This window comes from Phragmites australis, chromosome 11, assembly GCF_958298935.1.
Source record: "Phragmites australis chromosome 11, lpPhrAust1.1, whole genome shotgun sequence".
Lineage (NCBI taxonomy): Eukaryota > Viridiplantae > Streptophyta > Magnoliopsida > Poales > Poaceae > Phragmites > Phragmites australis.
In genome coordinates this window covers 4,837,918-4,908,861 of record NC_084931.1, presented here as the reverse complement: position 1 = coordinate 4,908,861, position 70,944 = coordinate 4,837,918, and the positions used below count along the sequence as shown (strand labels likewise).

The 70,944-nt window shown below is 45.3% G+C and overlaps 5 protein-coding genes, 1 long non-coding RNA gene and 1 pseudogene across 9 annotated transcripts; 4 read left to right on the top strand and 3 right to left on the bottom strand.

The window, feature by feature from the left end:
• Positions 1-12,395: 12,395 nt before the first annotated feature.
• LOC133884396 (glutamine--tRNA ligase) lies at positions 12,396-14,670 on the top strand. Its single transcript, XM_062323792.1, is given in 8 exon segments — positions 12,396-12,419; positions 12,519-12,614; positions 12,728-12,828; positions 12,910-13,010; positions 13,120-13,226; positions 13,313-13,387; positions 14,287-14,344; positions 14,573-14,670. Coding segments are annotated over 8 exon segments (660 nt in total).
• A 511-nt stretch (positions 14,671-15,181) lies between these two features.
• Positions 15,182-17,331, top strand: LOC133885100 (acyl transferase 15-like; annotated as a pseudogene).
• Positions 17,332-23,240: 5,909 nt separating this feature from the next.
• LOC133885575 (uncharacterized) lies at positions 23,241-28,256 on the bottom strand. Its single transcript, XM_062325302.1, has 12 exons — positions 27,984-28,256; positions 27,775-27,849; positions 26,054-26,135; positions 25,845-25,912; positions 25,427-25,528; positions 24,774-24,863; positions 24,439-24,513; positions 24,313-24,345; positions 23,944-24,018; positions 23,743-23,793; positions 23,561-23,652; positions 23,241-23,458 (listed from the first exon to the last, which is right to left on the bottom strand). The coding sequence occupies exons 1-12, from the start codon at positions 28,101-28,103 to the stop codon at positions 23,431-23,433; spliced, it is 891 nt and encodes a 296-aa protein (XP_062181286.1). The 5' UTR covers positions 28,104-28,256; the 3' UTR covers positions 23,241-23,430.
• Positions 28,257-29,667: 1,411 nt separating this feature from the next.
• LOC133885723 (protein SLOW GREEN 1, chloroplastic-like) lies at positions 29,668-32,356 on the bottom strand. Of its 3 annotated transcripts, none has more exons than XM_062325459.1 (4): positions 31,539-32,356; positions 30,540-30,686; positions 30,378-30,458; positions 29,668-30,285 (listed from the first exon to the last, which is right to left on the bottom strand). In XM_062325459.1, exons 1-4 carry the CDS (start codon positions 32,247-32,249, stop codon positions 30,100-30,102), a joined length of 1,125 nt encoding a protein of 374 aa, XP_062181443.1. In that variant the 5' UTR covers positions 32,250-32,356; the 3' UTR covers positions 29,668-30,099. The 3 variants fall into 3 exon arrangements, with proteins under 3 accessions (XP_062181443.1, XP_062181444.1, XP_062181445.1); XM_062325461.1 differs by having other exon boundaries at positions 30,078-30,288; positions 30,404-30,458; XM_062325460.1 differs by lacking the exon at positions 30,540-30,686.
• A 22,155-nt stretch (positions 32,357-54,511) lies between these two features.
• On the top strand, positions 54,512-56,915 carry LOC133884776 (uncharacterized). Of its 2 annotated transcripts, XR_009903166.1 has the most exons (5): positions 54,514-54,739; positions 55,576-55,634; positions 55,711-55,783; positions 55,863-55,928; positions 56,629-56,915. It is a non-coding gene; the product is annotated as an uncharacterized LOC133884776 (long non-coding RNA). The 2 variants fall into 2 exon arrangements; XR_009903165.1 differs by having other exon boundaries at positions 54,512-54,739; positions 55,711-55,928.
• Positions 56,916-58,002: 1,087 nt separating this feature from the next.
• Positions 58,003-58,854, top strand: LOC133884775 (embryogenesis-like protein). Its single transcript, XM_062324325.1, has one exon. It carries the CDS (start codon positions 58,093-58,095, stop codon positions 58,543-58,545), a length of 453 nt encoding a protein of 150 aa, XP_062180309.1. The 5' UTR covers positions 58,003-58,092; the 3' UTR covers positions 58,546-58,854.
• A 5,893-nt stretch (positions 58,855-64,747) lies between these two features.
• Positions 64,748-66,034, bottom strand: LOC133885387 (uncharacterized). Its single transcript, XM_062325100.1, has one exon. It carries the CDS (start codon positions 65,917-65,919, stop codon positions 65,359-65,361), a length of 561 nt encoding a protein of 186 aa, XP_062181084.1. The 5' UTR covers positions 65,920-66,034; the 3' UTR covers positions 64,748-65,358.
• Positions 66,035-70,944: the final 4,910 nt, after the last annotated feature.

Genomic DNA, 70,944 nt, shown 5'->3' with positions numbered 1-70,944 from the left:
GAGGGACGTGGCTTGGCGCATGCAGTGGCCGAGCACGTCCTGGCCTGCTACCGAAGCAGGGACCCTAACTTCCCGCTGGAGCCGGCGCGGGAGGGAGTGGTCGAGGCTGAGGGAGAGGCCGCCCGGGCAGCGGTCCGGAGTACCGCCGCTGAGGTGGCGGCCGGCTTCAGGCGAGAGGTGCCGCCGCCGCCAGCGCCCGGGGACGACTCGGAGGATTCAGCCGACGCCTCTGCCGCCGACTAGGCCTTTTGTGCCCTCTTTTCTTTTGTTGTAGATGTAGGAGTGAACCCTTAGAAAATGCCTTGTAAATATCCTGTGAATATTAAATGGCAGTTTTTCCTTGGGCTCGCAACTCCAGTTTCTCTAAGTGTTTGATGCTTCTTCTGATGTTTTACTTTGAAGTCCCGGGGAGTACTCAGTCGGGCCGTTCCCGACCTTCCCGTCCCTGAGGATGAAGTTGTCCTGATCGCTGTTGCTGGCGTAATCGGCCTTCAAGCTCTTGCGAGTCCGCACTGCCTAAGTTAAGAAACAAAGACACAGACTTCCCTGCCCGGGAGATAGATCGATCCTGCTCGGAACACGCCGTGCCTAGTGAACACTTTTTCACCTTGCGACCACTCAGTTAGTAGAAGGGAGACACGCGCGGGTGAGAATGTGACCAAGAGTCCTCGTGGTCCAGTGGTGCCCGGGCTTAAAACGGGCCGGACCGAGCACTGACAGCCCGCCCCCGAGGCCTGAGCTCCGGACTACTCGAGAAGCTCGAGCGATAGGATTACCCAGGGCACCCGAGGACTCGGTAGTGCTCGGGGTCCTTAAAAGCGGACCGAACACCACGACCACCACGAAGGGCTTCGATCAGATATTACCGCACGCGCGGTACTCCCTTCCACAAACTGCTCTGTCGATCTGGGAAAGAGTAGACACGCGGCAGGGTTTTGCGTGCGAGGAGACCACCTCGCCGAACAGATTAACGCGCGAGAGCCCCCGAGAATGACTCGGGAACATAAATTTACTGAAAGCAGATTTGCCCGAATGTAACCACTCACCAGACAGCTGTCGGCCTTCCGGCCCACCGATCCAGGAGGGATGTGCTTCCGAGCTCGGGTGCCCGGGGACTTGATTCTTTCAATGGAGCGCCCGAGCGCCCAGAGGCGTACGAGGCTCCTGGGGTCGGGTGATCTCGACCACCCTGCCTAAGTGGTAGGATCACCCGAGGACCCTTGGGGCCGACCAGAGACCAGGGCAATGAAGCCCTCGCGGTCGAACTGCTCGTGATCGCCAGCCTGTGACTTAAGAGAAAAAAATAGGATTTCTTTGTCTGGTGCGCTCTGTCAGTGCGGTACTTGCTATAGACTGCTCTCGTTTTCGACCCGAGACCTCTCGAATACCCGAACCGGCGGACAAGAGCGGGCAAAGGCGTAACCCAGAGGTCCTACGGTTCGGTGGCGCCCGGGTATGACAGACCAGACCGAGCACCGACAGCCCGCTCCGAGGGCCTGAGCTCCGGCCTGCTCGAGCAGCTCGAGTGATGGGATTACCCAGAGCACCCCGAAACTCGGTTAGTGCCCGGGAGCCTGCCACGACACCGAATACCACAGCCTACCATGTCGGACGTAAGTCAGCGGCGACTGCTCGCGTGTATACCGATTGTGATTCTTTTATCAACGGGGAAAAATGAGAGAGCGAACTTTTTCTCGCACAACCGAGCACCTCACCAGACAGATTAAACATAGGGAATCCAGAAAAATAATTTTGACATAGCGATTGCTTATTGAAATACTGAATGTGCAATATTTACAAGGTTGGGCGACAGCGACTTACCCCACGGGGCGAAGCCTTCAGATTGCTCGGGCGGGGAGAAGCCCCCGGCCTTGCTGACCTGAGCCGCGAGCACGACCATCTACGGGTAGAAGCGTCGGAGATGCTCGATGTTCTACGGATTCGGGAGTGGCTGTCCTTCCTCCGTCGCCAACCTGAAAGAACCTGCCCGGGGGACCGCGATCACGGTGAAGGGACCTTCCCACACAGGGGACAGCTTATTCATTCCTTCGCGCGACTGGACGCGTCGGAGAACTAGGTCCCCCACCTCGAGAGACCGGGCCCGGACATGGCGCAGATGATAACGCCGCAGACTCTGCTGGTACCGAGCCGCCCGGACAGCGGCACGCCGCCGGCGCTCTTCCAGGTAATCCACGTCGTCGCGTCTTTGCCGCTCCTGCTCACCCTCAGAGTATGCATGTACTCGAGGGGAGCCCAGAGTGAGCTCGGAGGGGAGGACTGCTTCGGCGCCATAGACGAGGAAGAAAGGAGTCTCCCCGGTGGCGCGGCTTGGCGTAGTCCGATTGGCCCACAGCACGGCTGGTAGCTCGTCTACCCATCCCTTCCCGTGCTTAGCGAGCACGTTATAGGTCCGGGTTTTGAGGCCCTTCAGTATCTCCGCGTTGGCGCGCTCGACCTGCCCGTTACTCCGAGGATGAGCGACGGAGGCGAAGCAGAGCTTGATGCCAAGATCTTCGCAATAGTCCCCGAACAAGGCACTAGTGAACTGGGTGCCGTTGTCGGTGATGATCCGGTTCGGGACGCCGAAGCGGCTGGTGATGCCGCGGATAAACTGGAGCGCCGTGTTTTTGGTCACCTTGATGACTGGGACCGCCTCCGGCCACTTGGTGAATTTGTCGATAGTGACATATAGGTATGCATAGCCCCCGACTGCTCGGGGGAATGGACCCAGAATGTCCAAACCCCAGACCGCGAAAGGCCATGACAGGGGAATGGTATGGAGAGCCTGAGCTGGCTGGTGAATCTGCTTTGCATGGAACTGGCATGCCCTGCAGCGCCGAACCAGCTCGAAAGCGTCCTGGAGAGCTGTAGGCCAGTAGAAACCTTGCCGGAAGGCCTTCCCGACCAGCGTGCGGAACGATGAATGGCCACCGCACTCGCCCTCGTGGACCTCAGCAAGAAGATCGCTGCCTTCTGCCCGAGAGATGCATTTCAGGAGGACACCTCCTGCGCTACGCCGGTAGAGATCCCCATCTACTATGGCATAGCGTTTGGACTGCCGAGCAACCCTTTCGGCAGACGCCTCATCCCCGGGTAGGAACTTTTCTTTCAAGTACCCTCGGATGTCAGACATCCACGAGGCATCTTGAGAACATTTGGCGAGCACAGCGCACTCGCCGGACGGCGGCGCCCTGACGGGGCTTCCCACTGAGGGCACCGCCGGGGTCCCCTGAATTGAGTTCGAGGTTTCCCCTTCATCCTGTTCGGCAGGCAGGACGGAAGGCCGTGCGAGTCTTTCTTCAAAGACTCCGGCAGGGACGCGCGCACGTGAGGAGGCCAGGCGAGAGAGCTCGTCGGCCCGAGCGTTGTCGCGGCGAGGGATGTACCGCAACTCGAGGCCATCGAAGCGTCTTTCGAGCTTCCTGGCCGCAGCCACGTACGCCGCCATTTGAGGTTCCGTGCACTGGTACTCCTTGGATACCTGGTTGACGACCAGTTGGGAGTCCCCCTTGACCAGGAGGCGACGAATTCCGAGCCCCACCGCAGCCCGGAGGCCGGCGATGAGACCTTCATACTCCGCCATGTTGTTGGATGCGCGGAACTGCAACTGTACGACGTACCGGAGCTCTTCACCTGTTGGGGAGGTGAGAACCACTCCGGCCCCTGCGCCTTTAAGCGAGAGGGAACCGTCGAAGTGCATGACCCAGTACCCGGGCGCGTCGCGCCCGGGATAGGCAGAGATCTCTTCTGGGACGACGCAGGGGACGGGCATCCATTCTGCCAAGAAGTCGGAGAGTGCCTGGCTTTTGATTGCCTGGCGACAGACGAAGTGTAGGTCGAACTCCGCCAGCTCGACCGCCCATTTGACAACGCGCCCCGGTGCCCTCCCGGTTCCGGAGAATGGGTCCCAGTGGATAAGTGGTAACCACCGAAACCTTGTGCGCCTGGAAGTAGTGGCGCAGCTTCCGGGAAGCGACGAGCACGGCATAGAGCAGCTTCTGCGCCTGGGGATATCTTGTCTTGCCTTCCCGGAGGACTTCACTGACGAAGTACACCGGTCGCTGCACCCGGCGAGCCCGGACGGTGGCTCCACCCGGGGGCCTGCCGCAGCCCCCAGGCTTGGCAGCACGGTCGGGGCTGGCCGGGCACTCGGGCTCGACTCCCTGACTGGGAGGAGCAGTGTGCTCGGGCTCGACCCCTTGCCCAGGGGGAGCCGCGAGGACAGGTGAGTGGTCAGGGACCTCTGGGAACTGGGACCCAGCGCCTGGTCCTGAACACTCGTCGCGCTCCACCACCAGCACTATGCTCACGACCTGAGGTGTGGCCGAAACGTAGAGCAGTAGGGGCTCACCTTGAGAGGGAGCCACTAGCACGGGTGGCGAAGTGAGGTACTTCTTTAGGTTGCGGAAGGCCTGCTCGGCCTCCGGAGTCCAGTCGAAACGACCGGTTTTCTTCAGAAGCTTGAAGAGGGGGAGCCCCCGCTCCCCGAGCTTGGAGATGAAGCACCCGAGGGCTGCCATGCAGCCAGCGAGACGCTGGACCTCCTTGAGTCGAGCCGGGGGTCGCATCTGCTCGATGGCCCGGATCTTCTCTGGATTGACCTCGATTCCTCGGCCAGAAACCAAGAAACCAAGGAGCTTGCCTGCCGACACCCCGAAGACACACTTCTCCGGGTTGAGCTTGAGGCGGGTAGTGCGGAGACTGTTGAAAGTCTCGGCAAGGTCCTCGAGCAAGGTGGCGCGGTCTCGGGTTTTGACCACGAGATCGTCGATGTAAGCTTCGACGTTGCGACCAACCTGCGAGTCAAGGGTAATGCGAATAGCACGCTGGAAAGAGGATCCAGTGTTGCGCAGGCCGAAAGGCATTGACATGTAGCAATAAGTCCCCACCGGGGTGGTAAAAGCAGTTTTTTCCTCGTCCCCTATGGCCATGCGAATCTGGTGATACCCAGAGTTTGCATCTAGGAAGCATAAAAGATCACATCCCGCAGTTGAATCTATAATTTGATCAATGCGAGGTAAGGGGAAAGGATCTTTAGGGCAAGCCTTGTTAAGGTCGGTGTAGTCCACGCACATGCGAAGCTTGCCGTTGGCCTTCGGAACGATGACTGGGTTTGCTAGCCAGTCGGGGTGGAGGACTTCTCGGATGAATCCGGCGTCGAGGAGCCTGCTGACCTGCTCGCGGATAAACTCCTGGCGCTCTGGCGCCTGCCGCCGGACCTTCTGCTTCACCGGGCGGGCGTCCGGACGCACGGCCAAGTGATGCTCGATCACCTCCCTAGGGATCCCGGGCATGTCGGACGGTTGCCAGGCAAACACGTCTATGCTGGCCCGGAGGAAGGCGACGAGCGCGCTTTCCTATTTGCTGCCCAGGTCGCTGCCGATACGGACAACCTGGGTAGCGTCTTCGCCCACCACGACCTCCTTCGTTGGAACAGAGGTGTCGGCGGCGAGTCGGGGTTTGGATGAAGAGGGTCCCGGGCCCCCTGTAGAGCCATCGACCTCGGCCTGTGCTGAGACCAGAGCCATGTATGATTGTTCAGCGCAGGAGACAGCGCCGCCGGAGTCAGCGATCACAGAGATAGAGCCTGCGGGGCCGGGCATCTTAACCGTAAGGTATGCATAATGCACGGCCATCATAAACTTGGCGAGCGCCGGACGCCCGAGGATGGCGTTGTAAGGGAGAGGGAGCTCCGCGACGTCGAAGAGGACGCACTCCGTGCGGAAGTTGTCCCGGCTCCCGAACGTTACAGGCAACTCGACTTGCCCGAGGGGGAGGGAGTGCCCGGGGGTCACTCCACAGAAGGGGAGCGACGGCTTTAGGCGCCTGGAGGACACCTGCAGCTTCTCAAAAGCCTCCTGGGAAAGGAGGTTGAGGCCGGCACCACCGTCGATCAGCACCCTGCCGACCTTGACATTGCAGATAGTGGAAGACACTACCAGAGGTAGTCGCCCCACGGCTGCAGTACTGGCGGGGTGATCAGCCATGCTGAACGTGATCAAAGCATCCGACCACCTTAGGGGCCTTGCGGCCTCCTCGCTCGGGGTTGCCGAGCACACCTCGCGTCGCATGACCTTGATGCCACGGCGCGAGGAAGGCGTGTACGCGCCCCCGTTGATGAAGGCGATGGTGTGCTCGGGCTCCTGGAAGCCGAGCTCGGCGTTGTCGGGGGCGACTTCAGTATCGCCTCCTCCACGGGACTCATCGCGCTCCCTCTGGCGCTGCTCCACGAGTCCCTTGACCGTACGACACTCCGTGAGGTCGTGCCATCTGGTCTGGTGTATGGGACACCATTTACCTGGCTCGGGCCCCGCGGGAGCGGGGGCCCTCGCTGGAGCAGGAGCTCGGCCGGGGGCCGGGGCTCTTGCTGGAGCCGGTGCCCTAGCTGGTGCCGGGGCCCTCGTGGGCACGGAGGCCCGAGGAGGAGCCCTAGCAGGGGCCCTGGAGGGACGTCGGTCGACACCCGGCCGGTGCTCTTGCCGGCAGTCGGGTTCTTGCGGCACCTTATGAGCAGGGACCTGGGCTGGCTCAATGGGAGCGGCCTCACGCTTCCTCCTCTTCTTCTTTTCCCGCTTGTCGGAGCGGGAAGAACTTGGCTGGTCGGAGGTGGGGCGAGGAGCATGCCACGCCCTGGCCTCCGCAGCCTTAGCGCACTTATCGGCCAGTGCGAAGAGTTCCGCAGGGGTCTCGATCTCGTGCGTACCTAGCTTTTCGAGCATCCGCTCATCGCGGACGCCCTGCCGGAAAGCAACAATAACAGCATGGGGGGCCACTCGAGGAATGGTGTTGCGAACCTGGCTGAAGCGCTGTATAAAGCGCCGTAGCGTTTCCCCCTCCTGCTGTTGGACGGCATGAAGGTCGCACTCCAAACCGGGGCGCGTAAACGTGCCCTGAAAGTTGGCCACGAACTGGTGGCACAGGTCATCCCAGGAGCTGATAGACCCTGGGGGTAAGTTCATAAGCCAAGAGCGGGCGGAGCCCCTCAGGGCAACATGAAAGTAGTTTACCATCACCTTTTCGCTGCCTCCGGCCGCTTGGACGGCCGTTGTGTAGATCTGGAGGAACTCGATGGGGTCGATGGACCCGTCGTACTTCTCCGGCAGCTCGGGGCAGAACTTGGAAGGCCACCTGACCCGACGGAGCTCGGCGGTGAAGGCACGGCAGCCGGTGCCGTACCCCGCAGCGCGAGCGGGGGTCCTCGGTGGCGAATGGCGGTGAGCCGGGGATTCCCGGTGGCCTTGGGCCGGGAGAGAGGAAGCCTGGTCCTCTGCCCCGACCCCCTGCCGGGCCTCCCGCTGGCGCTCGAGAGTAACTCGGGCATCCTCGTGGCCCCTCCGCTCGTCAAGGCGTAAGCGGAGGTCCCGGGCTTCGGACACGGCCAGGGGGGCGGCACTCCGCCTGGAGGCCCCTCGGCCCGTGCGGGGGTTGCCCGTTGAGGAACCGGCTCTGGCGGCACCACGCTGGGAAAGGGTGCGAGGACTCCCGGCCTGCACCTGGCGGCGAGCAGTGTCAACCAAAGCGACGACATCTTGTATCCACCGGCCTTCCGGAGTATTCGGCGTGGCTTGAACGGGCGGGTGCCTGAGGAGAGCATGCGCTGCCAGCAGCGTGCTCCCCGGGCCGGCCTCGCTGAAAGCGAGCCTGCGCCGGGATGGCACCCGACGTGGTCCAGAGGCGGACCTGGCGGCCGGGGTCCCGACCTGTTGCTGGGGGTCGGAAAGTGCATCAGCAGCGGCGGCGGCGGCCCTGCTGGGCCCAACGCCTTGATTCCCTGAAGCGGAAAAAACCGCGCACGTGGATAGCGGCTGCTGATGGAATGCAGCAGCGACTGGGCTCTCCCGAGCGTCGGGCAGCACTTCGTCACTGGAAGTGGAGCCGGAACGTTGGAGACGGTGCCCACCAGTCATCTTTTCCTGTGAAAAAAAAGCAAACGAACAAATCCAGGGATATTCCCCCCTACCTGGCGCGCCAGCTGTCGGAGGATGAACTCCTGTCGCAGGGATCCCGAGAGACCCCTTTTTAGAGATTCGACCGGGGGGATGATCCTGGATAAGCTTGTTGGGAAATAAGCGGGAACGGAAACAAATGCAATGGCTGGTGGGAGATGATCGCCCTGATGGGAGAAAAATGGGTGCACTGGGGTTTAGACAGGTTCGGGCCGCACGGAGGCGTAACACCCTACTCTTGTGTGAGTGTTATATCTGCCTTTCAAGGGAATTCTTCAAGGATGTATCTGATTACAAGAGAGAGAGACCTACTGAGAGCTTGAGGCTCTCGTGTTCTAGCTTGGCTTGAGCGGGTTTGAGCGTCTGCGTCCTCTTCTTCACCCACCGCCGTCGAAGCCCTCCTTTACGTGTTCTTCATTCTTTTCTTTTATAGGCGCGCCGACCTCGACATATCCTGAATGGGAAAGAGGGGATGCGAATGCCAAGGTGCCACGGAGAAAGGCGTCATCATTTCGTCTTGGCGAAGTGACAGGGGCGGTGGAGAAATGCGGCGCGCATCCGACCACCCGCCACTGTGGAAGCCTCCGGGCGCCATAAAGGGGGCCCACCGGGCAGCCTCAGAGGTGCCCGGTGCGCCCACCCTGTCTTGTCTTTCTACTAGGGCAGGGTGGCTGGCGGAGCGCGTCGATTCTGGCAACGTTATCCCGAGGCACCCGGGTGAAACGGGACGGGACCCGTGCATTTAATGGACCCACGCCCCCCTGCCAGTGCATGGCAGGGTCTGACACTGGGGCGTGGGCAGCTGAGAATGTCAGGATGTTAGGATGTCAGGCCGCGCGTGCCTATTAAATGCGGCATTGGGCCTTTGACCGGATGACACCCTGACGACGGGACCCTTCGGGTCGTCGAATGATCTTGCGCGAACCTTCGGGGAACCGAGTCCTCGGGGGCTGCCACGTGCAGCCCCGAGCACTCTCTCCCGAGTACTTTGGGAGGATCTTCGGGGAACCGAGTCCTCGGGGGCTGCCACGTGCAGCCCCGAGCACTCTCTCCCGAGTACTTCGGTGGGACCTTCGGGGCACCGAGTCCTCGGGGGCCGCCACGTGCAGCCCCGAGCACTCTCTCCCGAGCATTTGGTGGGACCTTCGGGGAACCGAGTCCTCGGGGGCTGCCACGTGCAGCCCCGAGCACTCTCTCCCGAGTACTTCGGTGGGACCTTCGGGGCACCGAGTCCTCGGGGGCTGCCACGTGCAGCCCCGAGCACTCTCTCCCGAGCATTTGGTGGGACCTTCGGGGAACCGAGTCCTCGGGGGCTGCCACGTGCAGCCCCGAGCACTCTCTCCCGAGTACTTCGGTGGGACCTTCGGGGCACCGAGTCCTCGGGGGCTGCCACGTGCAGCCCCGAGCACTCTCTCCCGAGCACTTCGGTGGGACCTTCGGGGCACCGAGTCCTCGGGGGCTGCCACGTGCAGCCCCGAGCACTCTCTCCCGAGCACTTCCTTCCCGGTATTTGGGCTCTGCGGATCATCGGGGAACTAGGGTGCTCGGGAACCAGAGGCGGCGGCCCCGAGCACCTTCTCCCGGTACTTAGCTTCTTCTTACCTTGCAGGGTGGTGACATGTGGCGGATGGCCGGCCTGGTCTCGGGACTTAGGGACCCCTGGTTCTGAATACACCGACAAGTGTCATCCTTCTTCTTCACAAAGAGTGCCGAGCATCCCCAAGGTGAGGAGCTCGGATGAATGAACCCCTTGGATAGCAATTCCTGAAGCTGCTTCTTCAGCTCAACTAGCTCAACTGACGATATCTTGTAAGATTTCTTGGAAATTGGAGCCGCTCTGGGTATGAGATTAATAGAGAACTCAACTGCGCTGTCGGGCGGCATTCCTGGCAATTCATTCGAAAAGACATCCGGGAATTCCCACACCACAGGAATACTCAACAGTTCTATGGTGGGGACAGCCTTCAAAGCAAAAGGACAAGGATCGACGCCCTCAAGCTTCAATTGAATTCGGGTGCCGGACAGACCATTTAGAGCAACTGTCCGCTGAGCACAATCCATCACTGCCTTGTTCTTAGAGAGCTAGTTCATCCCCAAGATAACATCTATCCCCTTCGAGTCCATCACTAACAAATTCACACCAAAAGGCATCTCATTGATCATTACCAAGGCGTTGGACACGCATTGCTTAATAAGGACCTTGGCTCCAGGTGCATCTATAAAATTGGGCGTAGGGGCGGTGCTAACTGTCAACCCATGACGCCGAGTATAACTTGCCTCTATGAAGCAGTGAGAAGCTCCAGAATCGAAAAAAACAACTGCTGGAGCTATGACAGAATGTGAATGCACAATCAACGTACCCATCAGGACGGTGTCACTCTCGTGAGCGTCCTCAGTGGTGGTGTGGCATGCTCTGCCACGCTTGGGGACGTGGGTCACCTGAGAGGACTGCGGTGCAGATTGAGCCGGTGGTGACCACTCCCGACCTCGGGTAGGGGCAATCCCGCGCGTAGTGGCCGACACGACCGCAGTTGTAGCACGGGCCGCCGGGGCCACTAGTCACGCTCACTTGCGAACTGATCGGTCGTGGAGGCTGTCCCTGTGGAGCGGAGAACGACGGGCGCTGCACGAGCCACATCGGACGACGAGCGCTTGATGCCGACACGCGAGATGGTGGAGGTAGACTCTCCGTGCGGGCGCGCTGCGAGCTCCCGCTCACAGAAGGCGAGGGACCCCTCTTGCGTTTCTTCTCCTCCTGGTGGTTCTTGAGCTTGAACTCCACCGTGAGGGATGTGCTCACCAACTTGTTGAAGTCGGTGAACTCATGTGCGGATAGCCGGTCCTGCATCTTCGAGTTGAGGCCATTGACAAAGCGGTATTGCTTCCGCTCGTCAGTGTTGACCTCATCAGGAGCGTACTGTGCAAGGTGATTGAACACCTGCACGTACTCCATCACCGCTCGACCTCCTTGCTTGAGGTCCATGAACTCTCGCCTCTTGATCTCCATGAGGCCCTTAGGAATATGGAAATCCCAGAATGCCTGGCGGAACTCAGCCCAAGACACCCGGTGGTTGGCGGGGTGCATGGCCAAGTAGTTGGATCACCACACGCCCGCCGGACCTTGAAGCTGATGAGCGGCGAAGAGCACCCTCTCGTGGTCCTCGCATCGAAGGAGAGCGAGCTTCTGTTCGATCGCCCGGAGCCAGTGGTCGGCGTCCAGAGGATCCTTAGCATCTTGAAGTCTTGGTGACTCGTCGGCATCTTGGGCTTTAGTGGCTCAAGCTTGTTGACCCTCTGACTTGGTGTGGAGCGACGACAAGAAGCTTGTACGGGGACACGAAGACCCTTGCCTTGTGGCTCAAGCTTCGAAATGATTACGACAGTAAGCGACCGGAAGAGAGGCTAGTGGTGAGGCATTTCCTTGATGGCTTGGCGGCTCATCCAGCTTGAGGCCTTGCCTTGGTGGCTCAAGAGCTGTGACCGGGTGCCGACTGGGAGCACATCCTTGGTGGAGCTCCAACGTGGGTTAGGGGTGGCATTCATATCATCGATATCACGGGATAAAAATCTCTTGTGCCGAGTTTGCTTTCTCTACCGTCTTTACGCTTCCGTATTTACATTCTTACAATTTACCTTGCTAGAATAAATTACAATCTTTTTGAGCCGTAGAAGAGACTCACTAGATAAACCTAGAGCATATTTAGATAAAAAAAATAATGTATGATTATCTTGTGAAATTTTTAGAGTCAATTATATTAGTTTTTAAGTGTCCTAATTCACTCCCCTTATGATGTCACCGTTCCTCACAAGCTCTACATCCTGTATGTTTCCTTGAGCCTTGTATTAACTCAAATAGAGGATTACAATGTGGGGTGTCTAAATCTAAACCTTAAGTTAACCGACGAGTCTTTCGAACTTGTCGAAGGGTTATCCGAAGCTTGAAGGCTAGATCTCACATAGTCGAGCTAACTTGAGTTATGCTCTCTTGATCGTACCCCTGCCTTAGTTATATAGTCGGGTGGAGAATGGTCGTGTCCTACTCAGTATCCCAAACATAGTCAACTTGATATGTACCTCCCAGGGTATATGGGGGCACCTACTCCCTTATCAAGAGATTCTTTCCAATTACAGGTAGAACTTGCTCTTGGAGAACGAGTTTGTGTCGTAATTACAAGGGTGGCTTTTAGAACCCTATCTCACGGAAGTTAGACACGTGTACGATAGAGATTCCATCCTTAGATAATACTGCATTTCTAGTATTATCCAAATTATTAATTATATATTCCTCGTCAGGTCCTTTTCTCTATTCATATCAGCAAAATCTATTCGAGTTATTGTATTACTGACACCGCTAAATTAACTTTTTATTGCTGTGACAATAGCTTGATACGCACCGAACGCCTTGAATACCATATTAGAGAAGAGCTGAACAAAGTAGCCCCTCGAGCTATGGTTGTTTTGCATCCTCTAAAGGTTTGGCATTATTACTTTTTTCCTAAATCCTTACTTTCTTTGCTTTGTTAATCACTTAACTGATGCACTAATGATATTTTATTACTGTGGTAAATTTAGGTTGTTATAACTAATTTAGATTATGGAACAATAATAAACCTTGATGCCAAAATGTGACCTGATGCTCCTGACGATGATACTTCAGCCCACTATAAGGTGCTTCTTGATGACATCTTTCATAGAAAAAAGAGGACGTTTTTGTGGTCATGGAATCTCATTATTCTGCTGAACATTTTTTTGGTCCGTGGTGTCTATCCCTACTTTCCTAGGTCCCATTCTCAAGAACTGTCTACATCGAGCAATCTGATTTTCGCCTAAAGGATTCAAAAGATTACTATGGGCTTGCTCCTGGTAAATCAGTACTACTAAGGTAATACGTTTGCAAGCATCTAAATCGTTCACCTACTTCATGCCTAGTCTTACCTGATGTATGTTGTCATTCAATGGATAGATATGCATTCCCAATAAAATGTACGGAGGTTATCTGTGGTGATAATTCGGACAATATTGTTGAAATTCGAGTCGAGTATGACCCTTCTAAGGCTACAAGATCCTTTTATACCCTTTTATATCCGAGGTAAATAGGCCATTGAAATCCTTTTATATCCGAGGAGAGTATTTTGCTCTGCAGCTTCTGCTTTATGATATTGCGTACAATTTGTGTAGGGTGTGTTGCACTGGGTTGCCGAGCCTTCTCCCGGGGTTGAGCGACTCAAAGTTGAAGTCAGATTGTTTGACAAATTGTTTCTCTCAGAGATATAGTATTTGGTCTGATTCCTTCCTGTTGCAAGTACTTGCTGTAATGGAAATTCTCCTTGCTGACTTCTCTGGGTGTCTTTCCTGTTCTCCATTAGAATCCTGCGGAGCTCGAGGATTGGATGGGTGATCTCAACCCACAGTCGAAGGAGGTGATAAAGGGTGCATATGGTGTAGGTTTATACGTCGGTATATTACTATCAGTTTCTTACAAACGAACAGCGATAGATTATCATTATCGATTCGTATCATAGACTGTTACTAAAAAGCTATTTAACAAGCATCACTGCTGGTCGGTGGCCAGAGCCGATAGTGATAACTAAGTTTCACTGTTGACTCATAACACGAACCGACAGTGATACTGGATAACAGTTTATTTTAAAAAATTCATAATTATTTCATACGAAGTTGGATGGGGACAAACTTTATATCAAAACTGTAACCCTCGACAAGATCTAAAACTTTATAGTTGAAAACTTTTTCATTTGATATCATTTAGATATCTAAATAATCATTTGAAGTTTCAGACAGAAGATGTCAAAAAGATTGTATATGCTAATGGTATCACTAGTACTTCTATGGTGGGATGGTAAGTATGTATCACGCGAGTTGAGAGGTTTCGAGTTTGAGTGCTACGAACCGCACGCGTGCGTATTTCGTGTGAAAAATCGCGCGACACAAAAAATATTTTTTAAAATCTTCCAGCTTCAAAAAAATCGATTCGGCGCTCGACTATCACTGCCGGCTGAAGTCTTCAGCCGCCAGTGATAGTCGTGCGTATTTCGCGTGACTTGGAATAATCGCATGAGGGTTCCTCGGGTGCAAAATTTTTTTAAATTTTTCTTCCAGTCCCAAAAAGATCGATTCGGCGTCCGACTATCACTGCCGGCTGAAGACTTCAACCAACTATCACTACCGGCTAAAACCTCAGCCGCCAGTGATAATCCCTTCACTACCGGTCCTCGGACCGACAGTGATAGTCTCCGACTATCACTGTATATTATCCACTGCCAGCTCTAAAACTGACAGTAAAACTCCTTTATAGATCAGCAGTGAAGAGTTTTTTTTATAGTGTGTACCTTCACTTGCAAGTGCAGTTCTTGGGGACAAATTCCAATTTGAACGCCTTGGTAACATTATTGATTTTTTTTTTTTTTTTTGCAATTTAACTCATTGGATAAAGAAGATAAAGTGTTTTTTGTCTTAGACTCTTAGGCCCCGTTTGGAATGCAGGATTTCCTCCCCATTTCTGCAGGAATTAAACAGATTCCTATGAATTTTTTGTAAAATTTCTATAAAATTCCTACGTTCTAAATAGGACCTTAGTTGCTCACCATCCTATTGTCACGTGGTTACAGGTTACTTCGCTGTGGATTCAGACTCGACGCCCGGGGAATTGGTGTTCAACAGAACGGTTACCCTGCGGGATTCCTATGGAAAAACTGGACCCAAGTGATCTTCTCACTTTGTTTTGAGGAACAGATTTGCTTGGCGAGACTTTTTTTTTTTTTGTTCCATCAAATTTTGTTGGGTACCCAATTTTGTTTCGATGACCCTAACACTGAACTGTACTCTCTTACTAGTGGTAGCTGGTAAGACAAATTCTGTTTACTTGACAGTGTGGCCTTTTCTTTTTGAACGGAAAATAGCGAGGGAAGCCCCCACTGTAAGATTTTATTAACCGAAAGGAGCCCAAAAAAGCGCACAAACAAGAGCATGTGCAAGGGAAGAAGAAAGAAAGATGAAAAAGGAAGAGAACTATACAAAGCTATGAAGCCAAGCTAAAAACAAAGGACTAAGAGCAGTGTTCATTCTATGGGACTGGACCAAAGCTGTCTCAAGGAAACAATTCTTCTATCTGCTGAAGTGAGCATCTGATCTCTCAAAGATCTTAGCATTACGCTGCTTCTAGATTTTCCATGCAACAATAGAGAAAACCTCCAAGAAAAAACGATGTTGAAAGGCTGTTCCGGCACTCTGTATCATCTCAAAGATCTTGTGGCCTCGATGGAGATACCATTATGCTCGACTAAAGTTTACTCAGCGCTCAGAAGAATTATTATCTAGCGGTGGCGTCTTCAGGCACCTGCCCCCTATAATAAGGCACTGCAGTGTATTCACGAAGTGAGAGTTGACACGTAACAGCTTGCCATACCAGTGAGACTCACATGCCAATGAGCATCGTCGTCACCAAGTCCTCGCCGGTGCTCGTCGGCCCGTCGACCGCGCCGGCGGCACCGACGACAGGGCACATCGACCTCTCGTCGTTGGACAAGACTCGCGTTCTTCCCCGTCACGTCGTTCCACATCTTCGACCACGAGATTCACGAGCCCGCCGAGACCGTGAGGACGGCTCTGTCCCATGCTCTGGTCCACTACTTCCCAGTGGCCGGCCGCGTTGTCGTCCGCGACGGCGGCAAGCTCCGTATCGCTTGCACCGGCGAGGGCGTGGCGTTCGTGGCCGCGTCGGCCAACTGCTCCCTGGAGGACGTCAAGCTCTTCGACCCGCCTTTCGGTGGTACGCTACTGAAGGAGTTCGCCGTCAACCTTGGTCCCGAGGGCTTCCGCCAGTCGGACCCTTTGCTTGCTCATCCAGGTGACGGAGTTCTCCTGCGGCGGGTTCGTCGTAGGGGTGACGCGGAACCACGTCATTGCCGACGGCACGGGGTTCGCGCAGTTCCTGCAGGCCGTCGGCGAGCTCGCGCGGGGCCTACCTCAGCTGTCCGTCTTTCCGGTCAGCTGCGGCGACGACTCCCTCCCTGAGCTGCCGCCATTTGTCGTCGCCATGGAGAAGAAGCTGGTTACACTTGAGCCACAGGATTTCGCCTACCTTGACATCACCATCCCCTCCAGGAGCATCAACCGTATCAAAGCCGGATTTGTCGGCCACGCCGCCGCCGACGACCCGTGCACCGTCCTCGAGGCGGTCATGGCCGTTCTCTGGCAGTGCCGCACGCGCGCGGTCATGTCTGACCCCGAGACCCCCGCCCCTCTCATCTTTGCTACCAACGTGCGCAAGCACGTCGGCGCCAGGTACGGCTACTACGGCAACTGCATCACGTCGGCGATGGTCGTCCCGCCCAGCGGATCGAGAAGTTACAAACGGCGACATCAACGACGTGGTGAAGCTGATCAAGCGCGCTAAGCAGCCGATACCATACCAGTTCAAGAAGAAGGAGAACGTCGTCGCCGGTGAAGAAGGCCACGGTCTGCAGGAAGGTGTATGCATGGAGCAGCACCTCGACGTGATGTTCGGGTACAACGCTTTCGTGGTGACGAGCTGGCGGAACCTCGGCTCGGACGCGGTGGACTTCGGCGGCGGGAGACCGGCGAGGGTGATGTGCCGCATGGAGCGGATGGCGTTGCCACACTTTGTCGCGTGCCTGCCGTGCAGGGAGAAGGACGGGGCCAACGTGTTGGCGCGCTGTGGTACGGAGGAGCACGTGGACGCCTTCCTTGGGGAGCTGAGGTGGCAAAGTTCATGTGATGGCATCTCTCGAGATTCGTGCAAAATAAGTTATTGGCTCGTTGCCAGCTTGTCGACGTGTTGTGTGGCATGCATGGTGAACGTGTGTGGCACGACAGAATGTTGGGATCTTATCTCGTTCACTGATTGTTGCTTTACGTTGTTTCTCAGTAGTCGGCAATTTTTCTAACGTAATGGTCACGGCTTTCACTCGTTGTCGGCCGCCTTCGAGGTTAGGGTTACCAGGTTAGTTTGGGGGGTTTTCTCATGCTCTGGACTTAGAGGGAGGCGGAGGACCGACGGTGGGTGATGGCATGGCGATGCAATGAGGCAGCGGCAGCAGTAGAAAGGCGGTGTGCGGGTTGGCGGCGAGGGAGACAAGGGCGAGAGGTTAGGAAGCGACAGTGGATTCGATAGCACGAGATGCTAGAGACGAGGGCGGTGCGGGAGGCAATCCGATGAGTTCTGTCAAGAAGAGAGAGAAAGAGAGAAACTGAAAGCTTGAGATGGAAAACGATGCGCTCATCATTGATTGCTGATCTGATTGCTAAAAGTGATTGACTGAGATTCCTTTTAATTTTAGTCGAGCCATCGGAGACGAGAGTGGTGCCGGGGAGGCAATCCGACGTGTCAAGAAGAGAGAGAAAGTGAGAAACTGAGAATTTGAGATGGAAGACGATGTGCTGGCGGTTGATTGTTGATGATGGCTAAAAGTGATCGACTGATATTCCTTTTAATTTCAGTCACCTGATGTCCAATCATTCTCTTTTTCTAATGTTCCATGAGAATCCTTTTTAACATGGTGTTCCACGAGAATCGGTTGAACAGAGGTTATGGACAGTAAGAAATAGCTGGATCTTCAAGCAAACAAAGGCAACAGTGGCATGGCAGCTGTCTGCATGCAGCATGAACTTGCAATGGTTATCCATTGGCAAAATCTAGAAATTTTCCTTCAATTAATGATGGACCAGAGTCTATCTTGATCTTGATATCTTAAGTTTCTTCTTTTGTTGTACACAACTTTTTGCCTATGTAATATATGCTAAATAGTAGTGATGAGCCCATCCTGTTTAAAAAAACGTGTCTAACTAAAAAATAAGCTTGCACTAATAAAAAAGAAACGGAAAAGCTAGCTTCCACTAAAAAAAACTCAAAGGCAAGCTTGGTTGCTGAATGGCAGATGCTCTCTCGTTTAGACGGAAAACAAAACAAAACAAAAACGGATTTGCTAGATTTCAATAAGTCAAATTCAACCGTACCACTACTCTTCATTTTTCCCTCTCCCTCAGGCTGCCGCTACAACAGTCGTGTTAGGATTTAAGTTCAAAATAAGGTTTGCTCAAGCCATCCTCAGAGAGAGAGAGAGTTTGGGAAAGACGATGATCCGGCTAGACCAGGGATCAGAGAAGGATACAATGGCAACGGGTAATCCGTAGGAATGAGCATGAAGCGATCCATGATGGCTATTTTGGGATTTTAGACAACAGACACCGTCGTATTTGAGAAAATAGATAATATGTTGGCGTATTTACAAATTTAGCATCCGTATTCGGAACCTCAAACGTCGAAAACTGACTTTCGGTAACTCAGAATCCGAAAACAGTCTGGTCCCACAATTTTCGGCAACTCAGTTGCCGAATACGGCCTCTGCATGCGGCGCCCGGAAGCTACAGGAAAGAAGCTAGCAAGCAAAAGTGTATAAAAGTGCATGTTTTTTATTTAATTCATGATTTTTTTTAAAAATACAAAATTAGTTCAAAAATTCTAAATGTTTTCACGATCAAACTAGAGATTACCAGCAACCCATTTTAATTAGTTTGGTCCAAAAAGTCTGAGCCAATATTTAATTAGAATTCTCCAAATAAATCAACTTTTATAAATTCTAGAAATATTTAATGCCTCAAATAATTTCTAAAAAAATCTAGAAAAATTCACTAATATTGTTATAATGTGATATACTAATTTATAAAAATATTTCCATCTCTATGTTATTTGGTGTAAAAGTGGGTTCTAGATATTTTTATAAATTAGTATATCACATTATAACAATATTAGTGAATTTTTCTAGATTTTTTTAGAAATTATTTGAGGCATTAAATATTGCTAGAATTTATAAAAGTTGATTTATTTGGAGAATTCTAATTAAATATTGGCTCAGATTTTTTGGACCAAACTAATTAAAATGGGTTGCTGGTGATCTCTAGTTTGATCGTGAAAACATTTAGAATATTTGGACTATTTTTGTATTTTCAAAAAAAATCATGAATTAAATAAAAAACATGCACTTTTATACACTTTTGCTTGCTAGCTTCTTTCCTGTAGCTTCCGGGCGCCGGCGCATGCAGAGACCGTATTCGCCAACTGAGTCGCCGAATACGGCACTGTTTATAGTGTTTTCGGCAACTGAGTTGCCGAATACGGTGAACAGTGCAGTATTCGGTAACTGAGTTGCCGAAAATTGTAGGGCCGGGCTGTTTTCGGATTCTGAGTTACCGAAAGTCAGTTTTCGGCGTTTGAGGTTCCGAATACGGATGCTAAATTTGTAAATACGCCAACATATTATCTATTTTCTCAAATACGGTGGTGTCTGTTGTCTAAAATCCCAAATTTGCCATCCATGATCCACTTTAGTTTAATTTAGCTAATTAATTTTATAATATAAGATAAAAAAATCTAATTAATTAATTAAGTTGAATTAGAGTGGAATTATGGTAGTCCATCCTCATCCCTAGAAATCCGATAGCGCCCCCCTGCTGGAGATGTGGGGAGAGACGGGGAAAATCATCGGTGAGGGTGAGGATGGAGTGCGTGAGAGAGTGATATATATATATATATATATATATATATATATATATATATATATATATATATATGTATGTATATACACATACATATGTATATATGTATACATATATATATGTACATATACATATATATGTATACATATACATATACATATATACATATATATACATGTACATATACATATATATATATGTATAGGCTCGGTGGCAACACTATTACTGACACATAAAACGGGAAAACAAATGTTAGGGCATCTACAGTGTGCTAAAAAATCAAGTAGTAAGGGCTTACTATCCGGTAATAGTCATTGTGGAAGTCGGTAGCAGTAAATTAAAAAGATTCTTTGTGTCAGCAATAGTGTTTCCACCGAGCCACAATCACTTAAAAAAGATTTATATCTCCTATTTCCTCTCTCTTCCCTCTATCTCTCTCCATGGCACATCCGGTCATTGTCGTGTGCCTGTTTTTTATTGAATGATGGGCCCAACTTACTACATCCTCTAATCTATAAGTATTATAGAAATTGCAACAACTAAAATTCCCTTTATGTAAGGTCCACCTTATTACCTACTTAGGTAATATAGATTGTCTTTGCTCTTACGAAACAGAAAAACTTGTGTCGGAATGGGAAAAATATAATTTTCACTTTGTAACCGAAAAATCTTTATTATAAAACAAGAAAACAAACATTATAAAACAGCAAAGTCTGAAAACACATGTTATAAAATAGAAAAATGCCTTTCAATAAATCGAAAAGCACATATTCTAAAACCGAAAAATAAATTAATTTGTTTGACAACAGCGTCATATATGAAATACATAGGAATAAAAGTCGGCGAGATCTCCTCCCTAAACAAGGAAACTAATCATGTAACTAGAAAATAATATTCAACTAATCAAGAAAAGAGATAACAACAAGCGAGATTCTCTCTTTAAACAAGAAAACTAATCATATAATCGAGGAAACAATCTCTGGTGATCAAGAAAAAATAGGCAAAATGATTAAGTAACCATATATGTCATGCTTTCACGAGGATGTCCTTTATTTTATTGCTGTGGTCATATATGTGATGCGTAAAATCAATTATTTTATTTTTTTAATATCATAAAATCACTTATTTTATTGCTATTTACATCGTTTTCCGGTTCTAATGAATATCTTTTCCGGTTAAGTAAAACACGACTTCCGTGTTCAACAAAAATATTTTACTGTTTCTTTGGTACTTTTCCATTCTAACTATTATCGTTTCTGATTGAGTAAAGAACATGAAGATAAAAAAAATATGAGGAGAAATGATATGTTCACTTGAAATTAAACCAAACAAAGGTAAAATAATTGTCATAATATATGATTCAACATATTTCTTTATGTACTAGAGAAAATTTCAGACAAATCGCTTACCAAATCACACTAACTCAAGATCAAAACTTTACACACAAAAAAATATAATGCCTAGACTAAAACTCACGCCGACGCCGACTACGTCGATTGAGTCGACGATGGAGATGCATGAACAATGGACAGAGTTACCGATGGAGATTCCACGTGTACAACTGCACTTGCATCGATGGTTGGCGTCTCGCTCGTCAGTGAACATCGGAGAGCGAGCACAATGAGACATAAGGATTCACATCCCTCTCAAATCGCCTTACCGACATTGGGTACAAATCCAGATCTAGAGATCTTCGACGGTTTATAAGGGATTAGAGAGGAGAGAAGCAAATAATCTCTATTTAAAGGCTAGCAGGATGACTTTTTGGTCGCATGAGAAAATCTCTGAGTTTTTCCTAATGCGGAGTGGATAGTGCGTTGATTTTCTAGTTGCAAGAGTAAACTTTTGGTTTTTCCTAATTACGGGGAGGATGCCGCATTGAATACTTATTTTTCTTGATTCCGATTTTTCCTGATTGAGAGGAGGCTGAGGGGCTCCAACCCTCTCCTACTGCTTTGCAGTCAATGGAAGCCCCCAAAGCCCTCTCCAACAATTTTTTCGCTATAGATGAGGGAGATAAAAGAAGAAAAGAGATGGAGAAGAAGATGAATAGGGAGAGAGATGAGGATGAGCCCTGTCTAACAACTTCTCTGCATCCGCCACTATATATATTGGTTGAGTTGTAAATTTTAGTTGAAGATCTAATGGCTCCCACTAGTGACGAAAGAATAGCTAGGTTTTATCAACTGAAAACTAGAAAAACCCTAAAGAATAAGATGCTAGGGTACCTGGCATTTTGCCCACAACGAAGTCTCCATCGCCAAACAATAGCACCTGGCATTTTGCCCATGTGGTACCGATGATAAGTTCGCACGACGAGCACATGAACAAAACTGATTTTGCGGCACACCGTACTCGACTCCTTACGGTCACAGCTACAAACGATCATGCAGGTGGCAGTAAAGAGACGCATAAACAGCATGAATTGAAACCACGTGTTGGGGGGGGCGAATTACATGATACATCAAAAATTGCCAGTCCACATTTGTCAAAAGCCAACCAGAGTGTTCTCCGTTTATTTACGGCGAAGTGTTGCCTCAAATTTTCATGTCACAAGCGAAGCCAGAAATGCATGGCCTAGGTTCCCTAAGTAGCAATTACTATTGAGAAATGCTAAATATCTGATGACAGATTTTAAGGGATAATCTGTCAAATTTCTAACATTTCAATCAGATTTCTAACATTTCAATCAGTGTTAAGATTCTTGTTGGACTCCTCTTTCATCTCTAACGACGGTGAGCTCCATAAACTCCAACGAAGTTAGGGTTTTAGGTTTTTAAGGGATTTGTGAGCCTCCGACTCTAGAAGATGGCCGAAGAGCTTGCCAGCCCGACGATGATGGCGGACGACAGGCGGGACGGCAAAGAGGCAAGGGCGCCACCCGCCACGATGGTGGTGGATGGTGGCAAGGGTGTAGAGATTGAAATGGTTAGCGTCAATAGTAGTGACAGGCGTGGCTCCGATGTCGATGGAAGCGAGGAAGCTCAAGAAAAAGAGCTCAGATCCAACAAAGGAGCAGTGGAAGGCGCCGAAAGAGGGACATCGAAGGTGGAGGGAGGGAAGACGTAGGCAGGCAAGCCACGTCGACACCAGGAACGACGCCAACGTGGCAACACAAGGCTGAGTCAGAAGTGGGGGTGGAAATCAAGCTGGAGAGATGGGGTGGGAAGGGATTAGTATGTGTGTATATACATATATAGACGAGATTATTCTACGCCTATACGCAGTTACTATTCGCACTGCGCACATCCCCAGTTACAACTCGAAACTCACAGCTTCACGTCCAGAAATACATAATTGTAACACGAGAAACTGTACATCCACAGTTACAACTCGCAACTCACAGCTTCACGTCCAGAAATGCATAATTGTAACACGAGAAACTAACACTGTAAGTTACAATTTGTTATTCGCACTACACACATCCCCAATTACAACTCGAAATACTGTGAATTACAACATGTTAAATAGACCAGTTACAACTTCACGTCCAAAAATGCATAAACGCAACACAAGAAACTACCACTGTGAGTTACAATTTATTATTCGCACTACGCATATCCTCCAGTTACAACTCGAAATACTGTAAGTTACAACATGAAATACTATAAATTACAACTTATAGGGTATGCACAGATATAAACTACAGTGAACATACCTGCAGAATATATATATATATATATATATATATATATATATATATATATATATATATATATATATATATATATATATATATATATATATATATACACACACACACTAAATTTGTCATCAAATAACTAGACACTCCCATAACTATTAGTATTTGCACGAGCTTACAAATTTAACAAACAGCACTTCCTGCAAGCAAAGAACTTTAGAAAAGGCTGCAGCTCTTTACATGTTGTGAAGAAAATAATTTACATCCCGGTGGGGCATGGATAGTGCTTCGCACTCAACCAGAGAATAATTAGCTGACAGATTTTAATGAGGTGGACCTGCAAATGAGCACGCAAGAATAATTAATTTGATCTATCTACAAGATCTAGGTGTAAAACGGAATTTGTATGCACAGCACAGAGAGGCTTAGATCGTCAAACCTGCTTATCTTATCAGAGGAATCAGCATTGTTCAATAGTGAATCAATGGTTTCCTTGCCATAATTCCCTGATTCTATCGCAAGTTGCAACCCCTGAAATGTAATTTGGTATCCATTATAACAGCTTGCAGGCTAGTTCGATTGCAGCACAGCAACTGCCTCGTAAAAAATGTTGTAACTAACCTGTATGAATTTTTGACCTGCGAAAGGCTTCCGAATTACTTTTGGGCCTTCCTGTAGCAATTCAATAAAGAATGTTAAGTGAAATGAACAAACAGCCTAGGAGCCTGCAGTGCCATAAATATCTTTGAATATTGACTCGAGTCCAGGAGTGAAGTAGAGGAACTACAATTAGTCCCAAGTCATAAGTGGCAATGCTCATACCAGGCGCTCTGGCAGCTTTCCACCATTTTGCTCTATGAATTGGCAGAGGTACATCACACCGGCGCATGAAAAATCCTGTAGATAAGAGTACTTTAGTCAACATAAGAAAAAACCGGTACAAGGAGCTTACCATATTAACCGAATGGCACCACACCCATTGTTATGAAAAGCATGCATGATGCACATTTTTAATAATTCCCAATGAAAAAAAAAAGGATACAGCACATGTAATATATTCACACATGCTAAATCAGAAGACCAATCGTCCTACCCTCAAACACATTATTTTATACTTTGATTCGTGTTAAAAAAAAAAAAGGCAAACTGAAGGACAGAAATAACAATAAACTTTTCAAAGTGAAGACCCACCTGTTTAGCTTCCATTGAATCAATTTTCCCATCCTGCAGAAGTGCAAAGGGATCAAGGGATTAGTGTAAACAACTCGGAAACAACAATTTATAGGTAGTGACTTGTAAATCAGGTATACACTTTACCAGACCCCAGACCAATTCTTTGATGTTCTTAATTTCTGAACCAATATTCTCAAGCTTCAGTCGTGCATCAGTAACCTGAATAGCAAAGTAGATATTTCAAAACCATCTGAACAGAGCACTTTCCATGCACCTTTTAATGGATACCGATTTCAGTATAACGAAATTAAGGGTAAACAAAACTGCAGCAAATAGACTGTATTGATATCCAATTATTGCACTTAGGTAATAAGCTACTTCGGATTTTGAACAACTAAACTAATGAACTTTCAAGAAATGAAAGCATGCTGATGCTAGATGCAGATCCATATGAAGGTGTCATATGAAAGGAAAAGTACATCATCTCTTATTTGTCCGGATAGAGCCTTTTGTTGATCCAATTTATCATCCAACTTTTCAATGCGCTGTGTCAAATGCCTTTTAGCGGCCTGCATAAACAAGAACAAAGTTTAAGTATTTGAGAACACATAGGTTGTATAACAAACTACCAAAAGTTCTCAACAATGACATTCAAACCATGTGGCAGAAATACACAGCCAATAACTTGCAAGAAAAATTTGGCACATAGATTTAATCCAATATCAGTTCAACATCGAGCAACATATTGCCGTAATGATGGAACACTTCAGGAAAATCTTACTCTGGTATCCAAAAACCTGTCTCTAAGAAAATTAGTCAAGTAAAGCAATATTGTTTGTCACCTTCAACAGCTTACTTTTTGAACGCAACAAAACAATTTTAATCAACAATGACCTAGTTAGATAGTTAACCAAGTACAAGCATAGGAATATTTTTATGCCTAAAAAATGAGTATTAGGTTTATTTGTTATTTGAAAACAATAAGAGTATCGAATTCAACAACATAGCATAGTAGTATCATAATGGAAAAGGACACACTAGCACTCATAGCAAACTCAAAACTTAGTTAACTCCATAATCTCGAAAAGAAGGAAAAGGCACTTTTCTGTGATAAAGAACTATTTGCACTTACAGCAAGAGAGCTTTGCACTTGCTCCAAATGTTTGGTCATACTTGAAACAGCATTTGCCATGTTGCGCTTGGTGACATACATTAGGTCGGAGAACGAGATGCCCTGGACAAGAACAATCAAAAATGTACTTGTGAATATCGGATGATAGAAGAGCAATTCAAGAAGAACAGGTACAAGTTAATGCTTTAAAAGAAAGATAAATATTAAAAAAATCAGCAAAACAGATGCGCCTTTTCAGAATAAAAGAAACCTGAACCGCACCTAAATTAGATTAAGTTTATGAGTTATGAGAACAAAGTGATGATAGTAGAAATGACAGAGAAAGCAGACAGATCCTACAATTTTGGCAGTTAAACTGTCAATATATTGCTAGTATCAAAGAAAACATAAAAGCTATGATAGAAGGGGAGAAACATACTTTCCACCACATATAACCATAACCCAGTGCCCCCACAGTTGCTGCAGGTACTATCAGGCCTGATATTCCTGTAAATGATTAAGAACAATATTATCATGTACATGCTACATCACCAAGCATATAGGATAATATGTTGAAAACTTAAAAACTGACAACTTTGTCAGTTTGATCCCTTTTATAGGTTCAAATTCAAAGCTAGCTAGACAAACCTGTTTGTCCAGAACCTCCAGTAAGAATAGTTATTGGACGCGAAGAAGTAAGTTGTCGGACCTCCATGGTCAGGCGACGCACCTATCAGAATTCAAATTTAGGTTTGACATGAGAAAATTAAATGAACATGCCCATTAAAGATAAACAAAATCTGTATAATGACAAACTATTGTGTAGATATTCAAGGAGTACATTACTGGAACAACATGCAGAATACTGAAATTGCATGCAATACTAAAGAGCCATGCGGCTTCATTGATCACACACTTGTGTTTTTATGGATTATAACTGCATCATGACAGGGCTTGTCATGCACTGGTTAAGACATGTGAACAAGATCCACATTTCTGTAGCGGTGGGCGCACGCCAAGGATTGAGAATGCTTCATCTTACAAACCAAGTTATTTATTCCCTAAATAGTTTATTAGTTCCCCAGCGCATTGATTAGATATTTGATTAGATAGTTTATTACCAACCAAGTTATTTATTCCCAAGTGAATATTTAGGCTGATTTTATCTACAATTGTTACAAGACCCCTCCAAATAAGGAGGCCTACTACACTCGTTGACTACTTGTTGACATCAATCAAGAATTTTTCAACCCAGTTTACAGTCTAATCCCTCTCCTAAACTCCTTCACTCTTCTGTGGTCTCCGTGTGCATTGTATACCCTGCTTCATAATGATCTAATAATCAATGCAAAGCTAATACACACTTCCAGAAGTGCTAAGAGTTCTTAATTCCATGTGCACAAATGTCAACCCATCGCATTGCATGACAACATGAAGCATAAACAACAATAGTAATAGCAGAATCATTATCATAACTAAGTTCCTGCTATAAGAAAACAGGTCAAAATATTAACCTTCCAAATGTTACTTTGAATTGAACTTGCTTTAGGATATATCTTCAGGGAAATCCAAATAAAAAATTCAAATGCACCTCAAAGTCTGAACACAACAAGGGGGTACAATTAGTCCCTCCTTTTAGAGAAAAATAAAAAATGCACAAGAACGAATTCATTGAACGAACAAAATGTGGGAGGCAACGATACAAAGTTCATTGCAGTATTGTGCACTATAGTGAGCCATTGACGATAAAAGGATTTTTTTCTCATGGTAACGGTAATTGTTGGAGACAAGCATGTGCTTGAAAAAGAACAATATTACAAGAGAAGTACACAGGTGCAGTGGTGGACCTGACACGGAGAACTGCGGGGTCTATTTTGATATTAGTTACGAAATTAATGAGTGTAAGGAACTTAGGAAACATTACAAGATCGAAATCCTCAATTCACCACTTTGCAATGGGCACTACTTTACCAAAATAGGAACTCGCACCAGAATGACGCAAAGTAATCTCAGCAAAGCAATGTGTAGTCAGCTTTAGGATCTAGCATCTGTGTTCTCCCCTGATATTTCTAGTATAAAAAATAGAAGACGCTGCTAAGGATATTATTACCACTGGACCATTGGAACTATGGTATCAATAGCACGACGCGTACCATAAACTTACACACCAATTGCATTCAATGCATACCGTGTTCTCTACTTTCGAAATTGGGCATTCACAGAGATAATGTATTAAACTAATTGCAAAATTACATAATGTTCGTGATGAATCAGAATTATTCGAGAACGAGATGCCAGTTAGATGGCACACCTCAGCCGCACTTAACATAGCAAACAAGTCATACAAAGGGCAGGGAGATCATACGCACCTGCGAGGTGAGCGCTTCGTTGAGGTCGGCTTCCGCTTCTCCGCCCTTCCCCTTGCTCCCCTTGTCCAGTATCTCCTGCAAACCCACGCATCACGGATCATCAGAACCAGACCATCCGGACAGTCCCCCTCCCTCCCTGGATCAGGACCCGGGATCACAGGCCACCATAGAGGGGGGAGAGAGGCCCGTGGCCACGAGACGCGACGCACCTGGAGCTCGCCGAGGATCTCGGCGAGGCGGCCGTTGCGGAGGACGACGGAGCCGGCCACACCGGCGCCGACGAGGATGACGACGCGGGTGAGGCCCATGCCCGCCTGCACCAGCGCCATGGCTGCGCGCTGCCGCTCGGCCGCGTACGACGAGGTGGAGACGGAGGAAACCCTAGCTCAGGGCCGAGGCGCCGAGGTGCGACCGTGCGAGGCGTTGAGCTGGTTTGGTGGACGGAGACGCGAGCTGCGGGGGTGAAACGAACACGACACCGCGGGTATTTGAGACGATGTTCGTCTCAAATAGAGTTAAAACAAGAATATCATATGAAATTATAAAAAAATATATATATAAAGTATTATAAAGGAATTTATTTTTTTACTATATAATCTAGGACTAAAAATAATTTTAGAAACTAGTCCATCGTATAAGAAGAATATTAGTGAAATTTTCAAGATTTTTGAGAATTTATTTGATGCCCCTAACAATTCCTACAAGTTATAAAGTACTTTTTTTTAGAGAATTTTAGTTAAAATTATACATATGATTTTTAAGTGAATCTAATTAAAATGGGTTGCACATAAATTATGAAACACGTAAAAAAATTTTAAGATTTTTGAAGCAATAGAAGACCACTATTTTGAACAGAGGAGATGAGATGGGAAGAGAAAATTGAGCAATGAGTACTGTTCACCACGGGAACAGTAGCTAACCGCTCTGTGTTTGCCACATGGTATCGAACAGTACCTAACCGCTCCGTGTTTACCACCGTGATATCTTATTACTTTCTGAAAGGGCTGCAGTTCTCTGAAAGGACAATAGACGTATATTCTTGTAAATTTTTTATCCGGAGCTATTTATTTAATTTTTTAGTTAAAAAATGTAAAAAAAAAAACTCTACAACCGTGTGCTGCTTCTGCCCATGTGGGCCCCAGCCTGTGAGACGAACTATCATTGCATCCTCACACGCCGGCCTTCGATCCACAACCACAACTCCTAATCGAGTACCACCGGAACCAAATTGCCGCCACCAAACTCCGTGTCCAACTACGCTACCCAGAAGCCAAGCCGCTCCTGATGGTACACCCGACAAGCCACAGTATCGTCTGCAGAGTGACCCCACCGATGAGATAGCAGGCGACGCTCAGGCGCGCATGTGCGGGTTTAGGTGGCGACAAGATGGTGAGGGGCAGCGGCAAGCCGCGTCGAAAGATGGTTGAGGGGGCAGGCTAGCAGGGCTGGGATCGGTTGTTTCCAATCGGGAAATATAGGAGGGGTGGGACGGACTACTGCTAAGAGGCGGTGAGAGCATCTCCAATAGTCCTTCTATTCCATACTTCATCCCCTCCTTCATCCATTTTCTTAAAAAATAGTCTCTAAATTTGAGTATTTTTTACTTTCCTTGAATTTGTAGGCATAAATTTAATTCCCAAAAATCACAAAAAATTATAAATATTCATATAAACTAATGTACTAATTTCTAAAATTATTGTCAGTTATAGAATAACTATTAAACAATAGAAGAGAGAATATAGAAGATAAAATATGGATATGCTTTTGGAGTGATGAAGTAATATAGATGAAGAATCTTTATAGATGACAATCTATATGGGGATATAGATGATGTATTATAGATGATCTGTTGAAGTTGCTCTGAGCTCTTAGATTAGATGAGTTGGACCGTGAAACCAATAAGAGCCGTTGGATTGTTTGTTTGATGGGATATAACACCAGACGCATCCACTCATTTATAGTTTAGATTATGTCTCAATCAGTGACAGATTCAAAGCAAAAAAAGCTAAGAGCTCTGAAGAATCCTCCCTTCACCGGATTATTAGCGATCAACTATTCAAATGTTCATTTTTATAGTTATGCCTCCGCGGCGCTCCGGGACCTAAAGAACACTCAGAAGCCTCCTCTTATTCTTCCTCCTCTCTTCATTTTCTCTTCTTCCTCCTCCATACCTAAAAATTGAAGGGGTATTGAGGGGCTCCCCGGGTAGGGCCTTGAGCCCCCGCTGATCTCGATTGTAACATTGGTGCACTTGTGTAAAATATCAATATACAACTCTCTACTCTACCAGGAGTATTGAGCCGTTCAGCTGGAAATCCTGATGTATCATTTCTTCGATAGGAACTCTGATACAAAATCCCTTTGTATCCGATCATTTGACTCCGTTTTAGCTGCCAGTATGACATCATTGATAAAACTCTTATCTGGGAATTCATCCGGCACAAGGCTTCTATATGTATCAAATTGCTCATCTGCTGCGTCTTTTTTGTCCAGAAGTGCATAAACAATGCCCTGCAAAACAAACACCGGACAGACAAAGTCCACAGCCAGAACCAAAATAAAAAGGAACTTCAGGAATTGAATCACAAACGGTCAAAGAGTACCTGGCAAAGATGAGGCCGAAAATCTCGAGGATCCTCGTTTATGAGATTTTGTAGTTTCTCAGATGCAACATCCAACTGACCCTGTGTGTCATCAAAGCTGTCATTTAGACACCACAAAACAGCAATGGATTCAGAATTGCATGCTATTTGAATATTTGGTACCATGACAACATGCATTTGTGCAATCAAAAGCTTTATGTTGCGCTCTTCTGGGACCCTTTTGTCAGAAATTGCAAGTTGCAAAGCATTTTCAAGCATTTCAAAAACAGTAGGGCCCTCGAGTCTCTTATGCATACACAGTGTAAGTCCCTGCAACAGTGTGAGGCGTCACCAGAGAGGCAGAGAATGAGGAAATATTGACTGTTTAGAGAATGTCACATAAAAAGGGCTATAATAAATATAAAGTTTTAAGAAAGTCTGAAGGCTAGATTGGGTTGGGAATCTGCTGCATAAGCCTGAACACAAAATGTTGAGCAGACAGTTTAAGAAAGAGAGTACTTGCACTGCTGCATTTCTCACAAAGTCACAAAGATTCTACTGGAGCTGCATTTTGCCGAGTGAAATTTGCAATGCTCGATTTAACCAGTTATATAACACCACAATATAATGTTGGCAAGAGCCTCCTTATATATTCAATACTTCCCACAATCTTAAAATGAAAATTACAGCAAGTGACTTATCAATGCAAACCTACACAATGCCACCACAAACCACCTTGTGGGAAGGGCTACTGGGCTGTGGCAAAAGACGGTTACTCCTCTTGCATTTGAAATTGTTACCATGTGAGCCAGGTACCTAATGTATCGAGAAATGCACTTCTTTTCCCTTTTGAGAATTTCGAGCATTAAGACAACATTTTTTGGACTTATGGGGCAACTCCAGCATGGATTAGAAACAATTGCAGCAAACTGCTACAATGTTCATAGAATCATGGCACGACTTTTCATCCCCTCACCAATAATGCCGTATTGCAGTTGCTACAACTACCAGTTTTAATTCTCAATGTCATAAACATGTATGATCATTGATCACCATCAAGGCAGGCAGAAACCAATAATCCTAGCCTAATCAGATACTGTGATGTGAACAATTTAACCATATCAACAAGAACAATTGCAGTTGCTGCACGAATCAGAAGGATAGCATGTATACTGTACCCACATGGAGAGCCCGGATGTGGAGGGGCTCCTCTGCCAGGACCTCCCTGAACCCCCGCTCGGCCGCGGCGAGGTCGCCCCTCAGCTCGTGCAGCTGCGCCTCCATCAGCCGCCACTCCACCTCGCCGGGCTCGGCGTCACGCAGCCGCCGAGCGTACCGCAGCGCGCCGCCCCAGTCCGCGCGCCTCATCTTGGCGTACAGCGCGCACTTCAGAGCGTCCACGTCGCCCGGGTTGCGGCTCAGAATCGCCGAATACATCCGCACCTCATCGTCCTCTTGCTGCAGCATGTCCTCTTTCTCCTCATCTTCCTCTTCTTGCTTGCCTTCAACCTCTTCTTGCTGCTTCCTTTCTTTGGATTCTTGCTGCTCGTCTTGCCCTTCGATTTCTTGCGGTTGTTGGGTTAGCGGTGGAGCAGACGCGAGGGCGGGGAGCGGGCGGACGCCGGAGAGTGAGAGGGAGAGAAGGCCGGCGGCGAGCAGGAAGAGGAGGGTCCTCGAGGCGGAGGCGACGGACGAGAGGACGTTCGTTGTGGGGGCCTTGCACGAGGAGGAGGGGATTCTGGAGAAGCGCAGAGGTCTGAGAGGGAACCGGTAGCGGGGAGAAAAGCGGCGGGGCTTGAGGGGGAAGGAGAGGAAGGGAGATGCGGCGGGCTCGCGGCGGATGGGGAGGAGGATGGAAGTGGAGCCGGTGGACAAGAAGAAGCTCATCGCCATGGCCGAGGTTTTGTCGGAGGAAGAAGAGTGGTTTGCTGAAGCTAAAAAACCTCTGGTTGACGCATGACTGCATGAGCTTCTCTCTGATTCTGGAATATGCACTTGGAGATGCTGCACTGTTTGAGGGCCTATTTGAAATGCAGTAATTTAAAAGAAAAATTCATTGAAAACAGTTTTTTTTGCAGATTTTTATAAAAGAATTTAATTTTTGCAGAAACTAAAAATGATCTCCATTTCCAAACAGGAAAGTTTGGCGAAATAACTCGAAAAGAAACTCCAGAGGGATTCCAGGAAATATTCCTTTGTCCAGGAAAGTTCCCTTTGGATTCTGAATATGCTCAAACATTATATTCTTACTATGTTAATGTGGAGAGAGGTAGAAATCGGTCAAATCTAACATAATGAGTCTGTAAAGAGAAATTTAAATGAATAAAATATCCTAAAAAACTATATATAAATAGAAGCGTATTAAAATTAGCAATTCACGTGTTAGAACCATAACTTATACATCAATCTCATAATATTATTATTACTTTTACTTTTTTATTATTACTAGTATATTTATTTATTATTATTATTATTATTATTTTATCGTCTAACAAGTTGAAACGGGTTGTGCCGCTATTGGCCCTAGTCCGTGCTGTGTCGGGCTACTCATATGACCAACACTAGGTAGGTTGTTAGATGGTCTAGAACTATAAATGGGGTGTAAAAATCGCTATGTAGGAAAAATCTTTTTTAGAAATATTAGTACAACTCGTAGACGGATGTACACACGCATACCACCACATACTCACACAATATCTATCTGTAATCCAAAGATGCGGAGCTTGAAAATTAACAAAGTCACTATAAATGTCTTGCTGTTATCTACCATGAAAGAAAATTTTGTCTTTATAAGACACATAAGAGCAAACCTAGGGTTTGATCATAATAGATAGGAGATAAAACCATCTCCATTAATTATCCAAATCAAGACTTGGTTCTCTATGTAGTAGGAATCGAGATGAATGGTCTGTTCAAACTTCAAATATAGTGCAAAAATAGGTTTTGAAGTAATTACACTTGCCTTGTCTCAAAAACAAAAGGTAATTTCACTATTAAGGTGGCGTCCCATGTTTCTCGTGCACTGTGGTTCACATATGTTATCGATATGTTGTTATGGTACCACTGAAAGCGTCTTTATGTTTTTATGTACTACTAGTTAATTGTCCGTGCACTGCAACGGGAGCCAAAAATTTTCATGAGATATTATAATTGATTGTTAAGTAGTAGTAGAAGTAGAAGTAGATGATGGTTGTTGCATGCATGGCTCCCTCGTGTGATGATGCAGCACAGGAGCACGGTGGGCTACAGCAGCACGTTCGCATGGGCTTGGGAGCAGCCTGGCGCACAACAAGTGGATCGGCCTGGCAGGTTTGTTGCGCAGGTGGCCCAGAGGGAAGACCAAACAGGCCGTGCGTGAAGCCAAGCGCAAGCGTGGGCTGGCTGGAAGCCAAGGTCCAGGTATGGTGGCAGCATGAAGGTGGAGGCAGTTGGGCCGAGCGGCTCAAGATTCGTGGCCCATGTGGATGCAGATTAGTGGGTGAGGGAGGCAGAACATGGATTGGTTGAGGAACAATCATTACGTATTTTTTAAGTAGTAGAGATAACACGACATTCTATCTGCTACATATCGGCATCATATCTTACTAATCTAAATGTCGTCGCATTTCAGCCCAACCAAGGCATCCACGTTGGCAAAAACTCTACGCACTGTTGGTGTCAAGTTCCCCGCTTGATCAGCAACCAAATCAACACAGAACACCCCCAACTCAGTTATATGAATAGCCCAACCCAATCCGAATACACAATACGGGATACAAGTTTGGGGAGAATAAGAACACAGAGGGGAAGTAGCAATCTAGAGAGGGTAGGAAGAGGGAGACTGAGAATGGGGAAGCTGAGCAGCAGTAGGGGGAAGAGTTGTAGCTTGCGGAGGAAGAAGACCTAAGGAGGAAGAAGAAGGCTATCTGATATCTATTCTTTGTTGTCTTTTGGTTTTGCTTGAGGAAGCCTCTTATGCACTCACAGCTCCCAGCCGAGTGGACCTCTGCAGTCTAGCCCATGTCCATGACATTCTCCCATCCTTAAGTTTTAGCTTGTCCCCAAGTTGATGCTAAGACGCCTCCAGGATCCCATAGCACCTGAAGCTTCTTGATGGTGGCAGTTAATTCATCATCAACACCATGTACATACAGAAACCTTGCCAATGAAGCATTGCTCTTAAGCACTTGGACACTCCTATCACAAATGCCAGCTTCTTCTCTGTCACCATTACCACCTCAAACAGATGGCTGGTAGCATCTCTTTCACCATCACCACCAAACAACTGGACATACCCACCACCATTGCCAAAAGCACAAGGATCCTGCCTTGAAGGAATCAGGCTATTACTTGTCTCTTCCATGGAAACCATCTGAGCAATAGTCATAATGTAGGTGATATGCCCTAGAGGTGATCATATATGCGGATTGGATCTGCGAGTGGGATTTAATATGATTAAAGATCCATTAGGGTTTAGAGTCATAATATGCTTTAATGTGATTAAAGGTCCATTAGTATACTCTATATAAGAGGAGGAGGAGCCGTGGGAGAAAAGGCCGGATCCCACCACAAAACCCTGGCCGCCACCTCTTCCTGAACTCCCTGCGAATCCCTAGCCGAGCGTGCTGTGCTAGGACACCGATGTACGGTGTTCCATCCATGTACGTGTGGATATCGTAGAGACGATGTTGCTATTGCGATGTTAATCTTCTCAGTGTGAAGATCGCAGCACTGTACATGCTTTGTGGTCGATAAGGTGATCGACTACTTCCTCTTCGTGATCAGGGACGTGATCGAGGCCTACCCGTCGTGGTCGCTGCTTCCTCTACGTGGTCGAGGATCACACAGTGACCACTTGGAGCTGGTCGCAAGCTGCTCGGAGTTGGTCGAGGAGCACGACCACCTGCTCGGAGTTGGTCAAGGAGCATGACCACCTGCTCGGAGTTGGTCGAGGAGCATGACTACCTGCGTGGGGCTGGTCGCGGATCTGATCGAGAAGTTGCTCGAGAAGTTTGACTCGCACGGCGTTGGATTGATATACTCCAACTCTTCTTCCACTGCACTGCGCGTCGAGCAGTAACGATCTATGATCTCCTACTAGCATGATTTCCTCGGTGAATACGGTAGAAATTTTTTATTTTAGGCTAGCGTAGCCTGCCCGTTCCCTACAGTGGTATCAGAGTCATCTTGCATAGTTTTTAACCTGGATCAGTCACATAGAAGAGATATGTGGTAGAAATAGATTGGATCTATTATATTTTTGTGATCGGTTCATGTGATGCATCGGTCGATGCACGGTTCGGTGTTAATGGGATCGGATGAGGTGTGAGTTGATGAAATCATATGACCACAAGATTAGCTTGATCTCCCACCTGGCCGCGCGTGCGACTTTCCCCTACCGACTGGAATCACCATTGGGGCTAACAGCGCGCGCAACTTCATGGTTGGAAGAACAACAGATCGAGGTTGTGTGTGTTGTCGTCGTTTCTTGAAAACCTCACGCGATGATCAATGTGATTGATCTAGTGGAAATTGAGGCGTTGTAAATGACCCAGAATCGGCTTGAAATGATCAATCCGATGAGATTTTTATAGCGATTTCATAGATACTATCGCCGTGATTTTCGAGCCTAGGGCTTTTAAGGATAACATGTTCACATTAGAATTCAATTCTACGCTCAACTCATTTTTGCATAGAATATTGTGACTGGTATGGCCTTGTTATGTATGTGATGCATGTGTGTAATTTTCATGGTTTGTATGTCATGGTTAATTGCAGCCCAAGGCTGTCATATTATTGTATAACGGCATGCATGCCGACTTGTGATGCTTCTTTATCGTATGTAATTTGTCTAGTGCTATTAAGTATAGTTGACTAGCACATATTCATGGAGACTCGAAGCATGATGACCCGAAGGACAGGAACCATGGCGATGTAGATCACCATGTGAAGGGGTCATACTATGTCACAGTTAATATGATTGCCTGTGATATTTTTATGTTCCTGTCATACTATTCTTTCATGTTTTATATGCGGTGGATATGATTACCATGATAGAGTAGCTTCCCTCAGAAAAATTAAGAGTAATTGATGCCCTTCCAATAGCTGCACCTACATAGGTTTTGATCATTGTGTGGTAGGTCTGCCAAAGCAGGGTGCCATTATTTATCTTAACCAGTTAGGGTGGATATCGGACATCTACACGGATAGTGTTGGTTTACTTAACAAGCTATCAAAATGGTTTGGGCTTGGGGCATGGTGTTGGGCGCCGGGGTATTCGATGCCACCCAACAAACAAGAGTCATATATGTAAGCAATATGTTGCTTACCTATGTCACCTAGGTTTCTAGCAATGATGCCAAAGCTCACTAGAACTTATTTGAATATGGATCTGGTCCTATTGTATTGCGTTTGAGGGAAACGGTTTCAAAACATACAGTGGGAGTATCTTCTGATAAATTATTTATTGGAGGATACACACAAACATAGTGTTGAAGCGTTGCATATATTTTGTTGTTGATTTTGGAAGTACTTTCCCTTACAATTCCGGATTAAATTATGACGATTGATATGAAATTGAATTGGGGATTGTTCTCACTTAACGATGCAAAGGATGTGTTCTAGAGGTTCTTGTCCTGATGAACTAGCTCAAAGGTGCTATCTTGTAACTCACGGAGTTTGTGAGTAACATTGTGATTGCTCACTTTATGACCACAGTCTCACATTGAATATAACTTCAATATGATTGAAGGGCATATTGCATTGTGGAGAGCTGAGGTTAGCCGAAAGATACTTAATCTTGAAAGCCTCACTTGTTTACAAGTGTAGAAAGTAGAGCATTGGATGCCAAGTATAGCACTAAAAGGGTTGTGAACATGTCATGATAGTTCAAAGGAAAATCGGGAATGCTTGGAAGATCACGAGAAAAGGAAGTGTGACTTCTAGCCCTAGACACCAATGATTTAGACTTGGATCTTGCCATTTTCTCTTATAACTCTTGGGTAGTTGATACTAGAATCAAACTAGAGTTTTTGGCAAGAGGTGAAGTTGATATATGCATCGGCAATATAGCAAATGGTTGTTGTTGGCCGATTGGCATTGTAGCTTCGTTATTATCCTCGGAGTTTTGAATGGAATAATTGTTATTCCGATCTTAACTTGACTATGACCATAAAATCTGCTTTGGAAGTAGAGGATTGTGGACAAATATTGTTTAGCTTTCTAGGAACTTGGTCTAGTCATGATCCATTGGTGAATGTATTTTGAGGATATGTGAGTCTATAACATTGATTGGCCCCATTTTTATTTGGCTAAAAGTGGTTCTCAGTACAAATCTAAGTCTTTCGAAAAGTTCAAGGAGTTTTAGAATGAGATACAAGATCATACGAGCAAGATAGTTACATTCCAGTGATTGGATCGTGGAGTTGAATACTTGAGCCATGATATGATGGTCATCTAAAGCAATGTGGAAGTGTTTCACAGTTGACTCCGTACGACATGCCATGAAATGGGTGTCTAAACGGATGAACCATACTTTGTTGGACATTGTTTCGGTGTGTGATGAGCTAATCTGATCTTCCATTATCTTACTGGGGTACGCTCTAGAAATTGTTGTTTTCACGTTAAAGGATTTCCACCTATGTCTATGGAGGAGACGTCATATGAGATATGGACCGGGAAGTGTCCCATGTTGTCTTTCCTTAAGATCTAGGGTTGTGAGGCCTATGTAAAATGTACGACGTCTAATAAGCTCACTTCAAAAATAGATAAATGCTTCTTGTGGGGTATCCTCGGGAAGAAGGCAAAGTGTTTATCGCCCGAAATAGTGTTCTTCTAGAAAAGAGTTTCTGTTGAAGAAATTTTGTGGGAGCACGATGCAACAGCTCCTATTGAACCTCAACAGGTTTTACAAGATGTTGTAAGAACCCGTTGTTGAGACATTAGCCCATGGTAGTCGTAAAGGGCATGTCACGCACTTGAAAGGTTCATGTGCACCATTGTTGTTGGACAATGATGAGCCTAAGACTAATACAGAAGCAATGGTGTGACCAGACTCTGAGAGATGGCTTGAGATTTGGATTAGAATCCATGCGAGAAAACCATGTTTGGAACTTGGTCGATCCACCCAATGGCGTAAAAACCTATAGAGCGTAAATGGGTTTGAAGAAAAAAAGATAGACGTTGATGGAAATGTTCACATCTATAAGGCACGATTGGTGGCAAAAGGTTTCAGGTAGATTCAAGGTGTTGATTATGATGAAACATTTTCGCCCGTCGCAATGTTAAAGTCTATCCGGATCATCCTAGCAATTGCCGCATATTATGACTATGAGATATGGCAGATGGATATCAAAACGACTTTGCTTAATGGAAACCTAAGTGAGGATATGTACATGACACAGCCTGCAGATTTTGTCGATCCTAAAAAATGCTAGGAAGTTATGTAAGCTTCGATAGTCCATCTGTGGATTGAGGCAAGCATATCAGAGTTGGAATTTTCACTTTGATGAGGTGGTCAAAGGAGTTTGACTCTATCAAGAGTGAGTAAGAACCTTGTGTTTACAACAAAGCTAGTGGGAGCATATTTTTTTATATCATAAATATGTATGACATATTATTGATCGGGAATAACAATCTTATGCATTAAGTTTCTCAAATCTTCATTGAGAAATGGTTTCAAGATTAAATTGGGGGAATAGGGCATAAAGATCTATATTGATAGGTCAAAGGAGGCCTATGTACATATATTGACAAGGTATTGAAAAGGTTCAATATGCATGATTCTAAGAATGGTTTCATGCCAATGTCATATTGTGTTAGCTCTTACGAGACTCAGTGTGTTGTGACACCTGATGAGCATGATGTCCTGAATATGATGCCTGGAGAAAGGCTAATAAGATTAAGCCGAAGAACGCACATTGACAAGGTATTAAAAAGGTTCAATATGCAGGATTCCAAGAAAGGTTTCTTACCAATGCCATATTGCATTGTTGCGAGACTCAGTGTGTGTGGGGAACCGTCCAAACAGTATTCTAATTAATCATCAGGAGGATCATTATTCATAAATACCACCTCAATGATTAACCAGAATACCATCCCGGTAGTCCCGGCACGTGTTTTGTGCCCAAGATCAGAGCACATGCATTTCCAACATGTACATCACAACATAGCTTAAGAAAGAGTAAGTAATTAAAGTTATATTACAAGGTCTTAAGTATGCAACCATTTGCAACAGTTTACACAAAGAGGAACTATGCAATGGAAAAATAAAACCTTAACAACAACAAAAGGAGAGTGGAACCATATTCCCTTAGGTTCCACCCCAAAAGCTACGCCTCACCAGAGTAGGATGCGCTACTCTTGCCCACCACCTGCATCGGCGGGCACGAAGTAGCCAAACACCGTATCACCCTCACCAGCAGAACCTGAAAGCGCAGGCATGAGTACGAAGGTACTCGCAAAACTTAATCCATATAGAGCACATATACGTAGCTCGACTCCAAGAATTATGCATTGAGCTGTTAGCAAGAGTAGACTACAAGGTTAAATAAAACATATGCGGTAAGCAACCTAGACACATATGTGTGAGCATCTATACTTAACTCCAAAAATAACTACCTTTCTACCCTGTAAACCACAACTTGAACATGTATGTATAGTAACCATAGTACCTCATCAATAAACCACCAACCAAAACCATCACACCATAACCTTATCCCACATTCGTAAACTCTACGATCGATACAAATGAAACAATAGCATGCTCATGACCGAGAGCGCGGCAATTCGAATTGTTCTTATACCCTGCGGGGGGTACAACTTTACCCACACGACTCGAGGACCATTCGGCTTGTGCTACTCACGGAAGTACACACAAGGGGGTACTCGAGTCAACCTTTCTCATATCCGAAACCACCTACTTGCAATGCCTCTATGGCACCGGGGTTACCGCGAGCGTGTCCCGGACACCTCCGGCTCCCCGCCACCTTGCTTCTTCTTTTCTTTTTCTCTTACGCATCATAGAGCCGCAAGGCAAGTGTCGGCACGGCATAAGATAATCGGCTTACCTTACCATTAGATCAGCATGTGGTGAGTACGGAAAGTGCTAGAGCCAACTGTACCGACGGATGGCCTTAAATGATACAAGCGGTCTATGGCATCCGGGTTCCTCTCCCGAACTACCCAAAGGACTCCTCCTGGGCAGAAGATACCCCTAACACCGCCCACATCTCGCCTCAATCTCACATCTCAACCATCCATTTCAACCTCATCTTTGTATCTATAAATAGTGATAAAGCCCTAGGCTCGCGAATAACGGCAGCACCGTCGTTCGACTTCTACCGAAGACCTAAGCATTGCTAAGTATTTTGAATAAACCTTGAAGCTAGACGCCAACTATATCATCAAGGCTACAAGGATAAGGATTCATCAATAAGTCAAGGTAGAGATAATGCATCAACATAGGTTCTACCCATATCGGCCCGACACTGGACTCAACACATGCAAACATACATAAAGCATAATTTATCAATTTTAGACTCCATTTAAATTTCAACAAAGGGTGCAGTATGCTTAGATGTTTGCCTTTCTGCTCTGAGGTTTGCCTGATACTTCCCGAACAGAACTCGCAGAAGTGGTGTGCCTCGGTATCACCCTCGATCACACTCACCTCACGCTCCGATTCTTCGTTCACTACTGAAAAACGCATGCAATGATGAGCACGAATGACATGCAATGACGGATGCTCCATAGTGCATGACAAGGTGGAGATGCAATGCATCATGACATGAGTTTTAAAGCCTCAAATTTTTCTTAATTTGGATTAATGTTAAGCATCTACTCATTTTCCTGGATTAATTAAGCTTAACACAAAGCTTAACTCTAAATAGGAATTTAATCATGTCTAACATGAGGGTGATCATTTTTAATGAGCAGGGAATCAATTAATAAGATTTACCAAAATGATTTCATTAATTTTGGAGCTACCAAAAATTAATTATGGATTAATGAAGATCAAACTGTAATTTATTAACCCATGTAATTTAAATACACTTTTTATAGCTCGCAGTATTTTTAACATGTAGATAATGATCATATAAATCTAACAAAATTGGTTTCACAATTTTTGGAGTAATATTTATTTTTCTACACATTAAATAATGTTTCAGCCGATTTATCAACTGAACAACAAATCTATTTCGTGATTTTTTTCAATTAACTGGATTATTAAATGCTCTAAATCCTTTTTGCACCCACGCTGAGCTAGCCACAGCCATGACCGGTGGGGTTGGACTAGTTGACTCAGGTCAACATGACCTTGAGGCCACGGCACATGGTCGGCCGACTCGGCTGTCTTCGCCGGCAGCGGACTCCGGCTAGCCGAGGGTAGCACGAGCTTCAGCGCGCCAAGGGGAACCCGCCGGTGGCACATGTCATCGACGGCGAGGTCCGGTGCGCGATGCTGTTCGGTGAGCCGATGGTGAAACGGCAGTGAAACCCGGATAACCGAGGGCACCAACAGCTTCTACGTATGCTAGCGAACTCAACGGAGCGGCTCTCGGCTGACAAGCCCGGCCGGAACTAGGCCGGCGGCGTGCGGCCAAGGGCGGCGGCAGCTCGATCGCCGTGGAGACACGGGCCGGCGACGTGCCGAAGAAAAACGGATGCATGCTCTAAGATCTACGAGGGAGGGGGAAGCTCACCACAGTGTCGGTTGGGCCGGAGAGGCGGTGGCTCGACGGCTCGACGGTGAGGTGCGGAACTTGGCCGTCAGAGACGAAGAAGAAGGCGCCCGCACGATGGGCCGGCGGTGGATTCGGAGGGGAAACGACAGGGGAGACTTCGGTGAAGCTCCTCCCGAGCTCCTAGGGGCTTGGCCGGGGCGAAGGTGAGCTCGACGGTGCAGATTTTGCCGTCGGCCGACGTGCTGCTCGATTGCGCTCTATGTGCTCTGCTCTTGCGTGCGCACGACAAGTGAGAGAGGGAGGAGAGAGCGAGCAGAGGGCAGGGAGGGGAGGAGATAAGGACCGCGGCCACTCTTCGATGCCGTGCTCCGGCTTTCCAGCGACGTGGCTGGCCACAGAAGTCAATAAAATCGGTGCCGCCCACAAGCAATGCTCGACGAGAGAGAGGAGGTGAGAGGCAAAGAGAGGGATGACAGGTGGGGCCAACGAAAAGTGACCGACTAAGGAAAATATCATCTCCACTTCTTCTATTCAAAAGAATACCTTCCCGTGGTCCAACAATCATGGGACAATTTTTGTATGAAACTACAATTCATGTGCAACCCATTTTAACTAGTTTGACCCATAATTCCTGAGCCAATTTCAAACTAAAATTCTCTAAACATGCAACCTTTTCTAACTTGTGGTAATTTTTATGCCTTCAAAACCATCCCCAAAAATTTGTAAAAATTCATTTATATTCTTCATATTGCATGGACTAATTTCTAAAGTTGTTTTCAATACTATGTTGTATAGCAATATTGTGAGTTGCTTAACAATGCACCAATTAACATTGATTTTCACAATTTATGTTTAATTGAAAATGCATATTCATAATTCACCAAAACAATTAAGCATGATGTCAATGATGTTTATTATGCTTAGCGACATGCTTAAGCCATCTGGGCTGTTACAGTGTGTTGTGACACCTGATGAGCAGAGAAATTTAGATATCAATCACAAGTCCTGTTGATGGTCATCAGGAAAAATCATCCTCTAGTACTAGAGAAGAACGAGGATGCGACCATGGTTTTTAAAGAAAAGAAAAAAAAGGTCATTGTAAATGGTTACATCGATGCTAGATTCCAACAAAGGAACCATAGTGTGAAATCTGGTTATATGTAAATAATGGAACGGTGAGCTAGAAATGTCCTATGCAAGAACCATTGCCTACTCTACAACAATTGCTAAGTACATCACAGCTTTTGAAGTCACATTTGAAATTGTTTGGATCAGAAAATTAGTTTATGAGTTATGTGTGGTTTGTAATGTGTTCAGTCCAATGGATCTCTATTGTCGATAGTAGACCTATTGCTTGAACACTAGGTGCATTGGTACCACCATAATTTCGAGCATATACTTTGGTATGCATACATCATTTTGAATTAAATGAATAAGTGATGTAAATATATGCAATGGGTATTGGATACCTATCGGACTGGATCCGTTAGCTTGTCTTATCTTACAGCCTGAAAGAAGGTGCACTATCGAGCAGTAGGTATTGAACTACCTCTAGTGCAAAAAGGAAAGTTTTGGTGATATGCCAAAAAGGCGATTATGGAGATGACTATATCACTTCTATGTTTGTGTTGTCTTGAGTAATTTGTTACTATATTCCTTGAATGACCATTATAGATATTGATTAGCAAGTGCGTGACTTGCTCATGATACTCATTGTTTGATGTCATTCTAAATGGTCTCTGGTTTCCTATCATCATGAGGAACAATGATGATTCACAAACTAGTACGTGTATTGATTGATGATCATGTTTCATGGATCATAGATATGGGGATATCAAATCAATAATGTGGACACATATTAGCGAATATGGTGTTGGACAGACCCACCTTAAGACACTGCTGGGATAGTTAAGTGAGGTGCCATCAGTTGTAGTCTCGAATGGTGTACCTGTAGAATCCTTAGACCTGAGATTGTCATTGATTCCCAGAATATGTAGTAACACACTTAGGGGCTTTCAAACGCTGCTATGTAACTGGGTAGTTATAAAGGTTGCTTTCGGGTATGTATAAAACATGTCATGGGATGTGAGTGGTTAAAATGGAATCCACCCTCCCGATCTTGAATCCTTGGTTGATGAGAAAGTCACGTAGGCGTTCATACCAAGCTCGTGGGGCTTGCTTGAGTCCATAAAGCGCCTTGACCAACCTATAAACATGATTAAGATATCTAAGATCTTCGAAACCGGGGGGTTGTTCAACATATACGAGTTCATTAATAAGGCCATTTAAGAATGCACTTTTCACATCCATTTGATAAAGTTTTATGTTATGATGTGAAGTAAATGCAAGAAGGATACGGATGGCTTCAAGCCTTGCCACGGGAGCGAATGTTTCGCCAAAATCCAAACCTTTAACTTGTGCAAAACCTTGTGCAACAAGTCTTGCCTTGTTGCGTACCACCACACCGTGTTCATCTTGCTTGTTGCGGAAGACCCATTTGGTTCCAATCACATTCTTGTCTTGAGGCCTCTCTTCAAGTTTCCATACCTCATTGCGGGTGAAGTTGTTAAGTTCTTTTTGCATTGTCAACACCCAATTTGGATCCTTGAGAGCCTCATCTACATGTGTGGGTTCTGAACAAGAGACAAACGAGTAATGTTCACAAAATGAAGCACACTAACGAGAACGAGTTTGTACTCCCCTAGATGGACTCCCAATGATCAAGTTAATCGGGTGATCCTTGGAAATGTGTGTATGCTTCACTTGTGGTTGTTGAGGTGTATTTTGTGGTGGTCCAACATCTTGAGCTTGAGCTTGAGCTTTCTCTTGAGAGATATATACATCATGTGAAGGAAGTGGTTGATCATCCTTGTCTTCATCTTTATCAACTTGGGGTGCCATTGAGGTGTGCGGATTTGAAGTAGAGGGTTCATCTTCATCATCCTCCTTAGGCTTGATATCCCCAATTGCTATATTCTTCATTGCATCTCTCAAGGGTTCATCACCTACATCATCACAAGAAATATCTTCTCCTTGGGAGCCATTAAATTCATCAAACTCCACATCACAAGTTTCTTCAACAAAACCGGTGGCATTGTTGAATACTCGATATGCTTTGGAGTTTGATGCATAGCCAACAAGAAAACTAATATCACAACATTTTTCAAACTTGCCTAGGCGTTCCTTTTTCTTGTAGATGAAGCACTTATACCCGAACACCCAGAAATAGGAGATATTGGGTTTTCTCCCAATGAGAAGCTCGTATGGCATCTTTTTCAATAGTCGGTGGAGGTAGACTCGGTTAGATGCATGACACGCCGTATTGATTGCTTCCTCCCAAAACTTCTCCAGCGTACCATACTCATCCAACATTGCTCTTGCAATCGTGATCAAGGTCTTGTTCTTCCTCTCCACTACGCCATTTTGCTGAGGTGTGTAGGTTGATGAAAACTCATGTTTGATGCCTCTTTCTTCACAAAAATCTTCAATTTGAGTGTTCTTGAACTCCGTCCCATTGTCACTCCGGATCTTTACAAGTGTGGAGTCAAACTCATTTTGAGCCATCTTTGCGAATTTCTTGAAGATTTCAACGGTCTTACCCTTGTCATCTAAAATGAAAGTCCAAGTATATCTTGTATAATCATCAACAATGACAAGACAATATAGATTACCACCAAGACTTTTGTAGGTAGTTGGTCCGAAGAGGTCCATGTATAGAAGTTCCAAGGGTCTTAATGTAGACATCATGGACTTGTATGGATGAGGACTTGCAACTTGTTTTCCAGCTTGGCACGCACTACACAACTTGTCCTTCTCGAAAACCACATCCTTCAAACCAACCACCTTCCCATTCTTGAATACCTTCTTGAGTTGGCTCATCCCAATGTGTGCAAGCCGACGATGCCAAAGCCAACCCATAGATGTCTTGGTGAAGAGGTATGTAGTCAAGCTAGCTTCATTAGAGGAAAAATCCACAAGATAGATATGCCCATATCTGAAACCTTTGAATATTAGGTCATTATGCTTCTTACTAGTTATGACAACATCAACATCACTAAACAAGCATGTGAAACCCAAATCACATAGTTGAGCTACGGAGAGTAGATTGAAGCTAAGTGATTCTACTAAAAGAACATTGGAAATAGAGAGATCTTTTGAGATAGCCACCTTACCCAAACCTACCACATTTGCCTTAGAGTTATCACCAAAAGTAACTTTATCATGATTACCCACTTCATCTTCTAGAGAGGTGAACATCGTTACATTGCCGGTCATATGTTGTGTACATCCGCTATCAAGCACCCAATGTTTTCCACCGGCTTTGTAGTTCACCTACACACATGTGATTAAGCTTTTTTTTAGGTACCTAACCAAGTTTGGTACCTTTCATGTGAGACACAAGAGATTTGGGCACCCAAATTTGCCTAGGAAGTTTGCCCTTAGCTTGAGTTTCAATGAATTTTACCATGATTTTACCGCTCTTAAGCTTATGCAATAGAAAATGATGATCATTAAATGTGAACTTGTATTTAGAAGGCAAAATAGGAAGAGGTTTAGTAGGAATTGGACACTCCCTCGTGTGGTTTTCGGTGACTTGACAATGTTGGCAATATGAACCAACTTCTTTGATGAAACAATTCTTGATTTCTGGTGTCTTTGTGACTCTTTTTACCGGGTTGGGAAAGCATCCAAGTCCTTTCTTGTTGTAGTATAAGGTATTCTTCATAAGGATTTCCTTGTGCTTGTACTCCCCCTTAGTCAACCGGACCACACAAGATTTGAGACTTGCTATCTCACTTTCAAGCTCTTGCTCCCTTGCATGGTTAGTCTTAGAGGATGATGTAACATCACACGGTATATCAAAAAGATCATCACAAGAGATAGATGCATTGACCTTAACTATATCAATATCAACCAATTCATTCAAGCTACGATCAATGGCATCATAGGCATACTCAAGTTCTTGGTGTTTGTACATTAAGCCATCATGCTCCAGTTTTAGATTATAGTTACTGGCTTTGAGAGACTTGTTAGATTCAACTACTTCATCATGTTTTTCAAGCAAATTATTGTATTTAGTGAGCAATTCATCATGACTAGAGCTAAGCATGGAATTAGCATTTTCAAGCGACTTGATTTTAGCCTTTTGCCTTTTGATAATAGTAGCATAGTCATCCATTAGCTTAGATAGATCATTAGGAGAAAGACCATCATCATCACTATCATCTTCCTCATTACTCACCTTGTTGTTACCTTTTGCCATGAGGCACATAGGTGGTGGAGGTAGAGGTGGATCATCATTGACGATTGCGAGACCCGCGAAGTTGTTGTCATCATTATCGCTTGAGTCATCACTTGAGCTCTCACCGGAGACCCATTCACCAACAATGTAGGCCTTACGTCCTCCACCTCTCTTGTTAAAGAGCTTCTTCTTCTTCTTGTCTTGATCCTTCTTCTTGTGCTTATCCTCATCCTCACTTGCATCAAGCTTCTTGGACTTGTTCTTGTTTCTCTTGTTAGGATGAGGGCAATCATATGATATGTGACCAAGATTATCACAATTATAGCACTTCTTCTTGTCTCCACCACCGAACTTGTCAAATTTTTTTGGACGAAATTTGTTCTTTTTGGGATCATAGTTGTAGCCCTTCTTTTGAAACTTAGAGATCATCATTGTGGTTCTTCTCATAAGAAGAGCAAGCTCGGTGTCGGAGTCATCATCATCATCTTCATCATTATCGTCATCTTCATCACTTTCACTTGATGATGATGGAAGCTTGATCTTCTTCTTCTTGTTGTCAACCATCTTTGCTTTGAGAGCAAGGTTTTTCTTGGATGAAGACTCATGATCTCCAAACAAGAACATCTCATGAGCACATATCTTTCCCACGGCATCGGTGATGGTCATGTCATTGATGTCCCTTTCATGAAAAAGAGAGATAACAATATTGTATTGTGGCTTGGGAAGTACCATCAAGATCCTACGAATAATGTCTCCATCGGACAATTGAGTGAGTTCAAGAGAATTGATTTCTTCCACAAGCATGTTCATATGAGAATACATGTCATTGCATAATTCATTTGGAAGCATCTTGAATTGATTTAGAGCATTCATAAGCACATGATATCTTTCTTCACGAATTCTCCTAGATCCCTCATGAATTTCACAAAGAGCGACCCAAATGTCATGAGCGAATTCCTTACTTCTAACTCTAGAGAAAACTTCTTCACTAATTCCCTCAAATATAGCATTCTTAGCCTTAGCATTCCACCTAACTTCTTGTTCGGTAAAAGGTTGATCAAACCCAACAGAGGTTGCTTGCCAACACTCGGGGGAAATAGCCTCAAAATAGCTCACCATGCGAACTTTCCAATAGGCAAAGTTCTTTCCCTCGAACCTTGGCACGCTACTTCCGCTCCCCGGGGCCATTGCTCTAGGATTTTAAGCCTATCAAGAGAACGTGGCTCTGATACCAATTGAAAGGATCGAATAGTCCAAGAGGGGGGTGAATTGGTCTTTAATTAAAACTTCTACCGATTAAGCAAATAAAACTAAAAAGAGGAATTCTACTATGAGATTTAGACTAGGACAAGATAACTAATTAAGCAAAATAACCAAGAGAGAGAATTCTTAAAGAAGAATTTGCAATAGCAACGATGCTCCAAGTAAGATGCGTAAAAGTAAATAGTTGAAGAACAGAACACCGATTTTTTCCCGATGTTTCGAGAAGTTGGCACTTCCCCCTAGTCCTCGTTGGAGCATCCACCAAGGATGTAGCTCCCCCTTGAGTCACCAAGGCTCAAGTGCTTCCTCTTGATTACCCCTTCTCCATTTCCGGATTAGCGGGTATCAAACCAAGTACATCATCTTTTTCCCGGGGCTCCCACAATTCCTCCAAGAGCTCACCGAGAAATCCTCCGATCACCAAGACCGTCTAGGTGTTGCCAACCACCAAGAGTAACAAGCCTCAAGCTTCACTTGACAAAGACCAAGCCTAGACAACAGTTAGATGCACACTTGTTACTCTTCAAGCACTCAAAGAAGTCCTTAATCTTCAACTAAGAACTTAGAATTGACACAAGTGCTCTCTCTCTTGCTTCTAAATGACACACCAAGTGTATGAGCTGCTACAGGGTCGCAAGAGATGCGGAGAGGTCCAAATGGGTGGGTATTTATAGGCTAAGGATCGAAAATTAGCCGTTGCCTAACAACCCAGAACTTTTTCTTAACGCCGGAAGGTTCGGTGTGAATAACATGCTTCACATCGGAATATCCGGTGCTAATACTTCTGACAAAATAGCCGTTAACTGTTTCATTAGCCGTTAAACCTCCGGTGATTAATCCGGTCTTACGGCGGATCATCCTGCGCATTGAAATGGGCCAGATGATAGTTTGCAATATCTCTGTGTAAATTCATCCGGTGATCATGCTTTGCTACGCCGGACCATCCGGTGAGTGGAATTAGTTCTGGACTTCACTGCTTTCTATTTCTCCGGTGTTCTCACCTCTCTAATGCCAGACTATCCGGCGTGGTCTTCAACATTTTTTCAGGTCAGAACTCTTAGGAATTTGCTCCGGTGAACTCACTCTTGATACAGAGGATCATCCGATGTATTGAAGTTTTGCTGAATTTATCTATTTCAAAACCATTTTGAGTTCTACCTTCTAGATTTGGAGCCAAAAGCTTTTTGGGGTTAACCTAGCAATAGAAAGTCACAAGTGTGCATCGACTATGTCTAGACTCACCTAGGTCAAGCTACAACTCTTAACCCCTCTTTATAGTACGGTCAAAAGACTAAATAGAAATGGAACCTATACTACTCTAAGTGCCCTTCATCTCCTTGTGACACTTAGATCTAGAAGATCCTTATCCTTCAAGTTCTGGTCCTTTGATCATCCATATAAGCTTTTTAACGGGCAAGAGTATCAAGGCATCATTGTCAAATAAGTTTTTCTTTATCCTTTACACTGGTCAAAAGCTCAAACGTTAGTCACAATGATATGGTTGTCATTAATCACCGAAACTCTTACCTCTTTCTTAGGGGCCTAGATGCTACACCATGCCAATATGATTAAAGAGTTAATCATGATGAATCCACTACTTGATCGAGTGAATGGCCGAGTTGTCACAAGGGTGGCATGAATCTCGCCTTGAGCTTGACTGGTATCATGTGGTAAAGAGATTAGTGCATGAGTATATCAAGGTTCAGCCGATATGATCTTTATGTGTGCTTATGAGTCAATATGTGCTGCTAGGTACCGCTATTGACTTGCAATTCAGAAAGAGTTTTCGGGTAGTTGCTGTTTACACATGGACCTAACGGGTAACACACTTAAGGGGATGGAATTTAAAACTTGCATGAATCGACTCTAGTAACTTAAGGGGATGGAATTTAAAACTTGCATGAATCGACTCTAGTGCAAGTGGGAGATTGTAGGTGATATGCCCTAGAGGAGATCATATATGTGGATTGGATCTGCGAGTGGGATTTAATATGATTAAATGTTCATTAGGGTTTAGAGTCATAATGGGCTTTAATGTGATTAAAGGTCCACTAGCATACTCTATATAAGAGGAGGAGGAGTCGTGGGCGAAAAGGCCAAATCCCGACAAAACTCTAGCCACAACCCCGAACTCCCTACGAATCCCTAGCCGGGCGCGCGGTGCTAGCACACCGGTGTACGGCATTCCATCCCTGTACGTGTGGACACCGTAGAGACGCTGCTGCTATTGCGGCGTTAATCTTCTCGTCGTGAAGATCACAGCGTTGTACATGCTTTGTGGTTGATAAGGTGATCGACTACTTCCTCTTCATGATCGGGGACGTGATCGAGGCCTCCCCGTCATGGTCACTGCTTCCTTTACGTGGTCAAGGATCACACAACAACCACTCGGAGCTGGTCGCAGGCTGCTCGGAGTTGGTCGAGGAGCATGACCACGTGCTCGAAGTTGGTCGAGGAGCATGACCACCTGCGCGGGGCTGGTCACTGATCTGATCGAGAAGCTGCTCGAGACGCGCACGACGTTGGATCGATCTACTCCAACCCTTCTTCCGCTGCACTGTGCATCAAGCTATAACGATCTATGATCTCCTACTAGCATGATTTCCTCGGTGAATGCGGTAGAAAATTTTTGTTTTAGGCTAGCGTAGCCTGCCTATTCCCTACACATAATCCTCCATAGATAGCTCACTTCATTCTAGAACTCTTCCATAGCCAACACCATCCAACCAATGCATCCTACTCAATCCATGTCACCCTCCCCCTGGTTCATCCATGGTTTTCTCTAGCTTGAACAACATATCATGAATAGATTCATCATCCACATATGTCTTTATCCAAGCCATCATATTATTTGTTACCTTCCTTACCAATTCGTACTCCACTGTAATCACATGAAGATGTAAAATCTGATGCAAATTTGGTTCACTTGCAGCATATACTAGCAGCATGATCAGGCTTAAGGCCAATACATGTTCACCAGTATCTCCCTCTTCACTGCCATTAGTTGTCATTATCTTCATCTGATAGTATAACCAAAACCCATCTTCATGTGACTGGACCTCATACTCAAATTCATAGTTGGGTTCATCATCTATAGATTCTTCCTTCTCACACAAGGATAGAACATTTACTCTGTTTCCACTTTTCAAAATCATCCAGGCCACATGTGTGCATATAGAGCTCCAACAAAGCTCTCTAAACTTTGGCACCACTACGCTTGATCTTTGTGTAAGTTGCACATATTCCTTCCTCGATCACCAGCAACCTCTTGATCTACTTGCAAACACCAGACTAGTCATTATTCTACATATTGATTTCTTTCCACAATACAACCACCCATGCCACAAGGCTTCTGATAACCAGTAAGCGAATGAAGCAGCCCCATTGTGCATTCATTAGCCTTGTGGATTTCAACTTGCAAAGGCTCCTCATAGATCAGCATACCAATTGGGCCTCGGATCATACCAGCATGCAAGATTTCTTGCTTAAATGCATTCCTCTTCCTTGTCCAATGGCTTGATAGGTAGCCATCTCCCCTAACATTAGGAGCATTCATAAGAGCCATGTATGCATCGTGGATGAAAATAGCAGGCTACACTAACCAGTCAGGGTTTGACGAAGCAAAGCTGGAGCTGGTGAAGCCGAGCACGAAGGTGGCTATGGATGACATTGGCTTCTCTTTCTCATAGCTGCTCCCAATGTTCGGCAGTGGCCAAGACAATAACGGTAGCTCTCGCATAGATGAGGCCTTCCATCGAACAATTAGCTTGCCTCGTCAGGTCGTGCTTGACGTGGCAGCCGAAGTGGTCGCAATTGCCACACACGTCATAGAGGAAGTAGGAATGATGGAAGTCACTCTGCTTGGAGATGTAGAGGTCAGGGCGGTTGGTGATGGCGTGCTTGTTCTGAGCGAGCTCGTCAAAGTTAGTGCACTTGCGGAGCACGTCGATGACCTCGACCTTGGAGTGGGATGCGAGGAACTGGGAGCTCGATGGCGGTGTCCTAGTCGACGGCCATAAGTGGGCGGAAGTTGGTGACCGCATCGCACTTGCAGAATTGCTACATGACCACATCGTAGGTGCGCGCGGCATTGGCCTCCCCGACAAACATGCTGAGCCACATGCGCTGGTGCCGCTCGTAGATTTGCGTGCCCCGCCACATGTTGGGTTGTGGCTCCATGCCCTTGTACCTGGATAACGGTAGCTTCCTGCCCACGCCCACCATGACTGCGGCGCCGTCGAAACACGAGTCGACCTCGGCGCCCGGCTTGGCCGCATCCACGCGCTAGCGACACTACCCATGCACTCCAGCGGTCGTCCCACGATGGCGGCAACGAGGGGGCCCTCTGCGCAGTCCTAGCTAGCTAAGAGGAGGAAGGCGCCGGAGGAATCGAATGCGATGACACAGGGGTAGTTGTCGACGATGGCATCGTCATGGCAGACCCAACGCGACATGGTGATGTAGAAGATGGACGCATGTGCGATGAAGGAGGCGGGGCCTGAGACATGCTCGCCCGAAGGGAAGTCCTCGGTGGGGGCCACACGTGGGATGGCGGCCAAGATGACCCATTGCGGAGGCGACACGTCAGGCATGGTTGAATTCCCTTTTCAGAGTGGAAGCAGAGGCAAGGGTGTGGCAGTAGGGATGGTCACAGACTTGTTGCAGTGCGCGATGGTGGAATTGATGATGCAGGCAACGACACCGGTGTTGATGGCGATGGCGCCAAGGGTAGAGACGGGGACGGTGCCAATGGCGTCCCTGGTGGCCGCGTCATGCTTGATCGCATCGTCCTCCGCGTCGAACTGTGACTCAGGCTCCTTCTTCTCCACCTCTGGCTTCACGAATTCGCCAGCCCCCAGCGCTGTCACTAGTCTGGCCATGACCGCACTGAACCGGTCCAGAATCCGCTCCAACAATGCAGTACACGGATCTTTAAGCACCTTCTCCATAAGGTCGATTCCACGAATCGAATGAATCTGATACCAATTGTCATGTTCCCCTCTTGATCAGCAACCAAATCCGAATACACAATAGGGATACAAATTTGGGGAGAATGAGAGCACGTAAGGGAAGTAGCAATTTAGAGAGGGTAAGAAGATGGAGACTGGGAGTGCAAAAGGAGAGCAGCAACAGGGGGGAGAGTTGTAGCCCCGGGAGGAAGAAGGATGCTATATAATTTATATTCTTCGTTGTCTTCTGGTTTTGCTCGAGGAAGCCTCTTATGCACTCACACCTCCTAGCCGAGTGGGCCTCTGCAGTCTAGCCCATAGCTAGGCCCATGGCCTATGTCCATGACAATTGAATCTAAACTATGTTGGTTGACAACTGTCTGATCCCGTTGTCAGCACTCTGCTCCTCCCAAAGCTCAGGCTATTCTAGAGAAGTGTCGACATGGCTCTGCTTGCCCCATCTCTTCCCTTCCCATCCCCTCCCCTCCCCTTCCTCTTATCCTCGTCCACCTGCACCGTCCCTTCCCTTCCCATCCCCTCACATCCCTCTTATACATGTCAACGTCTCGTATCTATATGCACTTTATTGGTAGATGTGTTAGGCTTGATTGTGTGATAGTTGTGATATCCTCCATGTCATATGTTTAGTTGTTTGGTTACATATGAAGTGTGGGCTAAAGGTAAAAAGCTATCTCATTCTAGCTTTAGAGATGTGCAAATTTTGATCGTATGTCATATGCAAAATAGACATTTCGTTTAACTCTTGAGCACTCTACAAAGGCACTCTCAATGGACAGAAAATCCACATAACATCTATGCATGCAATTAAAAGGCATAAAACACCTGGTTGTAACATAATCGTACAAATGGATTTCATGTAAAGTATTTCCCCGTGTTTTCGATGCAACTTTTTCTACAAATTTTAACCATACTCAGCGCACAGAATTAATCAAGTCATCTCTTATAGTTTCCAGTACAATAGCATTCTCAATGTGTAGAAATTCCGTATTGCATCTTTAATTGAAAAATGGTACTAGTATGCATCTATCAATCATGGTTTGACAGGACAGAATGGGCAAGCTTGCGAAATCCTTCTGCATTTTTTGTTCTTCTCGCCCTTCGGCCCTGCCTTCTCAAGTTCTCATCCCAAATTCACCTCCCCGGCAACCTGGCCCTAACAATTAACAACCTCCTCCCCGCTCCCGCCATCGTCAAACAACCCCCCGTAGATCCATCCGGACCTGGGACTGATTTCTTCTTTCGTCGGTAAGGGAGCCCTAGCTTGCTTGGATGGATTGTTTTATTCTGTCCTTCCCTTTGTTTGATGCGGGCAATGAAATCAAAATCTTTGTTTATGGATGGAGACACAAAACACCGCCTGGTTCATTGATTTGTTTGCTGCGTTGTGGAGTATTATTATCTGTTTTTCCCCCAAAAATTTTTGGGGTTGAACTGAACCCACATGCCTCGTTAAGCCCGCCCCGCTAAACCTTTGGCTTTCCATTACCCTCTGCCCTGACTTGCAACGGCAAGAAGTTGCTCAAGTTCGTCAGGATTGTTTAGGTATATGTTCCAGACACAGTCTGTATATATGCACTAGTAAGAATATCTTTTGCCAGATCTTTTCAGTTGAACGGACGCTACGGTAGCTGTAATTTTGTTGGACATTTGATCGGCTGTTTCTTGAACCAAGAAAAAAAAACATGTTCGTTTGTCTAGGCATGTTTGCTCTCGAATTCCATCTGAGCTATGGAAACTTGGTTGAGTCTGTTATTTAGCTATAGTATTGTACTGAAAATTCTGAACCTTTGTGCAAACACAAACTTGAGTAATGGGGGAAATTGCACACGGTGACACTTTGAACTGGTAGTATCGTTGCAAGGCCTTCTTCAGATAACAAAAACTTATGTTAGCATTCATTTGTAGACTTGATTATAATAAATACAATGGACAATCTGCTAGCTTGACTCAGTGTGAATTTTGTTAGATAGCGCAGAGACTGTGTTCAATGGTGTTTGTGTACTTGATGATCCTACATATGATGTAGTACAATCTTCTAGCTTGATTTGAAATGATAAACTGATATGCAAAGTAATTTGCAGGAATCAGTATCAAGCTGTTTGGTGATAATGGAACCAAAACATTCGGCTGAAATGTCCAGGTACAATCCTTCACTACCCTTTTGCGTAAATGGATTGTAACTTTACCTCATTCTATAACAACAAAGGGACCTGCAGGCTTCTGGAGAAGCAAAATCAAGCCCTAATAGGAACATACCGAGCAATGTCCCATGAGTTGCATAAACTTCAGGTGGGCCCCCAGATAGTATGAACTTTTACGTCGAGATTGTTGTCTGGAAGATGATATGTGTAGATAGTAATTTGTACAGGTTGAAGAAGAAACAATCATGCGCAAGCTATATGAGCTTATGTCTGCAGAAGGCCTTCTTCCAAAGGTACATCCTTTTTTAGAATTCATAAAATTCGCCATATGTGCAGTTTTTGCCATTGTGCAAATGATTAATGATGCAGAAGGCTGCACCAATGCTATCGTCAGGTGAACTGTTGAAATTTCACTCTGTACTGAAAGATATCACGCAGAAGATAGAAGAGAAAATAAGGAACAGAAAGATAAGAGGAAATCAATATGTCATACTGCTAATAAGCCTGTAATTTCCTCTGTTTATGGCCAAATGGAAGTCCGCAGTCCTTACCGAATACCATTTTGCTTAGTTCAGTCCTACTTCAGGTTGAGCTACCAAATGGCATAAAAAAGGAGCTGCTGACATCTTTTCTCGATTGCATCTCTGGATTGAGCTAAAGTAGACCTATATGCGCATATGTCTATTGACACTTATTTCATAGAACAAAACCTACTCCTGCTTGTATTGACTCCATTACACGCTTCTTTGTCAATTAAATTGCTTCTTATGTGGTGCATTAACCGTGATTTCTTTTTTTTTTCCGAACAAGAACTGTGATTTCTGGCCTTCTGTGCATGTCACTTATATACCCCAATTTCCTATGTTACTTATTTATAATTTTTAATGATCACATACCTTCATTTCAATGCTTATTTAGAATTTTTAATGATCGTATACCTTCATTTCAATGCTGCTCGGCCTCATTTAACCAGCTTCCTATTAATTATTGCAGCACAAGAAAGAAAGGCATCATGAGGGAGATGTCGCAGAATCAACTCCGGAAGGAACACAAAGGACGGGACCATAGCAAGATAACTTCAAATTTGCAGTATGATCTGAATTTGATAGTAGTTCAACTGAAGAAACAAATGGTTGCTATCTTCTCCATTACAGTACTCTGCCACCTCAACTCAAGTTTCCACGAAGACTGATTAGCAGTAGAGAAATTCGGTGTCAACTCGAGATATTGACATGATTAGTATTTTCCGAAGTACACAATGGAATCTTGAATTTGACTAATTGTTTTTTCTATTAGCTTTTGTAATAATTTTTTTAGCTTCTCAGCACACTAAAAATCAGAAAAATTCATTTTAATTAGCTTATTAGTTTTTAGTTCATTTTTTTATTTAAAAAATAAGCTTTTCAGTTGTTTAAAATCGGCTTATAGCTGAGTTGTTTGATTGTTTTCTGGCTTCTGAGAAACAGAAAAAATTGAACCAAACAGACCCATAGTCAGCCCACTCATCGTGATGCCCGTAGTCAACGATGATGATAGTTAGTATGAACGGGGAAAGGTAACAATAAGTTAGTCCACTCATCGGGATGCAGGAATGAATCTCAGTTGCAAATCCTAGAAATTCCAAAAGGTGCATGATTTAGAATAGCAAATTGCCGGTTTCTTTTCCGAATCTAAAAAGTTATAAATCTGCCGCTTATGGTGCATGGTTTAGGCAGCTGCTCTTCTACGAGCCTTGTAATTTGTGGTTCCTCCTGCGTGAGGGTATCTATTTTCTAACTGTGTGGTTCTAGTCTGCTCTATCGTGTAAGTGTAAGTTGTGTTTGGTGGCTCGAATTTGCTTTAACTGATTTAGTATATGTATAATCTCAAGAAGAAACGTATTTAGTTATTTGTATATACTATTTCAATCTGATTCGATAAATATAAATATACGTTTTTAATCTGATCCAAGAGATTTGAGCTTTACTCTGTAGTCTAGCTTAGACGGATGTAGGAGAGCTAAGTTTCACTTATACATGTAGGCATATTTGTTAGAGTTATAAAATTATTTTTATACAAGTAATTAATTACAATTTCAACTCTTATATTCACTCATCCAATCTTAAATTCGAAGAAACAAATAAAAACTTAGTTTAATCTATCTAAATAAATACAACCAATCGAATATTTTTTTTAATAAATATGACTTTATTGTCAATCTGCATATACGGTCGTATGTGTAAAATAACCAAACACACACCAGTATCTAGCTGTCGTTGTCTGTTATGTAAACCCAGACCTTCATTTCTCGCCACTTCAGTAATAATAAAAAGGTCACCTTTTTCCAAAAAAATCGCAATGAATGAGCTGAAAAGAGATGAACCTTGAACACGGGGAGTGGCGAAACAAATTCCAAAAGAACCTCCTAACCCAAAATTGTTGGACGGAAGAGACACGTGACAAACCACGCTACGCAAGATGCACCGAAACCCTCGCGCCGTCCTCCGCGCCGCCGCCGCAGCCTCCTCCCTCCTCCACCCGGCCGCCGCCACCGGCCCCGCCGCGGCGGTCCGCCAAACCCTACCCAACGCGACGCCCGCGCCCGCGCTTGCGGCGCGGCGACCCCACCCTGCGGCGTTCTCGTGCAGCCGCCGCGCCTTCTCCTCGGCGCCGGACTACGGCAAGGAGGTGGACGAGGTGAACCGCAAGTTCGCGGAGGCGCGGGAGGAGATCGAGGCGGCCATGGACAGCAAGGAGACAGTCTACTTCGACGAGGAGGCCTCCGTCGCGCGCGACGCCGCCAACGAGGCCCTCGCCTCCTTCGACGCGCTCCTCGCGCGCCTCCCGCCCGCCGACGCCGACGCGCTCCGCCGCTCCATGGGGCTCAAGATGGAGCAGCTCAAGGCTGAGCTCAAGCAGCTCGAGGATTAGGCTGCCGAAAGGTTTGATTTTTCGGAGGGAATTTGAACGAAGCTAGATATACATGTTCTTTTGACATTGAAGTTCCTAGGTGCTTTGATTGGTGAATAAATGTAGCCAACTATCTGTTGCAATGCCAATATGTTCTTCTTGATTGAAGATCCGGAGCTAATTTGTCATTTGTTCTTGGTTTACCATCTGCCCGAATTGGCCATTTTTAGTCCTTTTATTGTTACAAATTAGAGAAGCTAAACTGGCACTGTGTTTTTGTGTCAGCATGGAGCTGTATTTGCATGTGTACTTGCTTAATGCCTTGTGATCCATGGATGTTTCAAGCTTACTATATCTGCTGTGCATCATACTGGCAAAATTTTGAGCTAGGAGGTTTCTTGTTGATGAATAAATGAATCAGTGCAAAACTGCTGATAAGCTCAAGATGGAGCAGCTCAAGGCTGAGCTCTAGCAGCTCGAGCAGTAGGCTGCCGAAAGGTTTGATTTTGGGAGGAAATTTGAGCAAAGTTAGCAGTACATATTCTTTTGAGATTGGAATTCCTAGGTGTTTTGATTGGTGAATAAATCTAGCCCAACAATCTATTGCAATGCCAATATGTTCTTGATGGGAGATCCGGAGCTAATTTGCCATTTGTTCTTGGCTTACTATTTGCCCGAATTGGCCGCTTTAAGTCCTTATATTGATACAAATTAGGACAAGCTAAACTGGCAATGTGTTCCTGTGTTCGACTGGTCGCATTGAGCTGCATTTGCATGTATTCTTGCTTAATGTCTAATGATCCATGGATGCTTCATTACTTACTATATTTGTTGTGCATCATGTTGGCAAAATTTTGAGCTCGTAGGTTGGTTATGCTTGATATTTTCAGATCTTTTGGTGTCTCTTGTAAATAAATGAATGAATGAACGGAAAAATTGCTGATAGGCTTGAGAGATTTTAAGCTCTGACTATCACGTGCACTATCGTTTGGACAAACTGGTATAATTATGCTGTATGCGTCATGTTATCTTCTAATGTTGGTGAAATCTAACTTTGATAATGATGTGGTTCCCCTTAGAACGAAGGTAACATTGGATATACTCCGCTTCAAATCATGGAGATTCAAGGAATTCCACGTAGAAAATAGAAATTTGTAAAATGCCACTTCAAAAGGGGTTTGCTCAGACTTATGCTACTCTAAAATCTTTTGAGATGATTGTGCTCCTAGACTGCATCCTTTCTCCGTCACCAGCCTCAAGGAGCAGCTGGTGCTTCAGCACGGAGAGGTGACAACCTGCTTGGTGAAGCGTGCAGTTTCTTTGTAAATGTCTGATTGCTGAGTTTGGTTGACCTGTAGCCAAATTTTGGAGTATTGGGCTTATCAGTTTTCGGTCATATTTCTGCTTTCGAATTCGACTACAGCTTTTCCTTCAAACTAGCTTTTCCTGAATTCATCTTTATAGTACGTCATACCTTGGTATTGTCCATCTTTAACTCGTGCAAATATGGTGCAGAGTGGTTTTGCATTTTGCTTCATCGGTAATCCGTGTACCAGCGGCTCATAGGGTAAGTAAAATGAGCGCTGTTTGACTCTCATACTCTCGAGCTCCATGGATTATTGGTTAACATGGCGTAGTGGACCGAAGCTCAGAATTATCTTATCGGCTCATCATTCGCTGCCAAATTAAGTCTCTAGAGTACTACTCCCTTCATTTCTTTTTACAGGGCGTACATTTCTTTTTACATGGTGTATTAGTGTTTGAGAAAGTCTTTCAAAATATAAGTTGACTAATTAGTATATCTATTGTGCACTAAACATATGTATAATTTTGATTAATTGGCAGTTAACATTTACAAAGTTTGACTTCTTTAATCCTAATATGTCTTATATTTTTAAACGGAGAAGTACTAAAGAGTTTGCTAACTATCAAAACCGCTTCTCCCAAAAAATTAAGAACATGGGATTGCACAAGTCACAACCACGACATGATCAGTGTGTCATGTGCAGGCCGTTACTGTAGCTCCGAGAGTACTGAAGCGGTTCCTATTAGATAAGTTTACTTAGTCCTGTTAGATTGGTTGTTAGGGATCAAATGAGAGTTAGAGATAAGTAGTTTAAATTAGGACTTTGTATGTCGGCTAGGTTATCTTCTGCCGACTATATAAACAACGTCATCTGTGATTAAGGAAGTAAGAGAAAAAAATAATCCAAGTCTCTTCTAATATTTTAAATCTCATCAATTTATAATCTAATTTCTCCTCTAGCAGTAGACACCGTCCGACTATATTACCGGCAGATGTTTATTCCCCAATGATTTTAGGATCATAACAGAGTGCATCTTACCTGATCACCGGTCCCAATTCACGCAGGTATTGAACTGATTCTAGTGAAGTTCCTATGAAAATCTTGCAAACTTCTGCCCGGAGTAGTAAAGCACCTGAACCCAGACATACTTCTTGGCAGGGCCAAGGCGCTGCCAGCAGATTGTACTACTCGCTACCATGGTACCATATGAATAAGAGCAGGCCGCACGGTGTCGGAGAGGCCGTACAGTAGGCCAGCACGTTGACGACGACGGACGCCAGTATCCGAGCGGCGAGCTTCGTCCGCCGCTCCCTCGCGTCTAGAGGCAGCAGCCGCGGCGCCTCCATCCGCCAGTCGAACCACATGAGCGCCGCGACCGCCGCGTAGGCGAAAGCCAAGGCGGCCAGCAGCAGGCGCCGCCGCGGCTCCCTGCGCACGTCGTACGCCGACAGCGCGAAGTGGAAGGCGACGAGCGCGCACTGGGCAGCAGGGCGGACGGCGCCGCGCAGCCGGTCCAGGAGCAGCGCCCAGCGTTTGCCGTCCTCATGCGCGGCCGGCTCCTCGGCGGCAGTGGCACCCACCGCGTCGACGGTGAAGGCTACGGCGGCGTCGTTCATGGAGTCCATAGAGAGATCGAGTGCTTACTGAGATTACCGTGTCTGCGTTTGTGTTTGCTACTTATGCAGCTGCGTCGTCGCAGGCGAACGTCACCTACGCGGCATCGGCCGGGGCGTGGTCCGTGGAGCCGACGACCATGACTCGCCGGTGTCATCGTCGTCGTAGACTTTAAGCGTATGGTTCCAGTGGTTTGATTTTTCTACTGCCCTCTGTTTACGCAATTACCCAACTGCACTCCAAGACGCGGCTTTCCGTGACAGTACTCCCTCCGATTCTAAAATATAAGTTTATTTAAATTTATCTTAAATTAAACTTGTTTAACATTGACTATCAATAGATAAAAATAGTATAAATTACTAAATTAAATATATTCATAATATATAGCTCTTTCTATTTAAAATAATAAGTTTTTTTTTAGATATTATTAGTCAAAGTATAATATTAGAAACGGTGATGATGATGACAGAAAGATAATATGAGTCAACTAATACATGACGTGCATGTTATAGTCCGTCTGCAACTCTGCAAGCACAACCCGAATAAGAAAGCACCTGATTAAGATGCCACTCTTTATAGCCACCCTGCCTGCCTGTAGGATCGTATCGTCTGATTTTGTTTAGGCAAAGTCAGGTGCTACAGTAACGTACAGTTCGCTTTTTCTCCTCCGTCGGATCACGAATGGACGGTAGGATTCTAGTGATATAGTATATTTTACTGTTTATACACTCACGAATTACTGTACCACCTCTAACTTTGCTTCGGCAAAGTCAGAGGATTCATGTCCTCAGTACATGCGGCAACACTGGGCCTATGTGTTTCTCATGCACGAAAACAAGAATAGGCTACGCTTTCCCGTGCAACTTTCTCATCTTAGACTATATTAACCATTTTTCTTTTATTTTATTTTCTTTTTCATTCTCATTCTCTTTATTTTTATCCATCTTCAACAGTTTTTCTTCAAGTGGAATCGTGAAGGAAAATGAGAGAGAATCTCGCCCTGAAGGGAATGATCTTGAGAATCCCTTCGTGACGGAAACTGTGAAGGAAAACTATTAGAGTACTGAAGAGAACGAAAATCTCGTCATGAAGAGATTTTAGCATCTGAAGGGAAACCGTTAAAGATAGTCTTAGCCTAATTATAACCTTGTAAAAGTAGGAAAATTTCGGAAACAAATCAAGATAAGTGAGCAGTGAGTTAGTGTGGGTTTTTAGGGAGATCTTAGACCAATTCGAGAGCATATCATGTGAGAAATTATATTTTATTTGGAAGAAATTTCATACAAATTTAGAAGCAAATCCATGTAAACTCAGAGTACAATATTGTTTCAATTTACAAGCAAATCCATACAACTCACAGAGCAATTCTATTTCAATTAACAAGCAAATATCCATATGAATTCATAGAGTCAATTTATAAGAAAATTGATGTCAACTTAGTGAGCATATTTGTTTCAAGTTTACAAACAAATCCATATGTTCCAGAGAGCAAATTTCTTTCAATCTACAAGCAAATTCGTATAAAATTGATATGAATTTGAAGCACCTTTTGTGAAATGGGAAAGCGGGGCTACATAGGCTTCAAAGGTTCAAGGCACTGGAGGAGCATAGCTAGAGAAACACCACAACACACAGATCCATGCAAATTCAAGTGACGAAACAAGAACCAAAAAAACATCACAACATTGATTCGCCGAGAGAAAGAAATGAGAAAAAAAATTATAAAAAAAAACTGCAAACTCATCTTGCCTCCACCTCCCACCCTAAGTGCTCTCCATGCTTAGATCAGCACTATAGAAACAAATCAGAAACTGCACTGTATAAAAATCAAATAATTAGAAAGAGATATGTCTAGGCTTGCCAAGCGAGAGATTTGAGGGTGATTCCCTTTCAGGAGAGACAGAGAGAGATTTAAGGGCAATTCTCATTCAAGAGAGAGATGGAGAGAGATTTGGAGGCGATTCCCCTTCAGGGGAGAGAGCTCTGTGGGCAATTCCCTCTCCAAAGAGAGAGATGTGAGGCCTTAGGCGCTGGAATGGTGATGGTGTTGCAAATGGGAACAGACTACAACACGGGAGTTTATACGATGTGAGAGGCGGAGATAATGACACACACGCGAGTAAGAGAAAAGAACAGTGGGGTGGAACCAATGGGGCCTTGGCGTCTGCGGGCGGGATCAACGGGTGAGCAGAGCGTGCTTCTGAATTGGATGGTGAATGGGACGTCCGTGCCAAGTGAATAACGGATGCCTGTTCGGAAATTAGATTTTGCCAAGATAAAATCATTACTAAGACTATGGTATGATGCTGCATAAATGTTGTCAACGCCGGGTCTTGTACTCTTTACCCTACAAACGAATGGAGACAATTCTATATATGTTTCTCTTCCGTGTTTTCTTTCCCCCTTCAGTCAAGTTTCTTCCTTCAAATATTTTTTACTGAAAAGTGAATTCCATTAACCATGTGTCGGTGGATTGGCCTCCGCAGCACACCTCCTTCAACAGTTCAATTCCTTGGTTGGCTTGACGTTGTCAGGATGCAGTAAAACAGGTAAGATGCATGCTGATAAATAGTACCGTGACATTAGCATTTTTAACCGTTAGATCTGAAACGGATGTATCAGATTATCTACTACAGCACATCTACAAACAGTAGAATCTCTACAGTATTTTTATTATATTATTTTTGCTACGGTAAATAATGGCATGATACTGTTTATCCAGACTCATATTACTGTGCATTTCGGTGACTTTGTGAATATCTGTATCTCTTTCTCTCTATTTTTTTCCCGAGAGGATGGCACCTCTATCTCACGCGGAGCCACGGCAGGGAATGGATTGAAGCTCTGAAATTGCGAAGTAATACCAGTGTATAAGAATCTGCAGGCTATGTACGCCATGTCCTCCTTATAGCCTCGGGTTTCCTCTTACGTATCATATATATATTCATACTGTGTGTTTGAGTATATCCCACGGATTGACATACCGTCCTAGTTATTCGTGAGAAAAATTTCTTTTTCCCACCACTTGGAGTTTTGTTCTCCTTGTTCCGTTGCGTAATTAATTGTTTGAGCTTTGAGAACAGATTATATAAAGTACTAAGAGTTTATTTATTTTAAGTTACAGATTACATACTGTAATCATAATTTGCAAACTGAAATAAATATGCTCTCAGACTTAGAAGAGAACCCTCTCCTAAATATAAATCATAAACTGTAAAATACAGAGACATGCCAATATACTCTAATAGTTATTGTTTGTAAAATTCAATAGTTACACTTTGCACATTACAACATAAGTTGATCAAACATTTCTAGCAAACAAGTCTGATGTACATTTCAGCTTTGTTATCATCAAACACAATTCGGTATGGGATTACTGTAAGATGGAATGCTCACGTCGGAATTCATTCTTATCGTTACGGTAGCCAAGAGCATTCAAGAGCTCAGTTAGAGCCTCTCAATCCAGATTTGTCAAGCTGTAATTCAATAAGGTTCTGGTCTTAGACTCTGTTTGTTTCAGATTATAAAAGCTGGATTGTGATCAAAATTTAAAAACTGAAATAAACAGTTGGATTGTAAAAGCTAGATTCTGATCACAATCCAAAAACTGAAACAAACAGCTGGTTGGAAAAACTGAATTGTTACTTCCAACACATAGATTGTAACAATCCAACAATCTGTCTTCCACCAAATTGTAATAATCCACGATCCAGTTTTTACGATTTAGATTTTACAATCTAATTTCTTACAATCCATAATTCATAAGCTGCTTTTCACAATCTACAGACCTTATTATGGTGGACCAACCGAGGGTCTGCCGGACCCAGCCTCACTTTTTCCACCCTTAAGCCAGATATTGTCAAAGTATCAGAACAGATGCGAAGAAAATGACGAGCAATTCCTAGCTTCCGTCCTACACCAATTCGTCACCAGCGCCAATCTTCTTGTCGAAGCCCTTCCCGTCTCCGCCGCCGCCGCCGTCGTCGTCCTCCAAGACACGGTACCCTTGATCCTTGCAAACCACTAAGAGATAGAAACCAACGAGCACGACGAACGAAGTCATGCTCCAGACGACGATCACGAGGGCGGCGGGCATGATCAGCGACACCCGGTGAGCTAACGCGCAGCTGAGGGCGGTGGAAAGCGCCCACACGGCGAGCTGCAGCCGCCGTCTTTCTTCCCCTCCGGCCGGAGAGGGCGGCGGAGGCAGCCGCTCGGCCCGCGGGAGGCACCAGAAGAGCGCGGCGAGATCGGCGTAGGCGAGGACGACGAACGCCAGGTCCCAGGGCCTGTCGCGCACCCGGCGCGCCGTCTGTACCAAGCTGTACGCAAGGAAGATCCAGCAGCTGGCTAACCGGCCGTCGAGAGCCAGAGTCATTGCGCGTCCGTCGTCTTTCGCCGGCTGGTCGGGGTCATCCGACGAGCGTGCCGATTGCGAGGCTTGAGTGCCCTTGCGATCAGCAGCGGCGGCCATGGACAGACACAGGATCGCAGGAACTGAGCTCGATCGGAATGCAGCGAGCTGCAGCAGCGCGAACCAAACGATCGAGAGAAAGATTTTCCTAAGCTACCTAGCTAGCCAGATGGTGTCGAATTGTGTTGCTTAATTGTGCACTGCTGCAGGTATGGATGGTATTTATACTAGCTCGGCAGAGTCATCCGCAGTAAGTTGCCGCTCAATTGAGACTCTGACGTCTAAACGCGCATGCGTAAGTTTCTGGGCAATCATGGCGAAAGGATGAGGACACCGCGGCTTTCACAGACCCACAGTTCTGTCAAAATAAAATTAAAAAAAGGACCCACAGTTTCCTTTTGCTGACTATTGGCAAATGAAAAACATGGCTTCACCAGGGCACATCTTCACCGGTCCGAGGTTTAAACTCTGTGTTTGCACCGTATTAAAGGTCTTCAAAGAAGACCTCGAACAAAGGGATCCGATGGTTAAAAAAACACGGCTTCTCAACATTGATTTACCCGTTGTTAGTTGTTACCAAACTTATCATGGCCTGATCTATTAGCTTTGGTCCTCTTCTTCGAGTTCGCTGTTCTTCACCTGCCTCGCAGCAGCGGGACAAAGCACATCGTCAAAACGAGAGTTGAAATCCTGTACCAACTCTTACGAGTATAGCTGCAATAGCTAACAACTCGAATCTACTCTCAGCCTCGAATTCTACTCCCAAGATTCATCTGAGGATCTAAAATGGTGATGCCCTTGCCGAAAGTGGTAAATGATACAATCTGACGCCAACTTTCTCGGATTCATCAGACCCGGTATCCCTTCCTCAGTTCCTCTCCTTTCTCTTCTAATAAGAAAATTTGCATCTAAATTTCCTAGTGGATTCAAAGAGTTTTCCAATTGGATTAGATAACTTTTTGCCACAAAGTTTCATATCAAAACTTCCGACAAAACAAAACCTGCAAACTGTTTTTTAAAACAAATTTCAATTAGAAAAATTCAACAAAACAATTTCAATTCAATTTTTCAGCACAAAAAATTTACTCAAATAATTCCACCACAAAAATTTCACCGAAGAAAGTTTTAGTTGCACGCTTGCTACGTATGTTTACTTGAGATGTTGCATATGTTGTTCCACGATCGTCGGATCAATGGGAACATTCCCGTCGTACGTCCGGATGTAGCAGGCCCCAAAGAAGCAAGTGCAAAAGTTAGTTGGGTTCGGATTTGTCAGCCGATCACAATCTGGAACGATTTTGGATGAGCTCTTGGACTGCAGTAGAAGTAGAGCCAGAAACAAGAAACAAACAGAACCTTAGTCTGAAGTAGTCGGAAAGGAGGTCGGATGCGAAGTAGTAGGAACCCAAACAAACATAGCCTAATGATCACATTGAAGCTGCAGAACTCGACTTGACGACGTTTGAGGATGAGGGAATCATTTGGACCTGTGAGTACACGGCAAAGTCAGCGTATGAACTTCAGTTTGAGGGGTTGCACCATGTTGGAATTGATCTCAACACTCTAACGTACCATAACAGAAAGAGATCGAGAAAGAGGGGGGGGGGTCCGATCTCCCCACACGCTCTGATCGGGAGCGCAACTAACTCTTAGTTGCGGTCCCATCTCGAGCAGCCCCACATAAATACGTGAAGAGGGGAGCTGGCGCCTACTAAACAATTCACGTTAGGTCAAAACTCCCCCCCCCCCCACATCTCTAATCGATTCGATCCTCACGGACATTGAACTAAGGTGAAGGCTGCCGCCCCTGTAGCACCTACGACGACCACATCGACCAGCTACTTCATCACGCCAACGTCCACTACATCGACCTCATCGTTAGGCCGGCGATCATCCACACCGACGTATTCACGCTCTTCAACCTCACCGTCAAGACAAGATAATGTCATCGAACTCAGGTTTGACTTCATGCTTCCGCAAGTAAGAGGTGCTTGATCTAGAGTTAGGCCATAGTGTTGATTAGCTAAGGTTTAGACCTAACATTTGGTATCAAAGCCTCTCTAGTCTCTGATCAAGCTCTTTTAGACCTAATTAGATCAAGTTCATGTTCGGATGACGCCTATTAGTGATCAATTAGTCTTAATTTTGATCGGTTTAAGTATATTGATGATCAATTAGTCATGTATGATCAATTTCAGGTTTAATTGATGTGAATTAGGCTCGGCTCACGTTGATTAGTCCCAAATTAATCAAGGTTTAGTATTGTTGTTTTCAATTAAGCATGATTAGGCCCTAATTGCTTATGCGTAAGGCTCAATTGATGTAGATTAGCCCTAATTAGCATCGGATTAGACACACATGCTCATGAATTAGTAGGTTCAGTTTATGTGTTTTTCAAGCATAAATGTGTGTTGTCGTGTGCTTTTTCGCTTGGATTAAGGACTTTAAGGCATGTATAAGCCTCAGGTAGCACATATAAGGAGAGGATTTTGGGGAATCCGAAAGAACCCTAATGAAAAACCTAAGAAAATTTTCCAATTCCCTAAATCCAAACCCTTTTCCTCATTTCCAAAGACCTAAACCTGTAAATCTCCAATCTGAGCCCAAAATCCCCAAATACGAACCCTAAATCCCAAATTAAAGCCCTAGAAAAGAAGGAGAAGGAGGTCTTACGTGTTTGCGCGCTTATACTGTTGTCAGATTCGCCTCCTCCTTCGGTGGATTTGCGTTCTCCTCCTCAGGTGCGTGCGGATCTTCCTAAGCCGCTGGCATCTCCGTCTTGTGTGCGCACGTCAGAGCTCTGACTCCAGGTACTTCCTCTCGACGCACGTGCCATCAACACGGGCGACACCACAACTCTAACCGACAGAGACGTGCGTGACCTCGGTTGCATGTGCGCTCCGATGGGTAGGCCCGTAGCTCCACCCTCTTCTCTCTCTCTCTCTCTCTCTCTTCATGTTTTCTCCCTCGGTTGCCGGTAGCTCCATCGTCACCGCTGTTTCTCTTTCTTTCGGGCCAGAGCAAGGAGCAGAGAGAGTGAGAGGGTTAGGTTTGGGGTTTTTGGTTAACGTGATGTTTTTTGTTCGGGCGAAATCACCGGAGAGCCATCAGATCACGATGAACGACCGAGATCGCACGTGCTCGGGTGACCATGTCGGCGCCATGCTATTGGGCCAGGTTAGCGTGCACGTGTGTTGCGTGGGCCGATCGGCTGAATTGGCTGATTGGGTCGTTTCCTTTAAGTCTTTGGGGTTTTTTCCATTTATTTAGAATTTCTAGTGGTATTCTAATGCTTTTATTCATTTATGCACTGGATTATGGCCAAAAATTAAAGATGATTAATGCACAAAATTACGATTAATTCTTTGGACGAATTGGAACCAATGGGAATATTTTTTCAGAGAATTTACGATCATTTTATGTAGGTTCATAATTACTTTCTGACTAAAGTTGACTATAATTATGTGTCATTTTATGTGCTCATTCAAATTCTTTTTCGTTTTCTGCCCAACGGTGATGCATATTAGAGTTTTAATTTTTGCACGATTTTAATCAGATCAACATAGGGTTATTTTCGTACAAATTATTTTTTATGATAAATTTTTAATCTGGCTCAATCTTTCTTTCTAGCTCTTAATGCTTCCTCTGTTGCTGCCACAATTGACAGCATAGAGCAACTTACAGGGAATAACTTTTCCGCTTAAAAAGCTAAGGTGACTTAGAGTTTTGGACATTGACTATGCACTCAGGGTTAACGCTCGTACTGCTCTCGCCACTCACGTGGAGAATTATGATGAACTAAAGAAAATATATAATGCACTTTGTGAGAAATGAGAGTGGTCCAACCGCAAGTCACTAATGATTATGAGGAACTCTATCTCAGAAGCTATAAGAGGAGTAATCCTAACCTTAGAAAAAGCTAAGACGTACTTGACATTTATAGATGAGCAATTCAAAGGCACCTTTAAGATTTATGCCAGTACATTAATTCAGAAGCTAATCAACACTAAGTACAATTATGGATCCGACGGTATAAGAAAACGCATCATGATTATGACAGATATGGTTGCCAAACTTAAAAGCATGGAAATGGAAATCTCTGATGGTTTCCTTGTCCATTTCATTATGATCTCTCTCCTACCTGATTTTTCTCCCTTTAATATTAACTACAATACTCAGAAGGAGAAATGGACCATGAGCAACTTGATCGCGATGTGTGTCCAAGAGGAAGAAGGGTTGAGGGCTGAAAAGAAAGATTTTATTAATCAAGTTAGTAGCCCCAGAAACAAAAGAAATTCTAAGGAGATTTGAACTCTAAAAAGAAGTTGTATTTCGTCTCTAAGCACGACAAGATAGCGTAGAGGGCTCCCAAGACACCTGCTCCTTTTGCTTCTGCCTCTCAAGAATCTAATGATGACAGATGCCACTTCTGCCACAAGAAGGATCACTACCATAAAGGCTGTGTTGGTTTCCTAAAGTGGCTTACAAAGAAGGGTAATAATTTAATAATATTTATTGATGAATCTCTTTATGCTGATTTCTCTCTTAATTCCTGGTGAATTGACTCAGGTGCCACTATACACGTTACCAACTCCTTACATGGATTTCTTACTATGAGAACGTTACGAAAGGGAGAGCGAAGTCTTAGAGTGACCAACGGGAAGGAAGCTGAAGTTGAGGCTGTTGGATCACTTCACTTAGTACTTGATAGTGGCTTCACTCTTAGACTTAATAATGTAGTTTATATTCCTACCATAAGGAGGAATCTCATTTCAGTTTCTATGTTAGATGATGATGATTTTCATTGTAAAGAGACAATAAGTGCATTCTTAAGTTTAATTCAGATGTTATTGGTCTTGCCATATGACAAGACAAACTTTATATGTTTCCTCTTAATGAATCTTCTCTGTCTATGAATGTCTGTGATGTAAGCTATAAGATAAATAGAAGTACAATTAATAAACTTCTTAGAATCTGTGACATTGTCGTTTAGACCAAATTTTGAGGGAGAGAATGGAGCATCTCATTAAGAAAGAGATTCTCCAACCCTTAGACTTCTCTGACTCTGATCACTGTATAGATTGC

Excerpts from the sequence above, each read along its gene's own strand:
- LOC133885575 (XM_062325302.1), bottom strand. The coding sequence starts at position 28,103 with ATGGCGCTGGTGCAGGCGGGCATGGGCCTCACCCGCGTCGTCATCCTC. Across the intron at positions 26,136-27,774 it reads ACGAAGCGCTCACCTCGCAG|GTGCGTCGCCTGACCATGGA; the intron begins GTGCGTATGATC and ends GAATTCTGATAG. Across the intron at positions 23,459-23,560 it reads TCCTCTGATAAGATAAGCAG|GTCCACCTCATTAAAATCTG; the intron begins GTTTGACGATCT and ends GCTCATTTGCAG.
- LOC133885723 (XM_062325459.1), bottom strand. The coding sequence starts at position 32,249 with ATGGCGATGAGCTTCTTCTTGTCCACCGGCTCCACTTCCATCCTCCTC. Across the intron at positions 30,459-30,539 it reads CACAAATGCATGTTGTCATG|GGTCAGTTGGATGTTGCATC; the intron begins GTACCAAATATT and ends GATGACACACAG. Across the intron at positions 30,286-30,377 it reads TTCGGCCTCATCTTTGCCAG|GGCATTGTTTATGCACTTCT; the intron begins GTACTCTTTGAC and ends TTTGTTTTGCAG.
- LOC133884775 (XM_062324325.1), top strand. The coding sequence starts at position 58,093 with ATGCACCGAAACCCTCGCGCCGTCCTCCGCGCCGCCGCCGCAGCCTCC.
- LOC133885387 (XM_062325100.1), bottom strand. The coding sequence starts at position 65,919 with ATGGCCGCCGCTGCTGATCGCAAGGGCACTCAAGCCTCGCAATCGGCA.